Genomic DNA, 72089 nt, shown 5'->3' with positions numbered 1-72089 from the left:
TTCCAAATCTCCAAGTGGAAGCAAGAACCTCCAAGTGGACTCAAGAACTGATAGAGGGAGAGGACACTAGTCAGATCTCAAGCTGACTCATCCTCTCTCCAAACATCTATATATGGATCTCTCCTCCACGAGATCCAGGAGGCTGGAATTTTGTTATTGCAAAGAATTGTTGTTGGTTTGAGGCTGGAAACATTGGGTGCTTAATGCTTTGAAGGGAGCTGAAGAAGGAATTCCATTCTATTGGGAAGGAGATGCTGGATTGGAGCCCTCTGGGTTGTATCTCTTCCTGAACCTTGTTATCAATCAATAAAGCTATCTTGGTTCTTTCCTATATGCTGGTGTATTTTGTATGATTGCATTAGTGTATTTGATTTACTTCTAATCCTGAATCATTTATGAATATGAATATTTGCCTTTGTGTTGTGTTCTTCTCTTGTCGCAAGTAGTTGTTCTCTTGTCACAGGTAGCTGTTCTCTTGTGATCTCGTGGAAATCAAGTAGTTGTTCTCTTGAGCAAGCGAGGAGGCAAGTAGTTGTGAACACCCAAAGAGAAAAGGATCTAGATCGAGGGACAAACGGAAGACAACGGTAAGTCTATCGATCTCCCCTCTTTCACATTTCATAAAGGAAGAAACCATAATAGCTGTATCTGTTTGTTGCTAAGGCACTGTCACACCTTAGGTGGATAGGATCGTCCTGCATAGGCATTTTTCCCCACAACAAATTGGCGACTCGTCTTTTGAAAAAGGATGTACCTTTCGTCTGGGACCAGGTGGCACAAGCTTCCTTTGATGCTCTGAAAGATTGTCTAGTAAAAGCATCATTAATGTACGCCCCGGACTATCAAAGAGATTTTAACCTGTATCTAGCTGCAGCGGATACGACCATTGCGATGGTTTTAGTTCAAGAAGTTGATGGAATTGAACATCCTATATATTATTTAAGTAAAAACTTGAATGATACAGAAAGCAAATATTCTTATGTTGAAAAACTGGCGCTTGCAGCTGTTCAAGCGATTCAAAGATTTCGACATTATGTCCTCTTTCGGAAAACTACCATTTTATCAGATTGCAACCCCATGACGTATATACTATCGCGACAGTTGCTGGGGGGAAAATATTCAAAATGGATAGCGATCCTTCAAGAGTTTGATCTGGAATTTGTAAAATCCAAATCAAAGAAAGCTCTAGTTTTCGCAGAATTATTATGCGATCTCCCATCGTCGTCCAACGATGAAACCTCCGAGGAGTCAATCGTGGACGAAAGTTTGTTTCTGATATCTACAAGCAATGAGTGGTATGGAGATATCATAATTTATCTCCAAACCCAAAAGTTCAGGCCTAACACCTCTCACTTAGAACAGAAACGTATACGATACCAAGCGAAAGACTACATGATTGTCGGTGATACGCTTTACCGTCGTGGTATCAATACAGTCCTGAGGAGGTGCCTTACCCATGAGGAGGCCGAAAAAGCCCTGAATGAGTGTCATTCAGGTGCATGTGGGGGGCATCAATCTGGATATGCAACAGCACAAAAAATCTTACGAGCAGGATACTTCTGGCCAACCATGTTCAAAGATTGCATAATCGCAGTCAGAAGTTGCCATGCTTGTCAAATTTTTGATAGCAAAACCAGAAGACCACCCACACCATTACAGCCAATAGTTGCTGTCGGGCCTTTCGCCAAATGGGGCATCGATTTCATGCAATGTAACCCCACCTCGACCGGGGGGTATGGGTATATTATAGTCGCCGTTGACTATTTTACCAAATGGGCCGAGGCGATGCCTACATTGGATAACACTGGTGAAACAGCTGCCCTTTTCTTTTTTAATCATGTAGTCGCCAGGTTCGGCGTACCACATGCTATAGTTACAGATCATGGATCGCATTTTCACAATCACATGATGGTTGAATTAGCTGCCAAGCTAGGGCTATCTCACGACAGCTCTACCCCGTATTATCCGCAAGCAAACGGACAAGTTGAAGCAATCAACAAGGTCCTGAAGCGTATGTTGCAAAGGATGATCGGGGTTCATAAAAGAAGGTGGCACCTAATCCTGTACTCAGCCTTGTGGGCTTACCGAACATCGGTAAAGAACGCGACCGGGTTCACACCTTTCCAACTGGTGTATGGCCTGGAAGCAGTCTTCCCAATCCAGTGCGAAATTTCGTCGCTTAAACTCGCAATTGATCTCCTCCCCGGAACTTCGGAAGAAGAGGCTCGTTTCTTGGAATTAGTCCAATTGGATGAAACCCATCGTGATGCCGCTTTGTCTAACGAAGCCCATAAGAAACGAGTCAAGGCGCAGTTCGACAAAAGTGTCAAACCCCGTGTCTTCTCAGAAGGTGACTTGGTCTTGCTTTACGACCAAGAATCCGATAAATTGGGAGCAGGAAAATTTAACTCCTTATGGATGGGCCCCTATATTGTTAAACGAGTGTTAGCAAAAGGAGCCTATGAGTTAATGGATTATGACGGAATTCCACTGGCGCAACCCCGTAATGGGTTGTACCTCAAGTGTTACTATGCTTAATAGTAACCTGTATGCTTTTGTTGTATTTTGTTTTCGCTAAAGTATTTTTTTTGGTCAAACCTTCTGGAAACATGTGTTGGATATGCCGACGAAGCGAGTCGTAGTTCGCGGAACCTATCCTCCACAGCCTGGGCCATTTTTGATCCAAGCGGCGAGTTAGTAAGTTTCAGAGGTGTGTGTATTGGGCAATCAACGAATAACATCGCTGAGTATAGTGCGTTGATAGAACTACTCTCTGATGCCATCACCCGTGGTATATGCCGACTAATTGTCAGGCTAGACTCACAGCTCGTAATACTACAACTCAATGGTATATATTCCGTTCGCAATCCAGCTATTTATCGCATGTTCCTAAGGGTTAAGATTTTGGAAAGACAATTTGATTCAATTCAATACCAGCATATTTCCAGAAACTTGAACACATTAACTGACTCATTAGAAAACTATGTGTTAGATAGACATTTCCGACATTTATAAAAGAGACACATCATCAATGATTGTACATATGGATCATATAACTCAACCAGAATAAAACTCGAAAATCAAAATATATATAAGATGTTTATCGTTCATACATAATGTTCTGTAACCAATACAAAAATCGGTCATATGACCCAAAAACTCAAAAGTGCTAGGGGGCACCCTAGCCTAGTGATGCTCATGATAGCACGTCACGGCCTGTGCAATCATGCGTAAGAGACGAGTCCATCGTCTAGGCACACCAGTAGTATGCCGCTGCAACTGTAAAGGTAACTCATCAATCCTCACATCGGGAATACCGAGAGTAAGGCTCTCAACCTGCTCCTGCACAGCTGTAAGGGTCTCGGCCATGTCAAGGTCGCGAAGAATAACTCTCCCAGCAGGCTCCCCTGCTGGGGCGGCCACTGGCGGTCTCGGACGAACTGCTGGACGAACAGGACCAACATCTGCATGCACACAAGAGTTTGATTAAAAGTCTTGATAGAATAAAGCACAGCAACATTATGAATAAAAGCAATAAACAGCGATATGGTCAGAGATTTTACCAATAGCGCCCCACTGTTCGCCGTCCGGTAACACCAAATCCGGATCACCTCGGAAATCCATACCCACATATGGATACTCAGAATAAACCATCTCCTGGCGCTCGAACCACCTGAAGAAGGTATCAGTGAAAGTAATCTGAGATTGACCAGCATGCCTAGACATGTGGTTGACCCATCTCTGCATGCGTGGCTCGGTAGGAGAAGGTAGGTCGAGTGCAATATACTGAGGCTGCATCAGTGGTATTTTCTCCAAAGCAAAGGCAGTCAAAATAGAGCCAAATCCAAAGTTCTTCAGCTTCCCGTCCTTTACCTTGGTCAATTGACTTTTCATCTGAACAAGTACTGCATCACACCAGTTGAATACTTTCAGTTGGAGACACTCCAAGGCGTGCTGAACATAAGACTTGTTGGCAACATGAAGAGATGCACTACCGGCCATCCTACCAATAGTATACAGAATGGACCTGAGAGACCTGTCAGTAATCTCACGGATAACAACCTTGCCGTCTCTGCTCGGCTGGGAACCTTCCCTGCAATACTGGCGGACATAATCTCTCACGGAGTCATTCCCCCGGGCCGAACCTGACAAAGAAATGGGGGCACCCCGCCTTGACAACCCAGTCAGGAAGTAAATGTCTACGATGGTCAAGGGGATGGAGTTTCCCCTAATCTGGAATACTTGGTTGATAGGATCCCAAGCATCAAGCATATACTGCAGTAAAGAGATCTGTGCTCTCATGCTAGAGATACAGAAAAACTTCAGCAGGCCACAGTTCCGCAGTGCGTTCACCGTGATAGGGTCATGGAGAGAAATCATATCTTCTTCTTCATGTTCTCGTTCTCGCCATGTAAGGGACATTTTGCTCAAAGATCCCTGCAAAACAAACAAGAGAATGAGTAAGATCTTGGATTTGATGAGAAACTGGCGAAATTTCATCAAAAATTGTGTAACAGAACTGTTTTTCTATGATCAACGTAAGTGACAAGTGTCCTACCTGCATTGAAGGTCGAACTGCCTTAAGGCAGCTTGACATTCAACGCAGGTTTCGAATGGACTACCTGCGCTGATGGCAGAGCGCCTTGGCAAAACCCCAGGTGCTCAGAAAGACAAGGAAACATGCAAAGAATGGAAAAATGAAACCATGAAAAGAAAGAGCTAGGGTTTAGCTCCTACCTAGTCCAGACGGCGCCGAGAATCGTCCACAGAATCTCCCGAAATCAGCTGGTGAAAATCAAGGGGGAAGAGGCACCTCCAAAGCTCCAACAAATCAAGTTCAAATGAAATGGTAAAATGAGAGGTAAAAACACTTTTTAAATGCTTTTTACGTAGTTCAAAGTGAAATATTAGGGTTATATTCTCATTTCCATGAAAATGTTATTCATTTCTAACTAAGTTTGATGCAGCAATTGAAGATGCAGTACTATCCTTGAAAAGAGAAAAGCTAGTTATGGTAAAAAATCAAAATTTGACTATATAATCGAGCAGTTTTAACGCGGAATTTATGCTTGTTAAAAAATAGAAAAGCGATACCGAGCAGTTTTAGCACATAGTTCATGCTCGTTAAAAAATAAACATAAGAATCGAGCAGTTTTAACGCGGAATTTATGCTCGTTAAAAAATAGAAAAGCGATTGTGAGCAAGAGTTTCTTCCAGAGTTCAAGCTCATTAAAAAAAGAACCTACCCCGGTAAATAACCACTGTGAATGTAATATCATCAGCCGTTAAAGCTTTGGTCGTGTTTGCACCTGCCACCTCCACTTTTCATTTGGCCAATCGTTCACCTCCATTTGATTGTTTACCCATTTTGAGGAATAGCTGCGAAGAGTGATTTCACCTAGCCATCCTTGTGACACTGCTGTGATTGGAAAATTCCAACCTGTACCTGGAATCAGCTGCTAACCCTGTTCATCACTCGTTCCTCAGAAGACGAGTCTTCTTTAAGCTCTTTTCAACTGACTCGTGAAATATGAAAAGATTACCGAGTTTTGGCCTTCCAGCTCGTTAAAGCGACCGGAAGTGCTATCCCTCCTCTAGATTTTAATCTTTTTGGACCTTAGGGATTATTGCACAAAAAGATCGAGCGCTTGTTTTGTTCAGCTCGTTAAAACTATCGAAAACTCATCCTTTCTGTATTGTTTTATACTTTTTCGGACTTAAGGGATTAGATGACGAAAAAGGACTTTTGGAGTTAACTTTACGTACCTTTTCACACTCTCTAAAAATGAAAAGGACCGATTTATCCTTGTCGTTAGACTCGTTAAACCACTAAATAGCGACAAACTTGTCTTTAGACGAGAACGAGTTTCACTATCGCTAGGCTCGTTAAAACATAGCGATGGGCTTGCCCGAAGGGCAGGTTATAGAACAAGCATACGTTATCCTCCTCAAGCTTGACAAAAATAAAGAGGTACTGGTCAGCAATGACTGGGGAAAAATCGGGAGAAAATCAAGAAAACTTTGATGGTAGCAGGTCGCTCTTGAACATGACACTTTTCCTCCGTACCACAATCGGGTTGGGTTGTTTCATTCACTGTTCGCATCACCATGGTCTCACCATACCATCCATATTTGGGGTAATGCTACCGATCCATCGCATCAGTGTCACCATATGTTCAAGAGAAGTCGTTCAGAAAGAGTCAACCGGGTCCCATCCACTGCCATACATTATCCTTCATCCATTCATGACCGCCACCCTGAATCATATGTCACAGATCGTTTTCACCTCCATTAAAATCATTAGCTCCGTTCCGTGTCACTGATGTGGGATTCATTAAGGCCCTCCTTTGACGGATCGCTTCTTGTCGACATCAGCTCATTATCCAAGAAGTTGATCTAGGAACAACCCCTTCAGTACTTTGAAGCTTGCATGCCTCAATGGCAAGTTTCTCACTTACGGCGACAAGTATACATCAATGACCTTCGACCAGAAGATTTTGCGTGGTGTTCGACGCCAAGTCCTTTATTCACACCACGTGAATTGTACTGCAGTACCTTGAGGGTCATTATCATTATCGGTGATTCCTCTCGCGCTTGTTAACGGTTTACATCATTGACCGGTAATCAAGCGATGTCTTTCCATGTTCGACTTCAGCGCAATTCTCACATGGATCGACTTGTACTTAGAGTGAAGATCGAACGAGTTTGAAGACCCTGGATCTAGTTTCATCCATCCGGGCTGTGATATATATTCAGGAAAAATAAAGACATTTGACATGTACATCATTGCAGCAGATGATCATCCTACTCAAAGGATGATAGTTTTGCCAAAATTATCAGTCTACCATCAGACGATCGTCTGTTCTATGTACAAAATGAATTTATAAAGCTGAGCATGGGAATGCCCACCTCAGCTAGATCATGAAAGCAGTATGAATCATAATGTATTGTATTTTATCTTATTACAGGTCTCCTCCCGGCAAATGGATGAACTTCGGACCCTCCTGGATAAAGCATTTCACCCGATAAACGGCCTCATACTTTAGGGGGCAACTGTTATAGACATTTTTGTGCCTTATAGCATGGAGCATGAAATGTCCACAATCTAAGGGATCCAAAGTCCCTAAACATGTTGTTCCTACCCCTAGAGGAACAAGGCAAACCAACCACAACAATTCACAGAAGTTCTCCACCTGAAACCACTCAAAAACAAGTCAATTCAGGATCATGTCAACTGCTCCACTGAGCATCTACGCTGAATGTCAACTGCTACACTGGCTACCTGCGTTGAATGTCAACTCCAACACTAGCTACCTACGCTGAGTGAGTTTGGACATGTGGCAGACTCATTCCTCAAGGTGTCAGAGCCCAGGAAGCTTCCAAAATGACACTCGCCTCAGGGAATTCGACTGGTGATGAGTAAGAGGTTCCAAATCTCCAAGTGGAAGCAAGAACCTCCAAGTGGACTCAAGAACTAATAGAGGGAGAGGACACTAGTCAGATCTCAAGCTGACTCATCCTCTCTCCAAACATCTATATATGGATCTCTCCTCCATGAGATCCAGGAGGCTAGAATTTTGTTATTGCAAAGAATTGTTGTTGGTTTGAGGCTAGAAACATTGGGTGCTTAATGCTTTGAAGGGAGCTGAAGAAGGAATTCCATTCTGCTGGGAAGGAGATGCTGGATTGGAGCCCTCTAGGTTGTATCTCTTCCTGAACCTTGTTATCAATCAATAAAGCTATCTTGGTTCTTTCCTATATGCTGGTGTATTTTGTATGATTGCATTAGTGTATTTGATTTACTTCTAATCCTGAATCATTTATGAATATGAATATTTGCCTTTGTGTTGTGTTCTTCTCTTGTCGCAAGTAGCTGTTCTCTTGTCACAGGGAGTTGTTCTCTTGTGATCTCGTGGAAATCAAGTAGCTGTTCTCTTGAGCAAGCGAGGAGGCAAGTAGCTGTGAACACCCAAAGAGAAGAGGATCTAGATCGAGGGACAAACGGAAGACAACGGTAAGTCTATCGATCTCCCCTCTTTCACATTTCATAAAGGAAGAAACCATAATAGTTGTATCTATTTGTTGCTAAGGCACTGTCACACCTTAGGTGGATAGGATCGTCCTGCATAGGCATTTTTCCCCACAACAAAGCTTGAAGGGGATAGCATATGCTTGCACTATGAGTTCATCCTTTGGATGAATCCAACCTAGTAAGTTTAACAAGCCCTAGGGAGGAGAACCTCATGTTCTTCATGGTGACGAATCTGATGTCGTTCAATAGTTTAACGAGTCCGACAAAGGTGTAACTTGATATCATTTTCATGTTTGGAGAGTTTGAAAAAGAGACGTAAAAGAAAACTCCACATGGTCCCTTTTGTACATTTATGTCTCTCAAGCTCGAAAAGGTAGAAAACAATACTTGAGAGAACCGCTTGACCATTTCAGTCAAGGAGTACCTTGTTTGTAAATAGTGCCTCCCAGCCCAAAAAAGGGTTAAACTTATACTGGCCACATGATGTTTCGCATCCGTTAACGAGTTCGAAATGACAAGGGCTCATCCATCTTCTCATTTTTAAAGGGTCAAAAAAGAGTTGAAAGTGGACCCCCCATTTTTATTCTCTTTAACGAGTCAAAAAGGGAAAAATACTCAGCGATCTTTTCATATGAGTTTAACGAGTCGAGAAAAGAGCTGAAATATGACTCATCGCCATCGTCGAACGTCCATCACCTATCGCTACACAAGCAAGGCAAAGTGTATTATCGAGTCCTTGAGGCAAAATAGGTGAAAAATATTTACAAGACCTGATATTTTCATGAAAAAATGAATAAATAGGGGAAAAGTAAATATATTTTTACCATTTACCTTTTTACCTTTGCAGTGAAGACTTTTACCCTCTTTTTCCCTAGTTTTTCTAAAGCGGATTGTGGGAGATCCGGGAGGCCAATCAACGAGCCATCAGTTCCAGGTAATAGACGAAGCCCTGGGCTCCATTTTTATGCTATTCATTTATGCTTTTAACCATGTTTTTGGATTTTTAGGGAGGTTTTTGAGAAAAAATTCACCCTCGATCGACACGGTTTCCAGGCACGGGATCGTGCCAGCCGAGGGTTATTTGCACAGCCATTCACTCCACCGTGGATAGGTCAAAAACAATTTTTCTCAATAACTAACCGTTAAAATTTGATTTTTATGTACCAAAATTGATGATTGACTCAAATAAATGGATTTTGCAGGAGAGAAATCGCAAAAAATGGTGGATTGGAAGGAAAGAGAACACGAAGATGTGGACACCCAGGTAATGAATGATCCAAATTTCCTAGAGGCTTTGAGGGCTTGTGGGCTCCTCAAATTTTTCCTTACACCAGGGATGTGGGTCCAGTCCAAATTTCTTCCATATTTGATAAGCCTTTAGGACATTAATCATGAGATTTTTGTCATTGGGGACTAGGAGCTGGAGCTAACAACGTCATACATTTCCTTCATCATTGGGCTATCTCGCAAAGGTGAGTTAATGAATTTGTATGGATCACGTCTGGTTGGGGCAAGCATATCTTCCCTGCTTGCCGCGCATTTTCCTAAGGCCTTGAAATCCAAAAGTGGGATGATTGAGATTTCCAGTATATGAGATTTGACACTGAGGGTGCTTATGTTGATCATCAATAGAGTGGCGGGGTCCTAGGCGAAATATGAGACTAATAAGTTGAAGTTCCTTTACACTATAGACTGCACAGATCCCACGATCTTCCACTGGGCAAAGACCATGAAGATGAATAGAAAGCATCAATTGTCCAACGTGAAGGTAGGAAATCTAAAGCAATTTGGCTTCGGATTAGTACTTGTGACCTTCTTCCTAGAACGAGTGCCACTGTTCCAGTATCAGTTGACTGAGGTTGATCCTCCTACACCACGTGATCTGCGGATGGCTCGCTGGAGTCATTTGATGCCCAGGATCACTAGGGGTCAACAGATGTCATACCGACCAACATTCTTTTCGTGGTTAAAACGACATAAAATCGTCGTGGAGGACTGGCCATATAGCGACACTAATTTCCATGGAGACCCAAATATGCCCTTACCAGATGCGGAGGACTTCGATGACGAAGGTGAAAAACAAAACCAAATGATTTTGATGTTTTTTAATTGTTTTTTGTATATGTATGCTTATAACATTTCTCTTGTGTATGCAGATGTTGGACCAGAGCAGCCAGCCGATATGTCCCCGATAGCCAGGCGCTATCCTTGTCCTATTGATGTTGTCGCCCCTTATCAGGAAGGGAGCGATAACGAGGAGGAGATTGCGAGGAACCTCGAGGGGTTGAACCATGGTATCCCTGAGTTACCTCAGATAGGCGACATGCCTCAGTGGTACCAGAGGCACAGAGTGGGAGTCTCAGATTGAATCCACCGATTACTAACTCATGTAGTGCAATATGTTTTGTGCTATCATGACCACCATGCCGAGTAGTTCCTAGGTCCAGTACTTACATATTTTTTGAGGCCTGCGTGCCATGGATGTACGAGGCCTGCGAGCCGCCGATGTTATTAGAGACATACATATTATTTTTTGGGGTTTTGATGTATCAAACATTCTCACATATGTATATATGTTATATTTTCCTGTCTATTATGGTACAAATGGTTTGTCTTATCTTTTACATGTTTCGTAAATGTCTATCCAACATGTAATTAGCTAATGCATCTGTTAATGTATTCATGTGTCTAGGAATATGATGATATGTGATATAATCAAAATATCTTTCCAACAGATAGATATGGAGATACATTCGTAATATTTGAGAGTTCCTAACAGAATATTTCCCGTTGAGTTGAAGGATGACAAGCTATGAATCTAGGTTGACAACCAATTCTCTGATGCCCAAAGCGATGGCTTCTGATAACAGTTCGATGACCGCACTGTATTCAGCAATGTTGTTGGTTGTACAACCTAGGTAGATACCTTGAAGATCAATCAACTCACCATTAGGGTTGTAGATAGCCCATGCCACGGATGATAGGTTCTGGGTACTTCAGCAAGCACCATCAGCGAAACCGATGTGAGGAGCTGCAGACATCTGCAAAGCACGAAAAGTATAGTAAACAGGAAAGTTGTTCGAAAAATTCCACACAAAACCACACTGTACAGAAATGAATCACACACTAATGTACATAAGTAACCATGCAAGATGACCTAAGCATAGTACTTTTTGAGGTAAATCCCATTTCGGGGCTTCTCAAGAGGATTCCTTCATAATAAATAAGTTCATAGGCTCCTTTTTGAAAAACACGTTTTACAATATAAGGCTCGTGCCACTTAGGTTCGAACTTGCCTGCCCCCAGCTTATCATTAACTTGGTCGTATGACAGGACCAAATCACCCTCAGAGAAAGCACGAGGGGAGATAGACTGGTCGAAATGGGATTTGACCCATTTCTTTTGTGCTTTGATGACCAAGGTAGCGAGACGACGAGTCTCGTCTAGTCGTTCCAAATATAAGAGGCCTTCCTCTTGAGATGATGTTTTAGGGAGAAGTTCAATAGCTAACTTAAGTGAAGGAATCTCACATTCAATCAGCAATTTTGCTTCCAGACCATATACCAACTGGAATGGTGTGAAACTAGTGGCGTCTTTGGTTGAAGTTTGGTAGGCCCACAAAGCTTAAAAAAGCATGAGAAGCGAATTTTATTTGTGTATCCCAATAGTACGTAGAAGCATGGTGACCAAAACTTTGTTCATGGCCTCAACTTGGCCGTTGGCCTGAGGCTAATATGGGGTCAAGCCATCGTGGCACAAGCCCAATGCAAATGTCAGTTCTGCATCATGTAATCTCTAAAGTGGGAGCCATGATCTGTGATAATGGCTTGGGGTACGCCAAACCTAGAAATAACATGGTTAAAAAGGAATTGAGCTGTCGTCTTACCATATACCAAATATGTTGGCATCGCTTCGACCCATTTCGTGAAGTAATCCATAGCAATGATAATGTAGCCATGCCCCCTGGATGAACAAGGGTTACATGTCATATAATCGATGCCCCATTTGACAAAGGGACCAATGGTAATGACAGGGTGTAGGTGAGCGGGAGGGGTGTGCATCTTGTGTTGGTAAATTTGGTGTTCATGACACTTGTGGATAGCAAGAATGCAGTCTTTGAAGATGGACGGCTAGAAATAACTAGCAGGAAGGATTTTCTGAGCTGTAGCATAACCAAACATATGACCACCACATGCCCCGGTGTGGCAATCATTGAGAACTCTTTCAGCTTCCTCAATCGTGAGGCATCGGCGAAGAACAAAGTCGACATAGACACGGTATAAAGTATCACCAATAATGTGGTAGGGTTAAGAATGATGTCGAATCCTTCGAAAATCATCTTTGGTCAACACGAACCGAAATGTGGAGGTTTAGAGATACACGATGATATCACCATACCATGGATCAAGGGTACTAATTAGGAAAAGGGTCTCGTCTGGGAGTTATTCATCTGCACCAGCAGCGATAGCTTTGGTAGGGAGGGAATAGATCAATTCTGTGAAAACAAGTGACTTCTTAGATTTTTCCATAGTGAATACCAAATTTAATTCTTGCATGATAGTGATCCATTTAGAATACTTGCCCCCTAGCAACTGACGAGCCAGGATGTAGGTCATATGGTTGTATTCAGAAATCACTGTAGTCATTCGTAAGAGAATATAATTCTGAAAACGTTGAACAACCTGGACGAAGGCCAAAGCCAATTTCTCAACATGTGTATAAAGCGTTTCAGTGTCAAGGAGATTCCAACTCAGGTAGTAGATGATGTGTTCAGCGCCTTCGTTGTCGTCTTGAACCAATACCATAGCTATGGTGTTAGGGGTTGCAGTTAGGTAAAGGAAGTAATCTCGATAATAATCTGGTGGATGCAATAGAGGAGAATTTATGAGGAAAATCTTAAGATCATCGAAATATTTTTGGGCTATCTCGTCCCATGCAAAGGGTGTTCCTTGTTTGAGCAACCAGGTAAATCCCATAGCTAGCCTGGCATAGTTGGGTATAAAACAACAAAGAAAGTTGGCCTTTCCCTGGAGGCTCTGGAGTTGGTGTAGTGAATATGGAGGGGATAAGTTTACAATGGCCTTGACTTTTAGTGGATCCAGGTGAATCCCGTCCTTGGAAACGATGAAGCCGAGGATTCATCCTGATTCCACATAGAAAACACATTTGTGTGGATTTAACCAGATGTTATAGTGTTTGCAGCGTAGAAAAATATACCGTAGGTGGTTTGGGTGATCTTGTCACTTACAAGAATGGGCAGGAAGGTCATCCAAGTAAGGTTGGACAATGTTGTGAATATCATGAAACGCATAGGACATTGCCTGCTGAAATGTGGCCCCAACATTTTTTAGGCCGAAAGGGAGCTTCTTGTATGCGAACGTACCCCATGGGAAGATAAATGTTATCTTCTCTTGATCAGTCGATGCAATATTGATTTGGGTTTAACAAGAAAAACCGTCCATAAAGGAAAAAATCTCACTCCCGGCACATTCATCAATGATTTGATCAATGAAGGGAGTAGGATAGTTGTCTTTAGGATAAGCACGATTAAGATCTCGATAATGCATGCAAACGTAGATCGTGACTTGTTTTGTATTCACTGGGACAATATTGGACACCCAGTCTATAAGGGGAATGGGATAAATGAATCTAGCTTTTAGAAACTTTTTGACTTCGCCCTTAATAGCAATGGCCTTTCTAGCATGCATCGGATGAAGCCATTGGCGAATGGGCTTCTCATCTGGATACTTTGGTACTTCATGCACCACGATGTTGGGATAAATGCCAGGAATTTCTTCGTAAGACCATGCAAACACATCACAGAATTCTTGAAAAAGACAAGTATATGTCTTGATCTCATCTGGAGAACGAGATACCCCAATATGAACGTGTTCAACGACACCGGGTTTGATAGAAATGTCAATCGGCATCGTTTGGGTAATATTACCTAGATTTCCATCCAACAATACTTCATGAGTAACAGTCGGTGGTGGAAATGGAGAAGAGGACTCTTCGAAAGAGGTAGACATGACCACCGGGCGAGGCAGGAACGAGGAACGATGATGGGTATCAATCCATGGCAATTCCTCGAGAGACATGATTTCCATGATACCTTCATCAGCCAGGAAGGTCTCAGCTAAGGGATTGGATGATTCCAAAGTGCCAATCTAGGGGGGTGGAGAATACATATTGAGAGAGGTCTTCAAGATATGAGAATCAGAGGATACAAAGTTCACAGCCGAAACAATTTCCACATAATTAACTTCAACAGGACTAAGTGGCATGATGTCGCCCCAAGCATCAACTAGATTTGGCATAGGTATGATCTAGGGATCAAATTTGATTGAGATCATGTTGACAGAGGCAACATGAGGAGGTGGGAGTGGAAAAATCCCCATTAAAGTAGAATCTTTGAAGAGACCTACCCCCACACTCTCAAAGAGAGCACCAAAGTGCTTGACATACGAAACGTTGCCATTAGATGAGGAAGAGGCAAAGAAAGACAGTTGATCAACGGTGTCAATCCTCCCTTAATGGGGAAAATGAATCACACGAAACAAAGAGGAGGCCATGACATGCATGGCATGAGTCCAACATCGGTGGAGTAGAAGATGATAATTGAGATTGGCATCAACAATCTCTACTTCGACTTGCACTGTCTTTCCTTCCAGGGTGATGGCAAGGTTGGGTAAAACACTGAAGGTGTTGGCTTGTTGGGGCCTGACCTAGGTTCAGAAGTGATTTAGCCAAACAAATCCCGAAACTACTGGCCCTTTCAGAAATAGTCCACGATGCGCAGACTAAGGTCTCACCCAAGGTAGAATGGGAGGGTGCTGAAACCAGGTTTCCACACCCTAGGGATGTCTTGATGAAGTCTGGGATGTTTGTAGACCGAACATGCGCGCTTACGCTTCTCCGCGCAGTCGCTTTCCTTCGCAACTTGTGCGACTGCTTCCGCGCAGCTCTGTAAAGAGCACAAAGAGGTGTTGTCTAGATCCTTTATCCTTACTATGCTATTACTATAGATCTTAACATAACTGTGTGGACCCAATATTCTCATTAATCATTCAATATTCATAACAAGTGCGCACAATCATAAAACTGTAAAGAGATGCATAAACACAACATAAGCATAAACACACAGTATTTCAGAATCAACTTATCTTTTATTAATCCTCTGTTCAGGTACAATCCCAACTCCGCCCTGCGCACTCAATTGCAGGGGTCTGTGCACATAGCTACAGATTCTACCAGGGTTCCACGCACTCAACTGCAGAGCCTCTACCTACCATTACAACCCAATACACTTCAAATTTACTTCTATCTTCTAACCATGCCTTTGCATCTATCTCTTACTTGTTCAAACTAAGACTGACTTTACGCTTAGAGCCTCACTCTATTTATATAATCCCATGGTCCATGGACCATGGGTAGGTCAACACACTTTACATTAAATTACATTATTTTAGGGTGGAAAACACTAGACTCTCGCGCTCCACGCACGGATTTCGCGGGGTCTTTACATTGCACTTAACCAAAATTCGGGCTTCAAGCTCCAAAAACATACTATGGGGGGATCCACTGCCCAGCAGGCCCCCAACATAATCATCATGACTCATCCCGAGTCACTCTACTAGTGCGGCGACCATTGCACGAAGTCCATGTAGCAGGTCTCGCGCAGCTTGGGTGTCTGCAGCACACTGTTCCTCCGCCTGTTGTACTTGTTGCACATGTATCTCTGAACTTTCATGTGTGGGGTCACATTCCTGTCCAACTGCGTACATTTCCTACATCTGTGCCAGCTTCCCTTCAATGGTAGCTGTGATTGTGAATGCTTAATCAATCCATGGCTGGATGTGTGCTTTAAACAGGGCTTCTTTTTGGTGCGCGGTGTCTAATCGGTCCTTCAATGCCCTTGCCTGTTGTAGTCTAGTGAGTCGTTGAGTAAGGGAAACCATCTGCATGGTGTCCTGGACACTGTCGTACTCTTGCTGCAACTCGCGTGCCTCTATCTCTAGGCATTTTAGGTTCGGATCTTCCTGCAGATGTGTAAGTATGGTGAGTGCTTGCTCCAACATCCTGGTGCACCCCTGTGTTGCCTGGCCAATTTCTTCCACCCCCATCTAGATAGTGCAGGCGCGCTACTCACTGAATTCTGGGGGTATGGAGGGCTGTGCCTTCAATCGCAGCTTGGCGATTTGTAGGTTCAGCTCCAACTGAACCTTTTTCGTTTCCTCCCGGGCCTCACAGACTCCGGCAACCAATCTATGGACCCGCTCTACTTCTGGTAGCTTTTCCAGTATAGCCAGCTCTGGAACACTTCTGCATGCATCCTCTATGGCCTGCTCCAATCCGCTAGCCTATGCAACCAACTCATCCCTCTGGATGCTGAGTTGGTCCATGCTAATTTTCTGCTGATGTAGGACTTGGATCACTCGGCCTTCCCAGGTGCGGAGTCCGATGATGACCCCAACCTGTAGCTGGTATAGTATCTCAAATGGCAGGGTATCCAAGTTCAAGCTGACGCATTTCATGCTACTCATCGTAGCCCGGTCATCCTTGCTTGTTGCTGCTAGCGCGCCTTGAGGCAATATGAAGGTGTTACTCATACGGGCGCAGCGTCTGTTCGGCCTCAGTGGTTCTTGCTATGACATACTGGGCCATTGTGCCTATTTGGGGTTGTTGTACCTGTAAACCTTGTAACTAAGTGCCCCCAACATAATGTTTTGCTCCATCTGCAATCCTTGGAGCGCACCCTCCGCGACTTCCTGAAGCATTTTGCTGATATCCAAGAGATCACCTTCTGTGAGTGTGAACGGGTTGTCAGACATCTTTTTTGCTTTCCCTTTCTTCCTGGGGATAGTTTTCTCTGGGTCACGCAATTGCTTGAGTTGTGTTGATGTTGTACTAGGGTCCACGCGGTCCTCTTCCCTGTCCACTTCCCCGGTCTGCTACCCAAGGACATCTCTTGGCCGTCCTCAACCTCTCTGGTTAGCGCAGTTATGGATTTTGTTGTCTATGCTACTTCTTGTTCCTGGCTCTTCCTCTCAGTCAGCTGCATGAGGCACAACTTGGTGTCCTTCTTGCATTGTCGAGCTGTGGCCTTCTCCATTTCTGTTAAGTCTAGGGTGTGCCACTCTAGAGGCCATGACTCCATCACTGCGAAGATCGCATCGTCTGTTGCAATGAACGAAACATTCTCCCATTTTTGTACCGTATCCTTGCACACCCAAATAATCCCAAATCTACTTCTGACTTTGTGTCTTAATTTCCCACCATCCACTCCTTGCTGCCTTAAATTAGAAATCATGTCATGAACAGTGACACCAACGATCACCTCCTAGCCTACCCATGCAACAGCGCAGCACCCTATGCACAGCCACAAACCCTGTGACATACCGATCCTGCATGCAACCTCCATGTCATGCAACTCCCATACAGACTCTTTTAAAGTCTTGCGTTCTCTTTCAATTGCTTGGAGCATTGAGACTGTGCTTCCTACAGATAGTTAGGTGGTCGCACCACCAATGTGAGGCTTCAAGTCACCTTCCCACCTGATCTGCGGGCCCTCCTTAACTATCCTCACACTAGTCAGCGCCTCGCATTCTTCCTTAGACGATGCACTCCCCTGTTTACTTTGTCCAGTAAGGTGCGGTCACATCCATGGTAGTAGGGTCATAACTTCCTCAACTGCAGTAGTATTGTTAACTATTCCTTGTCCCATCGTGCTTAGTTTCTCGGTGCAGCATGCTTGCTTGAATTTGGTTTCCAATTTGTTGATTTCTTCATCCAATATCATACTTTTCTTTCTCAGCCATAACCAATCGTCATTGAGTTCACGAAGTTTCAAGTTCCCACACCGAATGGCTTCCTCTAACTGCATAATTCCTTTACCAAGGTCTTCGTGTACTGTCACAACTGTGGGAATTGTTTTAGGGGGATTCTTTTCTACTCTTATGGTTTCATCTCCTCTCATCATTGTTGGGATTACTTTCACGCTCCGGTTTTTTCTTATGGCCCTATAGGCCAATTGAAACACCGGTACGCGTAGTTCCCAGTCAGTTCGTCTTGCCTGGTAAACTCTGTTCATGATTCTGCATAACTTTTTGAATGCTCCGATGTGCAATATTTATGGGGTGTGTTTCTTTTCCTGCTGCTATGTCTGGTTCTGATTTTCGATCTTTAGTCTGGGATGTGCTTTCACATCACACGTCTGCACCTATCGACACAGGTGGGCACACAAGCTACTTCATCCTGGCTTCCCGACTCTCGTTCAACGCTAGGACTTCCAAACCGTAAGCACATTCGCACCAGTTTCCAATGCTCTTCTGATGTGTACTCCACCATCATGCGGGTGTTGCACACAGCGCCCATTCCATCGCATCGCATTGTTGTTGTTCCGGTACTGTGCTTTCAAATTTTTCTAGGAATTCATCCACCGTTGTCACCCCATCATATGTTGGCAGATCCCTTGCCTCTGTCATCATGCAATGTAGTGATCTAATCATCATATTGCAATTTAGTGTTGTCACTTTGTGCAACCGGTTTTGCCAGCGTTCTACTTCTTCGTCTGAATCCAAGGTACAGGAGTTGTCGCGCTCCCACAAGATCCTCCCATTTGCACTCGGGTTCACTCAATTCTAGTCTCATGTTGTTATCTAGTAAATACAATCTAGCTCATCATCGCTTTCATCATCATGCACCGGTTCGGTGTAGCGCGCTCCTTCGCCTGAATCTAACGGAACTACTACACATAGGGACTTTTTCTCAAATATCATCTTCCACTTCTTCAGGTTAATGACTCCATTCAAATTAGTGGCCTAGTCTATTCCTAGCAATGTGGGATAAGGATTGTTTTCATCAACAATCTCTATTACTTCAAAGTCTATCTACGTGCTCATGCCTTCGATATCAACTATTACCCCTTGCAACCTCCCCATGGGAAAAATATTCTATTGGTTTTCCATTCGTAATTGAATAGGGGACCACTGTAATGTGGGCCTACCCATGCATTCCCATGTCTGCTTTGGTAACACATTCACGTCTGAACCTAGGTCTAGAATTACCTGATCCATTTCATACTCACCAATTTGCGTCGTCAATCTCATTTCCCTCCTGTTGTGCAATGTATGCTTCCCCAATATCCGGACTACGCGTGGTTCCCCTGATCCCGCGCACTTGGTGATCAACTCCTGTAGTCCCTTAACAACCTTATTGTCACGCAACAGTTTCATGCACATCTCCAAAAATATAGTAAGCATAGAAGGATCCATCCCTAACTCTAGTTGATCCTTACTACCTGAAGTGGAGGCCTCCGCAAAACTCTTCTTAGCTTCCATAAACATATCCTTTGCGCATTCTAAGTCAAACTCAGGTTCCTTGGTAGGAGCCTTGCGAACCAATGTATCCTCCTCAGGCTGCTACCCCTTATCTTCTCCTGTGGTCACACCGCTTCTAAGCATCATGTTCACATTTGGGTCTTCTTCGCGCAGTTCAGACCTCATCATTTGGATATTCTGAGTCGAAGTAGGATGGAGTAACCCTTTCTCGCGCATCTGTGTGATCAACGTAGGAAAATCTACCATTTCATGATCAAAATGAGCACAGTATTAACAGGATACTCTCGTTGGGTTGGTACAATCACGAGCGTAGTGCCCTGGTCCTCCACAATTGTAACAAATTAACTATCTGTGGTGCCTTCCTAGCCTCATTCCTCCTCATCCTCAACCTCGCCCCTGAAATCCAGCGCACGCCATCCCTGCTGCTAGGTTGAGGACTCGCGTTTCTATCTGCATTCTATAGGCTAGGGTCCGATCCATCATTAACTCATAGCTACAACACATTCACTCGTTGTGGCCTACTGACTTGCAGAAATTACAAAAAAACTGTTGGCGAGTTTGCGTATACTTTTGCAACAAATGACAATTATTCGTCGTGTGCTTTCACCCATCTGACAGATTGTGCACCATAGCACGGGTGTTGTACTTGGCCCTACCTATGCCTCTAGTCTCAATGGCATTGGGCCCCCTCCTACCAAATAGCTCGCAAATACTGGACAGTGATCCTTGTCATGGCCCTGGCCCTTACATTTTATGCACCACACTTCCTCACACACCTCCGACCATGGTGCCCGATCCTGCTTCAATAGTTGCATTTCCAGACAGATATTATGTACTTGCATGTGGATTTGTTGAACTCCCAGCCCCATATCTTGTATTGGTGTCTCATGCAACCTCATCGCCATTTCCAACACTTCGGCCTGGGTTGAAAGCTTCTACTGTGATAGCGTCGTCCTTAGGTGTGGTGTCAAAGACGCCACAAACCATGCGCGATGTTGCACATCTGTTAGCGTCATATTAGCCTCACGAATCATACTATTCAGCCGCTAATCCAGATCCCATGGGGTCTCGCCTGGCAGCATCACGATCTCTTTAAATCTAATGATTGACTGTGTCTCTAATTTCGGCTGGCCAAATTCTCTATTCAGTGCATTCTGGATCTCCGCTATTCCCGTATTTGGGTGATCATTAGAGTGCTTAATATACCATGTCAACGCGTGATCCTGCATTGCACTCACCAATGTAGCCTTCTTAATGTTTTCATCTATAACCCCTTGCGCTTCCCACACTGCTCTTACCATGAACCAAAGCTGGTACAGATCCTCATTCCCTAGTCCTCTGAATATGGGTAGCTTGATCATGCTTGCCATGCTAAATTGTAGGTTTGGTGGAGGTGGGGAGAGTGGATATGGAGGTGAAGCAGGTGGTGGCATAAGTGGAGGTGGTAGCTGCGGAATGCGCTACCTTATCAAACTGACCGCACTTATCGGAGAGACCTGAGTGAGCCCTTCCTCGCTCTCTCGTGAAGTTGAAATCAAGGGACTGTTTCTTAATTCCCCGTTACCTTTATAGATCCTTCCACTCCGCGTCATTTCAAACATTATTCACATCACCCGTTTTTCACATTAAAACATCTTAATCCAGGTATTTAGGGATTTAATGTACTTACTTCGCGGTCCCTTGAGAAAACGTCAGTGTGCTCCGCTGTAGCTCATGGTCATGTCTATCACAAACTCAGTGATAAATCACCTGATTATTCAGTTGAGCCAATGGTCCATAGCTCGCGTGATCTTATTTTATGATGCCTATAGTTTGCGCACTAATTCCAGAGTCCACACTATCGGTTGGTCGAGCTTACACCTTCCCTAGCTGTTAGCTAACCTCGCAATCCACTCATACAGTTCAGAAGGAAAGGATGCGAAGAAGATCTTGTGGATTTCCATATATACTTAGCAATCCAGCCACCTTTTCTCGGATAGCTGTGGAGTTTTGTTTTCCTGTGTCATGAACTCATGAAGCTTCTTGTCCAACCACTCTTCAATTTCCTTCTTTGTCGGGTTCTAGTGGCACAACATTAGACATCCCTTAGGCAGATCCTAGTCCCGACAACAGAACCATTTGTTGGCTTGTTGGGGCCTAACCCAAGTTCAAAAGTGATTTAGCCAAACAAATCCCGAAACTACCAGCCCTTTCGGCAATAGTCCGCAGTGCGCAGACTGAGGTCGGAGGGTGCTAGAACTAGGTTTCTGCACCCTATGGATGTCTTGATGAAGTCTAGGACATTCATAGACCAAACCTGCATGCTTGCACTGCTCCACGTAGCTGTCTGTCCTTCGAAACTTGTGCGATTGCTTCTGCGCAGCTCTGTAAAGAGCGCGAAGAGGTGTTGTCAAGATCCTTTATCCTCACTGTGCTACTATTATAGATCTTAACTTAATTGTGTGGACCCAATATTCTCATTAATCATTCAATATTCATAACAAGTGCGCGCAATCATAAAACTGTAAAGATATGCATAAATACAACAGAAGCATAAACACACAGTATTTCAGAATCGACTTATCTTTTATTAATCCTCTGTTCAAGTACAATCCCAACTATGCCCTGTGCACTCAACTGCAGCGGTTCGCGCACACAGCTGCAGAGCCTCTACCTACCACTACGACCCAATACACTTCATATTTACCTCTATCTTCTAACCATGTCTTTGCATCTATCTCTTACATGTCCAAGCTAAGACTAAATTTCACTTAGAGCCTCGCTCTATTTATACAATTCCATGGTCCGCAGACCATGGGTAGGTCGACACACTTTACATTAAATTACATTATTTTAGGGCAGACAACCCTAGACTCTTGCGCTCCGCGCCCACATTTCGCGGGGTCTTTACATTGCACTTAATTAAAATTCAGGCTTCAAGCCCCAAAAACATATTATGGGGGGATCCGCTGCCCAACAGAAGGGTCATGAATCGCACCCATCGAAAGCTTCCAATGTGTTTGGAGACTAATTCAGTGCAGGGGAATCAATAGCCTTCCAGCACGCAGTTGACATGATGCAGGTAGAAGCACCTTCATTTATGACAGTGTAGTGGATGGTATTTTCATTAATGATTACCTAAATAAGAAAGGAAATCTAATGAGGGAGTCTCAGAACATGGTTCTCTAGATCGAAACAGATCAAATTAAAATTGGTGGCATTGATGCCCCTGATAGCTGAAAGTAAATATTTCCATTGTGATGGGAAGCTTTGGAGTACCTCAAGAGCCGACATAGCTGATGATGCCTAAGCCAAATCTTCAACAATATTGTAATGTTGAGCGGCTCGGGCATTGGAATTGTACGAGGATTTCCTTAGCACACCTCGAGAGGGTGGTCGTGGAGCAAAATCAGGGTTAGGGTGCTAGATTTGCAGAGGACTAGAACTCAGGGTAGAAGAAGAAGATGGAAATTCTTTTTCTTTCCCTGCTATGGGAGCTGGAGTTTGATAATCCTTCGATCGGGTAGCCACATTAATGGGCGTGCTCATCATGAACACTTGAGATCTAGAGGAAGCAGATTGGGGTTGGTCTACCATTTGAGTCTGCTGAGACAGAAAGGGCTCCTTGAGGATAGTAGGGGTCCCCTTGAGCAATCGACTAACTTCGGATCATCGTGGACAATCCTTAGTATAGTGATCCTCCTCGTAAATGAGGCAAGTATACTTAGCTTTCCATTGCGATGATTCGCCGATAGACAATTTGGGAGGAACCTATTTTGGGACATCGGCTTTAGCCTTGCCTTTGCCTTTCTTTTTTCCTTTTGAGGATTTTTCCATTGTGGTATACTGGAAAGCGTGAACCTCAGAGGTTTTACCAGGGCCTGGAGAGTTTTGAGATGAACTGTTGGGAGCAATATTCGAGATTGACTTATGTTTGGAAGAAGTCTTAGCAGGGACCTAGGATATTGAACTAATAACTTCATCAATGGGAGGGATAGTGGGTGACTCCAATGTCACAGGATAGGATGATGGCCACGGAACATTAGGTAATAATTCATATAAGGTGCCAAACTGAGAGTAGACTAGGTCCAAGTACTAGGCATGAGCGATGGCTTTCTCTTTAGTGACGCATCCACCCATGTCTATATCACGAGCAATTAGGGCTACAAACGATTTGGTAAACCATTTGGTGAGCAACTGATCAACTATTTTGAACTTGATCAGTCGACGTCTGCTTCTCCATTCATGGATATGATCAGAGATGTGTGTCGCAGTGTCTTTCTTAAGCGATGTGAGAAGATAGGTTCTCGTTTCATAATGAATCAGCAGTTGAGAATGCGTGAGGAAGGCCATGGCTAATGAATTGAAGTCATGAAAAGTGCTTCAAGGTAGCTCAATGTACCATTTTGCTACGACACCCATGAGGGTTCTTTAGAAAAGAGGAAGATGAATGGAATCGTCCACATATGAGTTCGACGAGCACTAGAGGTGATATGTCATCACATGGGCCTAAGGATCTCCTTTAGATTTTCCATCAAACTTTGGGCAATCACTTGGTATCTTGGACGGCACCGAAGGCCAGTATGGCGAATGAAGAATCGCATCATTCGCGAGACGTGATACATCTGGCAACTCAAGTGTAGCCAAAAAGGGTAATTGAGTGTTAAAAGGCATGGGAGGTTGATAAGGGGGCCCATAAGGAGGATCCCATCCCTACTGGTAAGGATTTTGACTCCACAGTGGGGGATTTTGTCCATATGGTATCTAAGGTTGCCCCCATTGCAAGTTACCTTAACCAAAGGGAGGATTCGGACTAGGAATACCTTGAAACTCTCCATGCACAGGTTTCTGATAGGAAATTTAGGGGTTAAAAGGTTGTTGATCCTATTGACCTTGGACATGTGAGTATGGGACCTATTGTCCTAGAACATAGGGTTGTTGAGCCTATTGTCCCTAAACAAGAGGATTTTGGACCTGCAGTCCTTGGGCATAAGGTTGATACTCTTGTTTCCCTTGGATGTAGGGGTTTTTCAACTGGTGCCCTTGGCTGGAAGGATTCTGAATTTTGCACCTGCTACTGCAGGACTTGACCTTGAACTTGTCCCTACAAGGGTTGCCCTTGTTGATAGGTATACAAGGGTTGTTGCTACCCAGGTTGGTTTTATTAGCCTTGTGGCTGCAAAATGTTTCCCTTGGTTTACAGAGATTGGCCCTGTTTGGGTTGAGAGGTATGCAGAGCATATTGCATCTACTACTGCATGGTTTGTTGCAACTGTTGGAAGGACTAACCTTGCAGTTGTTACAGGTGACCTTACTGCGTGATAATCTTCCCTTGCTATTGCGCGAAGAGCCCTTGGTGCAACAAAGGTTTCCCTGGTTGTTGCAAAACTTGTCCTTATTGTTATAAGGGTACTTGAACTGTGCACGGGAAATTATTGAACTGAATCTGGTCGTAGCCAGGTTGGATGTACTACCCAGACGGGAGGGTGTAAGGTTGATTAACCAATCCTTGAGAATCATATGGAATGTAAGGATTTTGGTATTGGACCTGAGCCCAAAAAGGATGTTGATACTGTAGGTTTTAACCTTTTACAGAAATTACTTGCATACGAATTCTAAAACACGGAAAATAAACAATGTGAGAGCATAACACATAAAGCACATATACACAGAGATTTTCCCCTAGATCCCAAAACTGGGACTACCAGCTTGATTTTTCATTATGTTCCTTTCAATGTTACAATACATATTTATGCATGTTGAAGCATCCAATACCATGGACTGAAAACCATCGCGTCCAAAACCATGGACCGAAAACCATCGTGTCCAAAACCATGTGCGAAAATCATGCACAAAACCATAGGTAGGTCCACCCAACCTAACATAGGGTCCAAAACCAAAATTTTCTAGGGCACTGCCCCGGACCCCATAGAGTGGGGTTACCTGCACCCCTCAAACCCCCTGTGACACCCCCGCTATGCAATCAGCGCAACAAAGGGGGGGCTCTGCCCCCTTCTAACCCCACGGTTAACTACGTGGGCTAGTCGTGGAAAGAATATAACATAACCCAACATTCTCCCACTTCTTGTTTTCTTTCCATAGGGGGCCACAAGAGAGCTTAGTCATTTATCCAACCCTGCAATGCCCATTGTTTCTCTACACCAAGAGAACTTCTCAGATCTCACAGATTTTGTCAATGCATCTGCAGTATTCTTCAAAGTGTCTGCCTTTACCAGCAACACCTTTTTGTCTTCTATCATATCCCTCACAAAGTGATATTGAACATCAATGTGCTTTGTCTTTGAATGATATGCAGAGTTCTTTGCCAAGAAAATTGCACTTTGGTTGTCACAGTCTATCCTTATAGCTCCCTGTACTAACCCCATATTTGTTCACAATCTCTGCAACCAAACTGCTTCCTTGCTTGCATGAGTGGTTTCCATCTATTCTGCCTCTGTAGTTGATAGTGCCACTACAGATTGTTTCTTACTCATCCAACTGACTTCACCTCCAAATAGGTTAAACACATACCCACTTGTAGATCTTCTCTAATCCAGACCTCCAGCCCAGTCTACATCAACAAAGCCATGAATATCCAACACTCTATCCAATCCTGGTCTTCCTTGGTAGCACAAACCATAATCACTAGTGCCATGCAGATACCTGAAAACCCGCTTCACTGTTGTCCAATGCTCCTTCCCCGGTTTTGACATAAACCTGCTCAATACTCCCACTTCATGTGCAATGTCTATTCTAGTACATACCATCACATTCATCAAGCTACCGACTACACTTGCATATGGAACATAGGACATATCCTCTTCCTCTTCTTGTGTCTTGGGACACTGTTCAGCAGATAACTTTACACCAACAAGAATAGGAACCTTCACCGGTTTACTATCCTACATATAAAATCTCTACAATATTGTCTCGACATACTTCCTCTGGTTTAACCAGAGCTTCCTCTTTGCCTGATCTCTTTTCATTTCTATGCCCAAAATATAGTTTGCAGCACCAAGATCTTTCATGTTGAATTTGGAGGACAATTGGGTCTTCAATTCCTTGATAATTTCTTTGTCATTTCCAACCAGCAACATATCATCCACATACAAGACAAAATAAATAACACGATCACCAATTAATTTAAAATACACACAGTGGTCTGCTTTTCTTCTGGTGAAGCCAAGTCCCCATATAAATGTATCAAATTTCTAATACCACATCCTTGGTGACTGTTTCAACCCATACAGAGACTTCTTTAACTTGCATACCAGTTCTTTCTTACCCTTCACCACAAACCCTTCAGGTTGCTTCATGTAGATCTCCTCTTCCAAATCCCTGTGAAGAAATTTTGTCTTCGCATCCATCTGTTCTACCTCAACATCAAAAGCAATAGCAACAGATAAAAGTAATCTAATAGAAGCTACCTTGGTAACAGGAGAAAAAAATATCACCAAAATCAATTCCCGACACCTGGGAATAACCTTTTGCTACCAACCGAGCTTTGTATTTCTCCACCTTTCCTTCTGCATTTGTCTTCTTCTTGAACACCCATTTGTTGCTAATGGGTTTCCTTCCAACCGGCAACTCCACCAGATCCCAAGCCTCAGTTTTGTGCAAAGATGCCATTTCATCAACCATGGCCTCTTTCTAGAGTTTTCCATCCTCTGAATCTACTACTTCCTTCACAATTTTGGGATCATCATCAGTAATAGATAAAGCAAAATTTGAACAAAAAGCAGATGGACTATACCTTTCTAGCTACCTTCTTTCTCGAACTAATCTTCTCAAACTCGGAGTTTTTGGCTCTTCATCTTCTGATTCCTCCTCTACTGTAGAGTCTGATTCTTCCTCCTTTAGCTCAAACTCTATCTTCTCAGGTTCCTTTGGTTGGACTTCATGTTTAATAACATCTTTTACCTCTCTGAACACCACGTCTCGGTTGTATACAACCTTCCTTGTTACTGGGTTCCAAATCTTATAACCCTTTGAACCATCCTTATACCCAATAAAGATGCGCTTTTCAGATTTACTATCTAACTTGGTTCGTTTCTCCTTTGGAACATGTACATATGCATCACATCTAAATACCCTCAGATATGAAAGAGATGGTTTCTTACTAGTCCATACCTCTTGTGGAGTCTTATCCTCCAACGCTGATGAAGGTGATCTATTGACCAGGTAACATGCTGTCTCCACTGCCTCTGCCCAGAATTCCTGTCCTACCTGGCACCACTGATCATGCCTCTTGCCCTTTCCATCAACGTCTTGTTCATTCTTTCTGCAAATCCATTTTTCTAAGGTGTATATGGAGTGGTTTTCTACCATGCTATACCACACTTCTTACAGAATTCTTTAAATTCCTTACTACAAAACTCTCCACCGTTATCTGTTCTCAGCACCTTTATCTTCTTCTCTGTCTGGTTTTCCACTAGAGCCTTAAATTATTTAAACTTGTCAAAGACTTCATATTTATTCTTAAGGAAATATATCCATGTATTCCTTTAGAAGTCATCTGTAAATGATACATAGTACACAGACTTACCCAGTGATGGAACCTTCACAGTTCTAAACACATCACTATGCACAAGCTCTAATATCTGTTTCGCCCTCTTACCACTAGAGGGGAAACTCACCCGATTCTTCTTCCCATATACACAATTTTCATAGAAATCAAAATCTAGAAAGCTATTACTCATACCTTCTACCATACCTTTGCCATGAAGTATTTGAAGGCCCTTCTCTCCAATATGTCCAAGCCTTTGATGCCACAACATGGTCTTCTCTCCAGAGACCACTAGATTTTCTGCTCCACTCTCAGGAACCACAAAACTATTACACCCATCAACAACTATGCTACCTTGCAGCCTGTACAAAGTTCCAATCCGAACTCCCCGCATCAATACTAGTGCTCCCTGAACCATCTTGTAGGTATCCTTCTTGAACATTGTTTTTACACCTGCATCATCCAGCTTGCTTACAGAAATCAAATTTCTAACCAATGTAGGAATATGCAGAACACCTAGAAGTGTTCTAACCCTTCCACCTTGCAACTTCAACTTTACTTTTCCACAACCAACAATTCTAGCCTTCCTATCATCCCCTAAGAAGACATCACCGCCATCATATTTCTCATACTTGCAAAACCACTCTCTATGGGGAGTGAAGTGAAAGGATGCACCTGAGTCAATTAACCATGCCTCATGATCTACATTGTACTTGAAGAAGCCAAGTACACATCCCCACCTTCATCTGAGGTGGTTTTCACCTCTGTAGAAGGAGCATCATCAGATCCCTTTCCTTTGTCAAGAGCTTTAGATTTACAATCCCTTTTGTAGTTCCCTTCCTTTCCGCATTTCCAGCACACCACCTTTACAGGTTTTCCTGGAGATTTAGATCTCCCTCTAGATTTAGATCTCCCGCTCAATGACTTATTTTTGTTTCTATTCTGGGACCATCCTCGTAGAGATAAGGCATCACCATTATGGCTCTCCCTATTTTTCCGTCTCATCTCCTCCATCAGCAAGGATGAGACTATTTTGTCAAACTGCAAGGTAGTTTCATTGCTACCTATTGCAATAACCAGACTATCCCATGTATCTGGTAGAGAACACAACAAACTAATGCACTTATCCTCATCTAAAATTTTGATATCAACAGACGCTAACTGACTTACCACAGTATTAAATGCATTCAGATTCTCTATCATCGAGTCTCCATCTTTCATCCTCAGATTATACAACTTTTTCCACAAGAACAGTTTATCACTAGAGACTTAGATTGGTACAAAGTCCCTAACTTGTCCCATAAAGCCTTTGTCGTAGCTTCCCCTGATACATTCAACAATACTGAATCTGAGACACACAACTGTATTGTGCTCTTTGCCTTCTGACCCAACTTCTTCCATTCTTCATTGGACACTCTCATTGGTTTAGTACCTGGATCTACCGTGATCCACTAATCTTTATCCACCAACAGATCCTCCATCTTGAGTTTCCACAACTCAAAACTCTGACCATTAAATTTCTCTATCTCTATCTTTCCACTGCTTGACATCTTCTTTCACCACTAGAATTGATCTCGCAAATCTCCCACTGAACAGGGTCTACCACAGACCCGAGCAAAACCCCTCAGCAACAAAGGCGTCCCCTTGAAGCGAAAACAACTCTAATACCAAATGTAGGTTTTAACACCGTACATAAATTACCTGCATATGAATTCTAAAACACAGAAAATAAACAATGCTAGAGCATAACACATAAAACACATATACACAAAGATTATCCCCTGGATCCCAAAACCAGTACTACCAGCTTGATTTTCATTATGTTCCTTTCAATATTACAATTCATATTTATACATGTTGAAGCATCCAATACCATGGACCGAAAACCATCGCATCCAAAACCATCGTGTCCAAAACCATGTGTGAAAATCATGTACAAAACCATAGGTAGGTCTGCCCAACCTAACATAGGGTCCAAAACCAAAATTTTCCGGGGCGCTGCCCAGGGCCCCATAGAGTGGGGTTACCTGCACCCCTCAAACCCCCTGTGACCCCCCCGCTACGCAATCAGTGCAACGAAGGGGGGGGCTTCCACCCCATTCTAACCCCATGGTTAACTACGTGGGCTAGTCATGGAAAGAATATAACACAACCCAACAGATACTAAACATTGTTTGATCCAGACAAACCACCAGGATTCTGAACCTATTGGTACTGGACATTGTTTTATCTAGTAGGGTTAGCAGGGTTGTAAATAATACCAGAAGAGGGTTGTTTTATACCAAGCATGTGAGCTTGTGAGCCACTCGCATTAGTGGTACTTGACACCATAGAGACATTCAGATTCTGCCCCCCAGGCAGTGGCACAATCTGGCCACTGACTAACAGGACAAAAGAACTGGCAGAGACAATATTTGAAATCGTTGATTGTGACTAACACATAACTGGGATTGATGGTACAAGAGTGCTCGAGACGGTGGGTTGCACCAGGACTGAAGTAACAACTGGTTGAGAGGTCATGTTCATGATGAACGGACTTGACGTAGCTCTGACACCCAATTCCCAAACAGCGTTATGGTAGAGTGATGAGGCACTTGACGTGCCCAAAACTAAGTTCCCTAAAGACACATAGTCAGATGGCAAGCTGGCAAGAATACCTTCTGAATAAGGGAAACCCTCAGGATGGAACTACTATTGCAATTCCTCTCCCTCAATAGTCTGTGGAGTTGAGACTTCGGACTCATCCAGAGAAGTGACTGGAGCATCGCCCTCGGGTTCCATGTCTGGGAACAAACGATGACAGACAACCGAACATGTACTAGGGGATAGTTCTAAAGGAACACCCGGTTGATTGTACAGACTGTAAGGGCGCTATGGTGATATCTCAACAATGTCAAACAAAGGGTTCAGAGGATAGATAACCAGTCCAAGGCAACTGTCAGTGATCAGCGAGTTCTCTAGAGTTCAAACGGGATTATCCGGAGATTCCAGGTCGAGACCAGCAGATGTCCCTGAATCGAAAGTAGGTGGAGGACGATATGATAATGGTTGAACACTCAAAACAATTGCGAGTTCAATATTTTGGTCCTCTAATGGCTTTGATAACTCAGGAAGTGGCTCCTCAGACAATCTTTCAGACGAAGGAGAGGAAGAGGAAATGGGTGAACCAGATGGTTCAACCACGATGACCTTGTCTTAACTGACAAAATAAATAACTTCAAGGCATTAAAATGTCCTTTTAAGGGAACTCGTGATTTGGTCAAAAAATCTAACAGGATGTTTTGGATCGTGGGCAATCAATTATTTAAGATGCATAAAATACTATTGTTGAGAGGGAGTGTTGAAAAGTGGGCAACAAGAAATGCTAAATTTAGAATGTGCTAAAAATAGAATGTCTGAAAATAGCATGTCTAAAAATAGCAGTTTGGCCAGTGAGGTCATTGGCCACCTTGGGTGAGAGGCGAAACTGCTAAAAATAGAAAGTTATAAAAATAGCATTTCTGGGTCCCTTCGTATTTATAGCAGTCCCTGGTCTATCTATAGGAAGTAAAATTAATCTTGGTCTTAACAGCAGTTGGAAATATTAATTAATTAATTCAGTTGAGTTAATTAGTTAAGGAAATTTGAATTTGAAGTCTTTGTGAGCATGCACATGAGTTGTCCCACTGATTGAGGAATTTATCCTTAATTTCCTCCACTGATTGAGGGAATAAGTATGAGTTCTATAATCATAGAATCAGTTGACTTAGTTCTAACTAGTCAAGTCAGTCCAGTTAGATTATTTTAACAAGTTGTTAAAATAATAAAATATAGTTTGTTAATGCTTGCATGCATGTGACAACTATTATTTTAGATAACTGATGATTCACTCATGGATAACTGTTGCATGTCAGTTCTTTCAAAGACCTAGTTGAGATCAGATGATGGACAGTGTACTATCAGATGCTTGGATCTTCCCATGGAATATTCCTTGTATGCATGAGGAACTAGTGTGCTCAAGGATTGCATAGTTGGCCCTATGGTTGACAGCAGGTATGATTTGGGGCCAATGCTCATATGTTATGTATTGGAACCCAATCAAAATTTCGCAAGGAAATAGGGGATTGATGGATGGTTGCCTACATATTGAGGCATAGTAAGTCTATCATCTTCATCTTTTGATTGCAGGAAGTACATGATAGCTCTTGAGCTGATTTTTTTATAAACAGAAGAGGATTTCCACTTGATTGATAATACAGAGTTGGGGGTTTTATGCTGGTGCTTTCCCCAGTGATATATTTGTGTTATGTGTGATTATTTCTCTTGATCAGTTATATGTGTTTATGGTTGATGTTGCTCATGAAATCAATTTTGCTTCTACTTAATGATCTATAGAAGTAGCTCATGTGTTTTGCTTTAGTACATTGCATTACTAGTTTGATCTATAGGTGAAATTTCTACAAATGGTTCCATTTTCAGGATCGGAATCTGCATAGAGATGTTTGATATCATATCATTGGAATCCAACTAAGAGAGAAATTGAAGGTTTGTTGGACAGGAGAATTCACGAGTTCGCGGCACAGGAGAATAGGAATCCGCGACTACCAAAAGAAGAGTGGTTAAACTGCTACCTGTACACAGAGATCCACGAAATTTTCTTCGCATATTTCCCTACTAAGCTATACGATTGGATTTCGAAGTTATAAGATAGCCAAGGAAGGTGCAAGATCGAAAATCCTATTGTGTGGAACCCAAATTTGGTGCGCAGATTGGAAGCATCAGAGGATAAGATCACATGCGCTATTGACCACTGGCTCAATCGAATTATAGGAGGATTCACTACTAAGTTCGCGGTAGATACTTTAGTCAGCTATAGCGAGCCAGAGCGACGCTTCCTCAAAGGACCAGGAGGTAAGTACGTTAAGTCTCTAAACACTTGGATTAAAATGTTATTGTGTGAAAAGTGGATTAGGCGAATAAATTGATGTTCGAGGCTATGCGAAGTGGAAGAATTTACGAAAACAAAGGTAATGTAGAACTAGAAACTAGCCCCTTGATTTCACCTCCATGAGGGGATGACGAGGAGCTCGCGAAGGTCTCACCAAGAAGTGCAATCAATTTGATAAGGCAAAGGATTGCGTGCATACCACCCCCATGTTCGCCCATACCACCTCCGCCACCACCGCGATTCAATATGGCAAGTGCGATAAAGTTGTTGGTGTTCAAGGGAGTAGTAAATGAAGATCTGAACCAGTTTTGGCTTGTGATAAAAGCCATATGGGAAGCACAGGGAGTTATAGATGTCAATATAAAGAAGGTGACACTGGTCAACGCTCTGAAGGATCACGCGCTGACCTAGTATATTAAGCATTCTAATGACAATCCAAATGCGGGGATCACGGATATCCAAATTGCACTAAACAAAGAATTTAGCAGGCCAAAGTCAGAGGCACAATCAATCATTGGGTTCAAGGAGATCACAATGCTACCCGACGAGCCTCCTTGGGAGTTGGATCAGATACTGAAGTGCACAATCCATGAAGCTAATATGACTTTGACAGATGGACAACACCACAAGTGGTTTGTAGCATTGCTAATGCTGCATTTAAGGAACGCATTGTCGCAACAGAGGTTAACAACTTAGGCAGAGGCCTTGGAGATTACGATGAGCCTGCATAAGACCCCGATACAGAATCCTAACCTGGGAGTTCAGCAGATCCATGCACAGTTGAAAAAATTATGCCTTGAGATACAGAGTTTGAAACAGAGAGGACAGCTTGCCTGGAAGTGCACAAAGAGGTATGGTGTGTTAAATGTAAGGGTCAGGGTCATGACAAGGACCACTACCCAGTATTCACAAATTACCTCGTGGGAGGAGGACCGATGCCGTTAATACCAGAGGCACAACCAGGACCTAGCGCGAGGCTTGCTTTGTGGTGCGTGATTTTTCAAATAGGAGGAAAGCATGCTACGGATAAATGCCATTTGTTGCAGAAGTACATGCAGAATTCGCAGTAGTTGTTCTGTGATTTTTGTAGATCGGTGGGAAATGATGAGGACAACTATAGAAGCTATGAGTTGATGATGGATATGACTCCTACCTACAGATTTCAGCCTGAAACATGAACACTTGACCAGAGCACAGGAGTGGCGTGAACTGGATTTCAGGGGCACGGACGAGGCCAAGGTGGGGGAGGACCTGGAAGAGGTTGTGGATAGCTGATATGTTACAATTGCGGGGGGCTAGGACATTATCCCCATGATTATACAAATCCAACTCGTCCATCATGTCTGTATTGTACCTTGTTTGATCATGAGATGAAGGATTGTCTCACACTGATAGCGAGGCTGTGCGACAAGGTAGCGCTCCAACCTTCCCCGACTCAGAACCTGCAAATGATGAGGTCTGAGTTGCGCGAGGAAGACCCCAACATCAACATTGTGCTCTGAAGTGGAATTACGAGAGGGGATGATAAAGCCAAGCAGTCAAAAGATAGTACTTGGGTTCGCAAGGTTCTAATAAAGAACCATAGTTTGATTTGGAGTACGCTAAGGAAACCTTCATGGAAGCTAGGAAGAGCTTCGCTGATGCCTCCACTTCAAGAAGCAAAGATAGAATGGAGCTAGAAATGGACCCATCGATGTTCACGACATTCCTGGAAACATGCATGAAGATATTGCGTGATAGTAAGGCTATAAAGGGATTGCGGGAACTCATTAACAGATGCACTGGGACTGTGTCAGGAGAACCGCATGTAGTCTAGAAGATTGGAAAGCATGCGACGAGGACGGAAAGAGAAATGAGATTGACCGTGCAAATTGGAGAATATGAGATGGACCAAGTAATTCGGGACCTAGGGTCAAATGCGAATGTTCTGCCAAAGTAGACATGGGAGCGCATGGGAAGGCCTACACTGTAATGGTCTCCTATCCAGCTGCGAATGGCGAACTAGCAAAAGATCATACCTGTTATCACTGAAAATATTTCAAAGGAAAAGGGTAAGGGAAGGGTTAATTGATCCTGGACATATTCATGTTGATCTTGTTCGTGTTCATGAAATAGACATTTGATACAATTCTTAGTTTGAGCAAACAAGCCCATGGTGAGCAGAGAGCAGAAATCTTCATCAAATTCAAGCAAGGCAGCTCCTCAATTAAGCAAGGTATTTTCTTCCAAGTTGTTTTGTCTAAAGAAATTTCAAAGGAGAAAATTTCAAAAGAAAGGAAAATATCATCATCAGTACAACCATCACCAATGTACAAGAATGACAGAAACAAGGTAGTTAGCAGTCAAGAAGAAAGACAGAGCTTTGAGGAGGATAAGGAGATGTTGAAACTTGCCAAGCGTGAAATTTCCAGACTTGAGAAAAAGGACAAGAAGACCTATGACAAGGCATTCAAAGAGGATACAAGAGGCACTACCAGAGGCAAGTGAAACAAGGGAGGTAACAAAATCTCATAAAGGACATCCTTAGCTAAAGGAAATCACACAACAAGTAAGGTTAAGTCTTAAATTTTGCTAGATTACCTTTTGAAATTCTCCTTGAAGAATGGTGTCTATTATATTTAGTTTTGGAAAAAGCTTCATGACAAATGGAGAATCCATTCCAAGAAAAATAGAGACTCACAAAAGTTAAATTTTGGTATCAAAACTGTGTTTTTTAAATTACACAGCAGTTTCGTAGTGCGCTACGAAACTGCTGTAGCTACATATTATGACTTCATGGGCCAGTTTTTGAGAGACAAAGGAAATATTTTTGAAGAGGAATTTTTGAAAAGGATCAATTACAAAATGCAAACATCCAACAAGGGTAAAACAGATGAAAGAAGGACGTCCATGAACTCCAAAGCTATATGTTATGAAAATGATCATTATTTCATAGCTTGTTTTTACCAGTCAACGTCTATATGGGATTTTGAGCAGTTAAAAATTCATATATGAAAAGTGAAAGAGGTTTTCATTTATAAGATACTGAAGTACAAAAACCTCTTCCACTTTCTTCAAATCCATTATTATTTGAGAGAAATGAATGATCAAAGTTGCGCTACGAAACTGCTGTAGGTGCAGTTTTTAATTTCCTGTTTTACACATCTTCTTCAAGGATCGATTATGGGCAGCTGGAGTAGTGTTTCAAAAAAAAAAAGAGGTTTTTGTTCAGCATGGATTGTTTCACAAAAGCCTCCTTCAGTTTTTCCAAATACGTTTTTTGGGAGAAGTTATGAGCTCTGTCCCAAGACCCATTTTTCAGCCAGAACAGAGCAAGGGACAATTTCCTAGTTTCTAGGAACAACAAAAGGATGAGTCATCAAGGGCCAGCTGGAAGGTTATGAGCACCATCAAATTCGACTTCATGGAGTTTTAGGTGTCAAATAATGTTTTAAATGTTTAGATAAGTTTGTTGTAATCATAATAAGGAGTTACACTCCTAGTTGTATTAGGTCTCTAGGACTCCTAGTTAGCTGTCCTTTGTATTAAATAGTTAGTTTTAAGTGTCAATAGGTGTCAAATTAGGAGGAATTCGAATTCCCCTCATCTTGGAGGAAGGAATCTACATGAACTCTATATATGGGAGAAGAACTAATGTATTAAGGGTTGGAAATTTCAAGAGAAACATTGCATATTATGTTATTGCAGAACACTGTATGTTTTATGTTAATGTAGAAGTTTGGCTTTACTACTCAGGATTCAGAGAGGGTTTGATGTGTTTTATTTCCTCATGGATTTCTTCATTTTCTCACTTGCAGTGGTATGAACACATGTTACTTAGAATTCATTGATAATGCTCTAACTTCCTTCATGTGTTCATAGACTGTGTTTCCTATATCATGTCTCTGTTTTGCTAGTAGATTAAAACTCTTTATGCCCTGACTTCCATGTAAGCTGATCTGTTGTTGTACTAAAATATACTCTGACTCCATAGCCCAATAGATGCTTGTTGATTGGCATTTCAACCATTTATACATTTTCATTTGATTTCAATCTATAGAGTTAGCCATCTTATTCATTATCCAAATCTTTAATCTTGTGAGAGAGCCCTCTCAGGTTGGGGAGGCTAAGCCTCAACCAAAAGTTGGTTTGAAAGAGTTACACAAGGTCTACCTAATCAACAGCCTTTCAGGGCTTGATTTTGTGATAACATTTTGGTGCGTCTACTGGGAGCCTGAAGTCTATTCATTCCCGAAATTAAGAGGTTGAACTTCTGAAGGTAGCTGGAGCTCAGACATCTATTTGAGGCTGCAAAACTACCTTGGCGACTCCACACATCGAATAAGAAATTGGAAGGTGACTCCACTGCTAGAATATCAGTAGCTTGATGAAGTTACATTATGAGTTCCACTGCAAGAATGAATGCCAGGTATGCTCCTATGAATCGGTCTCATATCCCTGGTTTTCCAAATCCTATGCCAAAGGTTGATTGGTTAGAGGATCTTTCGATATTCAAAGATGAAAGGAAAGACAATGCTGCTCTTCATTTGGTTAGGTTTCATATGCATGTACGCAATCTTAAGGTTCAGTTTCCTGAGGATTGTCTCATGAGGATGTTTATGACCACTTTAGAAGGAAAAGCATGGTCTTGGTATAAAAGTTTGGAAAATGGTTCATTATATTCTCTTGCTGATTTCCATGATGTGTTCTATGACATGTATAAAGAGTGTCATCCCTCCTTATTGTTGCTCAAAGATTGTTGTAGACATTCTTTAAGTCTTATTCAGTACTTGGAGGATTGTTATGATGATGATGAGTTTATGGATGAAGAAATTTTAGAGGCTCTTCATAACAATGCATTTCAACACCAAGAAGAAAGTATAACATCTCATGAAACGCAACATGAAGATCAGCAGGGGTTTATTTGTGAAAACCATGTTTCATCCTTTGATATGAATGAAAAGATGCAGCAGATTTGTCAGTCTTTTGATCATAAAGAATATGAAATTGATTGCAAACACCAAGAAGAAGTACTGGAAGATATTTTTTATAATCCTCAGGCAGAAGAAAAGGTTGTTCATTTTTGTGATTCCTTGCAGCAGCTTACATCAAAGAATGATCACAATAGTGATGAAAATTACATTGTCTATGGGAATCATGCAGAAAGGCAGTTGGATAGCACATCAAAGGAATTTTGTGTGGCTAAGGATCAGTTGTCTAAAGAGATAAAATGTTATGATGATTATCAAAATAACCATGTTTTCTTTGACCCTATAAATGAATACATGGCAAAGTTTTGCACATCAGTATTTCAATTTCATTTGCATTATGAAGATCATATACATTATAGGTTGATTTGGTCATCTCACTACCATGGTTATTTTGAGGTTGAATGCAGTCAAGAGCCTCCAATATCAGAGAAGACAATTGATTGGCTTTATTGGAAATATCATGTTGCTTGAGCTACAAGTGGAGATTGCAGCTGATAGGGTAGGTAGGTAGGAAAATGCAAATAAGCTCAAGGTTGACTGAGCATTCTTTTTCAGTAGATATAGACTTCTTTCTCATACAGTGATCATCAAGCTTAAGCCCGAGGTGAAGGCCCAAGAAGCTTAAAGGGGATGCTTGTCAAACAAATTTCCATTTATCATAAGAGGATAAGGCACTGGACCTGCGAGTTCTTAGTGTACCACAAGGGCACACTATCCCAAGTGGAGCCACTGTTATCACTGAAAATATTTCAAAGGAAAAGGGTAAGGGAAGGGTTAATTGATCCTGGACATATTCATGTTGATCTTGTTCGTGTTCATGCAATAGACATTTGATACAATTCTTAGTTTGAGCAAACAAGCCCATGGTGAGCAGAGAGCAGAAATCTTCATCAAATTCAAGCAAGGCAGCTCCTCAATTAAGCAAGGTATTTTCTTCCAAGTTGTTTTGTCTAAAGAAATTTCAAAGGAGAAAATGTCAAAAGAAAGGAAAATATCATCATCAGTACAACCATCACCAATGTACAAGAATGACAGAAACAAGGCAGTTAGCAGTCAAGAAGAAAGACAGAGCTTTGAGGAGGATAAGGAGATGTTGAAACTTGCCAAGCGTGAAATTTCCAGACTTGAGAAAAAGGACAAGAAGACCTATGACAAGGCATTCAAAGAGGATACAAGAGGCACTACCAGAGGCAAGTGAAACAAGGGAGGTAACAAAATCTCATAAAGGACATCCTTAGCTAAAGGAAATCACACAACAAGTAAGGTTAAGTCTTAAATTTTGCTAGATTACCTTTTGAAATTCTCCTTGAAGAATGGTGTCTATTATATTTAGTTTTGGAAAATGCTTCATGACAAATGGATAATCCATTCCAAGAAAAATAGAGACTCACAAAAGTTAAATTTTGGTATCAAAACTGTGTTTTTTAAATTACACAGCAGTTTCGTAGTGCGCTACGAAACTGCTGTAGCTACATATTATGACTTCATGGGCCAGTTTTTGAGAGACAAAGGAAATATTTTTGAAGAGGAATTTTTGAAAAGGATCAATTACAAAATTCAAACATCCAACAAGGGTAAAACAGATGAAAGAAGGACGTCCATGAACTCCAAAGCTATATGTTATGAAAATGATCATTATTTCATAGCTTGTTTTTACCAGTCAACTTCTAGATGGGTTTTTGAGCAGTTAAAAACTCATATATGAAAAGTGAAAGAGGTTTTCATTTATAAGATACTGAAGTACAAAAACCTCTTCCACTTTCTTCAAATCCATTATGATTTGAGAGAAATGAATGATCAAAGTTGCGCTACGAAACTGCTGTAGGTGCAGTTTTTAATTTCCTGTTTTACACATCTTCTTCAAGGATCGATTCTGGGCAGCTGGAGTAGTGTTTCAAAAAACAAAAAGAGGTTTTTGTTCAGCATGGATTGGTTCACAAAAGCCTCCTTCAGTTTTTCCAAATACGGTTTTTGTGAGAAGTTATGAGCTCTGTCCCAAGACCCATTTTTCAGCCAGAACAGAGCAAGGGACAGTTTCCTAGTTTCTAGGAACAACAAAAGGATGAGTCATCAAGGGCCAGCTGGAAGGTTATGAGCACCATCAAATTCGACTTCATGGAGTTTTAGGTGTCAAAGAATGTTTTAAATGTTTAGATAAGTTTGTTGTAATCATAATAAGGAGTTACACTCCTAGTTGTATTAGGTCTCTAGGACTCCTAGTTAGCTGTCCTTTGTATTAAATAGTTAGTTTTAAGTGTCAATAGGTGTCAAATTAGGAGGAATTCGAATTCCCCTCATGCTGGAGGAAGGAATCTACATGAACTCTATATATGGGAGAAGAACTAATGTATTAAGGGTTGGAAATTTCAAGAGAAACAGTGCATATTATGTTATTGCAGAACACTGTATGTTTTATGTTAATGCAGAAGTTTGGCTTTACTACTCAGGATTCAGAGAGGGTTTTATGTGTTTTATTTCCTCATGGATTTCTTCATTTTCTCACTTGCAGTGGTATGAACACATGTTACTTATAATTCATTGATAATGCTCTAACTTCCTTCATGTGTTCATAGACTGTGTTTCCTATATCCTGTCTCTGTTTTGCTAGTAGATTAGAACTCTTTATGCCCTGACTTCCATGTAAGCTGATCTGTTGTTGTACTAAAATATACTCTGACTCCATAGCCCAATAGATGCTTGTTGATTGGCATTTCAACCATTTATACATTTTCATTTGATTTCAATCTATAGAGTTAGCCATCTTATTCATTATCCAAATCTTTAATCTTGTGAGAGAGCCCTCTCAAGTTGGGGAGGCTAAGCCTCAACCAAAAGTTGGTTTGAAAGAGTTACACAAGGTCTACCTGATCAGCAGCCTTTCAGGGCTTGATTTTGTGATAACAATACCTATGGGAGGATTGCAGGGAATCACCATGGATATTGAAGGAGCAAGCACGCTAGTAGACTTTGAAGTGATAGAGATTGTTGATGACAACAATACCAACCTCGCGCTATTAGGAATCAATTGGGCCACTGACATGAACGGGGTGATAAATCTAAAGAAGCGCAAGATGATTTTTGAGAAAAAACCTCTGCGCTTGTTTCCAAGAAAACTAGTGTCTTTTCGATCTACTAGTCCCACTAAGACATGTAGCTATCTTAGAAACAAACAATCAAAGCAATTTGCGATTTCCTTTATGTATGATAGATAAGATAGAAGCAAAGGGGACCAACCTGGATCTTCCGCTTGGCTCCTTGCTTGATTTCTTTCTCCCTTGATAGAGTTTGAAACTCCTCTCCTACTTGTCCTGCTTTAGACAATACCTGTAGAGTCAAAGTAAAAAAACACCATTAAAGCATCTCGATCTATAATATCATAAACAATGTAGAATCAGAAATACATTGACCATACAATTGCATTCACAAATACATGATTATATGGAGGAAAACTCAAAGAACTTTATTAATAGTAGAAGAGAGGATTTCAACCCATCTGTTTGATCTAACATCATCCTCCCAGCATCAAAGCCCTCTTCACCTCATGAAAAGCAAGATCACCCAACAATACTATGTCTCTTCTCAAAGATAAACCAACAGGACTTCCTTACAGATTACAAACTTCCAGCCTCTAGATCTCTCAGATGAGGGATCCATTTATAGATGTCTTGCAAGGGTGTGAGTCAGCTTTGGGTTTTTGATTAGTGTCATTCCACTGATATTTCTTGGTTCCACTTGGAGATTTCATTGATCTCTTACTCATCCCTGGGCGAATTCAAAGAGGCAAGTGTCATGGGAGAAGTTTCTAGAAGATTCCATGAGTTTCCACTTAACAAACTATCTCTGCCATTTGTCCATTCTCGCTCATCGTACCCTACAAAAGGCCTCTTTAGTATGCATCGCACATGGCTAGTGTAGCAGCTAGTATGCATCGCACCTTGACCATGGAGTAGTCAGTATGGTCCAGTTTTGGCTAGTTCTGAGTGGTTTTTCAGGTGGAACTTCTGTGAAATGATGTAATCAGTTGACCATGATCCTTTAGGGTATTAAAAAACACTTTTAGGGGCTCAAGAGCCCTTGGTTTATCAACATATGTGACTGGGTTTGAAGTGCCCAAATATGTCTATAACAGTTGCCCCCTAAAGCATGAGGTCTTAAATCTTCTGATGTCGGGTGAAATGCTTTATCATGAGGATCCGAGGTATTTGAACTGGAAGGTGACCTATATAAGATACAATACAATACATCATCATCATATTATTTTCATGATCTAGATGAGGCGGGCTTTCCCATGCTCAGCTTTATAAATTCATTTTCATGTACATAGGACAGACAATCATCTGTTGTTGCAGACTGGTGTTTCTTCACGTGAAGAGTCATCTTCTCTGGCTTAGATGACTATCTGTGCAGCTTCTATGTACACTTGATGTCTTTATGTTCCTGAATATATCATAGCTCGGATGGATGAAACTAGATCCAGGGTCTTCAAACTCATTCAATCTTTGCCCGATGTACAAGTCGATCCATGTGAAAAGATGTTCTGAAGTCGAACATGGAAATACATTGCCTGATTACTAGCCAATAATGTAAGTTGTTAACAGACGCGAGAGGAGTCACCGATAATGATAATGACCCTCAAGGTGCTACAGTACACTTCACATGGTGTGAATATATGAGCCAATGTCGAACACCACGCAAAATCTTTCGGTAGAAGGCCATTGATGTAAACCTATCACCGGAAGTGAGAAACTTGCCATTGAGGCATGCGAGCTTCAAAGTACTGAAAGGATTGTTTCTAAGTTAACTTCTTGGATAATGAGTTGATGTCAACAAGAAGTGACCCGTCATAGGAGGGCCTTGATGTATCCCACATCTATGACAAGAAACAAAGCAAATGATTTTTCTGGAGGTGAAAACGATCTGATGATACAAGGTTCAGGATTGGCGGTCATGAAAAATTAAGGCTGAAGGTATTGCAGTGGATGAGGCATTAGCTGGATGGTGAATTCTCTGAATGAATTCTCTTAAACATGTTGGTGGCACTGAGATGGATTGGTAGCATTAACCCCAAAAGATGGATGGTACGGAGGACCAATGGTGATATGATCGGTGAATGGAATAACCCAACCCGACTCAATCATGATGATGGAGTGAAAGTGTCATGTTCAAGAGCGACCTGCTACCAATAAAATTCTTCAAGTTTTCTTTCCTTTTTCCCGAGTCATTGCTGACCACTACCTCTTTATTTTTGTCAAGCTTGAGGAGGATAACATATGCTTGTTATATAATTTTCCCTTCAGGCAAACCTATCACTATGTTTTAGCGAACCTAGCGACAGTGAAACTCATTCTTGTCTAGATGGACAAGTTTGTTGCTATTGTTTTAACGAGTTTAACGACAGAGATAACTCGGTATTTTTCATGTTTAGAGAGTTTGAAAAGGGACAAAAAGGAAACTCCAGCAGTCCTTTTTTGTAGCATAATCCCTTAAGTCCGAAAAAGTGTAAAATAATACGAAAGGGATGACTTTTTGATTGCTTTAGCGAGCCAAAAAAGACAAGTGCTCGATCTTTTTGTTTGATAATCCCTCAGGTCCAAAAAGATTAAAATGTACAAGAGGGATGGCGCTTCTCTTTACTTTAACGAGCTAGAAAGGCCAATAGCTCGACAATCTTTTTACATATAACGAGTCTAAAAAGAGTTTTAAAAGAGACTCGTTTTTTAGGAACGAGTGGTGTTTTGGGGTAGCAACTAGTTCCGGGTAAACTTGGAACGTCTCAAAACATGGTGATGTGAAGAGGGTGGCTAACAGGACCACTCGTCATAGCAATTCCTCAAAAGGGTAAACAATCAAGTGGAAGCATATGATCGGCCAAAAGAATGGAGGTGACGGTAGGAACACAACCAAGGTTCAAAAGGCTGATAACAGGGCAATCACAAAGGTTATTTACCGAGGGTGGATTAATTTTTTAATGAGCTTGAACCGGGAGAAGCTATGCTCATAGGCGGGTTTATTTTTTAATGAGCTTGAACCTTGCGGAACCATTGCTCATAGGCGGGTTTATTTTTTAACGAGCTTGAATCTTGCGGAAACATTGCTCATTTGGCAAGTTTATTTTTTAATGAGCTTGAACCTTGCGAAACATTGCTCATTTGGGAGGGTTATTTTTTAACGAGCTTGAACCTTGCGGAAACATTTCTCACTTGGCAAGTTTATTTTTTAATAAGCTTGAACCTTGCGGAAACATTGCTCATTGTAATCAAAGATGTCCCTCATTGGTAGGTTCATTTTTTAGTGAGCTTGAACTCTACGATAACATATGCTCAGTACCTTTTTATGTAGGCTAGAAACGACCAAACTACAAAGCTAACTACACTAAAGCTAAGGAACTACTGAGGTTAGGTAGGATAGTTCTGTCTTTCATCTAGACAAAACACTTCCTTTGCTTCATCTGTGTGCTACAAATAAAGGTGAATGGTGGATCAGACCAATCACCTAACCTAAGAAGTTGAACTAAAAAGCTAAAAACGCTAAAAAGCTAAGAAATGAAATTGGTCATTTTTTGCTTGCATGAAAAGGTTTGCATGCCCCCAAGTATTGAGAAAAGGAGAGTCTCCAGGTAACCATATGGAACTCACTGCGGTTAGGCAGGATTGTTTATGTCAGCGGTTAGACAAAAAACACTTCCTTGGCTTTGTCCATCGAAATAGACGAAGGTGAATGGTGTGAGCTTCCAATCACATAACCTGTCGAGAAACCTATCTTTTCAGCTGGGTTCATCTGCTGAAGCAGACCTGGGTGCATGCCCCCTAAGCTTCGTTACATTCACCGAACTACTCGCCGCAATCAGGTGGATGGAATGAAGGTTGAAGAGACATTCTCAATGCAAAGAGACCATTTAGGGATGATGTTTGACTTGTAGTTGTGTTTGAACCAGGAAATGAAAGCCGGTCAATAAGCTGTACCACTTTTCCTTCATGCGGAAAACTCATCACTCGAAAGAGTGTGGAAACAATAGCTTCCATGCTATATATATAGTCACGTCCAAGAAGCAGATTGTAATCTAATGGTCCCTAGACTACCATCACATTCAACTGAATGGTTTTCCTTTTCAAATTTATTGGCAACTTCGGAAGGATCCCTAATGGTCTACTGGTTCCTTTGTTAAATCCTGACAAATGATGTATGACAGGTGCAAGTGATGGTGAACCAAGCGCTTTCCAAGCAGTTGAGGAAAGGATACTCACTGATGCACCTTCATCTATAATAGTGCTAGATACAATCATATTACAAACTTGTACTATGATCTGGAAAGGCACATAAGTAGGAAGGCAGGATCCTGCCAGTTGATTCCAATCAAAGGAAGTAACTAGACTACTTGGAGGGGGCACCATAGAAACCGGAGAATTAACCCCTTGAGTTACGAGAACTGGAGGATTTTCCTCCTGTTTTGCTAGAACAGGTGGACTACCCCCAATCTCATTTGAATCTGAGGTAACAAAAAGAACTTGAATGGTATCATTCTCACTTTCTCAGCCACTTGGTTACTAGCATTGCTATCTTCACCAAGCGAAGAGGAAGAAGGGGAGGGAGATAGGTTTCCACTGTGGCCACTTCCACCAGATTACTTGGAGGTGGGAGGGAAAAAGTACCCATTAAGGAAGGGTCTTTTAGGAGACCTACTCTGACATTTTGAAGCGATTGAGAACTTCCATGGATCAATGGAATGCTTCCAGTAGCTTGTGAACTGTTGGGGAAAAAGGTTAGTTGGTCAATGATTGTAATTTTACCTTGGAAGGGAAATGCAATCTTTCTAAAATATGTTGACACAATGGTGGCCATAGCATAAATCCAGGGCCTTCCTAGCAAGATATTGTAGTCGAGGTTTCCATCAATGACCTCGACTTCAATTTCTACTATCTTTCCCCCCAATTCAACTTGCAAGTTACTTAATATCCCATACGGTGTGTATGTTCTTCCATCGAATGCTTTTAATGTCGTTGATGATCGTGACAAGGGTGGTGAGCCTAAAGTTTTCCAGCAACTCATTGACATAATACAGGTAGATGCCCCCTCATCAATGATTGTTCGATGAACAGTTTTATTGAGGTCTTTTACATGTATGAGGAAAGCAAGTTGGGCTGGTAACTGAGGTTCATATCCTTTATGGTTGAAGGCCACAAGATTGGAATCTATTGGGTCAATTCCACCTATTGCTGATAACAAAGCCTGCTTTTCAGAGGGGCAATTCTACAGTACTTCAAGTGTCAACATAACATATGGCGATTGGGCCAAATCCTCCACTATATTATAATTTTGTGCTGCTCAGGAACGAGGATTAAATGTCGATTTATGTACTACTCCCTTTGGTAGTTTTATAGTTAATTCAAGAATGATGGGTGGAACAACTTCAGGCGAAGTTGTTGTCGAACTACTGGGTTGATCTGTAGCCTTGCTGTTCGACGACTGTGGATTCCCATAATCTTTATTCCTTGTCGATATCAAAGCATCATTTTGCTATTTCGAGATGGATATCATAAGCACTTGGGATGGGGAAGCATGATCAATAGCAACTAGGTTTGTTTCTGGGCTTGGAAACAGATTAGTCAACACTGTTGGGGTATTTGAAGTTTTTAAAAATTTCATAACCTCAGCTTTATGTGGACAATCTTTCGTGAAATGCTCGTCGTCGCATATGTAACATGGATAATGAGGTTTCTTTTGCCCAGCAGGGTTTCCAGAAGATTTTCAGGAGATGAATTTTCCTATTTCTTCCTTTTATTTTTCCCTTTTTTCTTGCCCCCTGCTTGCTTTGGTTCTTTGCCCTTGTCAGATGACATGGCATTAACCTCCGAGGCAAGAAGTTTATCATTTTCTTTTTTACTAGAAACTATAAGGGCTTTACCAGATGGAGCCTTTGCAGTTTGCGTACTTGAGGTACCAATCACACCATCGCTAGCATGAGAGTCCCTATTTGATTTAGGAGGGGGAGGAACGGAAAATTCTAGTCTAGGAGCATTAGGAATTTTGTCGTAGAGCGTGCCAGACTGAGTATAGATCAAGTCTAAATATTGTGCATGAGCAATGACTTGCTCTTCGGTGACAACTCCTCCCTTTGCCACATCTTCAGTAATAGAAGGCAATAATGACTTAATAAACCACTCAGTTAAAAGCTGATCAAGAACATATGTCTTTACCATTCGACAATGACATCATCACTCATGAATATGATCAGATATGTGAGTGGTTGTTATCTGTTTAAAGTTGGTAAGGAGTTCTATTCATGTTTCATACCTTATAGGTAACTGAAAGTGGGTTAGAATATTTGTGGCAAGGGCGCTGAAGTTATCAAACGAGGCTCTAGGCAATTCAATATACCATTTTGCTACCGGACCAGTTAGCGTTCACTAAAAAAGGCGAAGCCTAATCGAATCATCATTTAGGGTGTTAGATGAGCACCACAAATGAAAAGTCATTACGTGATTCGATGGATCTTCACCTAGATTTCCATTGAATTTAGGAATATTAGAGGGAAGTTTATGAGGAATCGCTGGCCACCAAGGGGCATAAGCAATTGGATCATTCATCAGTCAGTTCAGATCTGGTAATTCTAGAGTTGCTACAAAAGGCAACTGTTGATTCAGGTTTGGCGAAGCATACCCAGGATAAGATGGGATCGCTTGAGCAGTAGGTCTTTGCATACTAGCATAATGTATCTGATGCTGATAAATTTGATAAGGTTGATGGGCATAACCATTATAGTATGGTTGTTGATAACCGTTTTGAAAATGTGGTTTCCTCTTACCTACAAGGCCTTGTTGCTCAGGTCCTCGGTAAGGTTGCTGGAATTGCGGTTGTTGATATTGTACCTGCCATGGTTGTTGTACCATTTTTTGTTGCCCAATACCGGATGATTGACCAAGAAGTGGAGTGATAGTGCCTGTTTGAGCCTGAGTCATTCTAGGTAAGGAGGCACTAACCTGAGGTTGTGATTGAGCCACAGAGACAAGAGGCTACTATATTGCAACCTGAGAGACTTAAGGTTGACAAATAACAAGTAATGCTTTTACTTGCGATACAGTCACAATAACAGGTGTATTGGGAATATTCGACACAGGTTGGACTAGTTGCATTGAATATACAACCCTTGGTTGTTGAGGCAGTATTGGTACCCAACCGCTGGATGTAATTCTAGTTTGACCTAAATTTTGTTGTAAACTCTCATATGGTTGCTCCCCAGGAGGGAACAATGAAAAGGAATACTGCCCCCCATATGGTGGCAATCCAGTGCTTAAAGGATAGATCAGTCTTTGAAGACTGGACTGTCCAAATTGATACTGACATACAGGATCAATTTGTTGAGTTTCAACATAAGAAATACCAGATGAGACTCCGGATGAAGAAATAGGAACAGACCATGTCGTTGAAACAGTCCCTGAGTGGACTCCAGCTAGTGGTTGATAACTAGCCGGGACAGATGGTATACTAGCAAACATTGTAGGAATGGCAACAGGAAGCTCTGTCGTAGTTGTGTCAGATGACACAGTCCTAGATGTTGATGGTTGCTCAGACATATTTAGTCTATCCAAAAGATTTCCTAGTGATTTGACAGGAACTTGCAATGAAGGATGATTAAAAGAACTAACTTCAGGAATAGAAGGATATAAGTGGATCCCAATTCCAAAATGCAATGGAGTACTGGATGGAAGATCCTCTACTATCTCCTCTATGGCAATCAGTCCAGGTGGAAGAGGTAGACCATCAGGTCCATAAAATATTTCTGGAGCCGAAGAAGGTATAACTTCTATAGTAACAGATATTGGAGGGGTGACACCTTCTGAATTCTGGAACTCAACTTCCAAATGTTCAGGTAAGTGAACTTCAGTCTCTGGTTCAACTCTAGATGGAGCTGTCTCAAGTATAGAAGTGCCTACCATTACACTAGGATCAGATCTAATGTCCTCTTGTAACTGCAGAGCTTCTTCTGTAAAGGCATATGTACCAGAAATGATCAGAGTAACTGTAGTCTCTGATGATGTTGAAACACAAGTTTCAAATAAATCAGGTGAATTGGACTCAATTAAACAAGACCGTTTTTCCCGGAATGGTTTCGTCTCCGGAGTCAAAGACGGTTGACTCGCTAGTCTCCGCAAACGACGGGGTTTTGATTGACTTTCTTCCACGATTGTGAATTACTTGATCAACTCAAAATTAAGGGGAAAAATATGTTCCGTATTAAATAAATTTTAATGATGCTTTGACACAACTTTGCTTTTTCAATTTTTAAGAGTCGAGAAAAAGCTAAAGATGACTCTAGTCGCCTTCGATTTTTAATGAGCCTGAAGTGACAAGTGCTCAGATGGACCTTTTCTTTTAAGGAGTCGAAAAGGAACGAAAGTGACTACTCTGGAAATCTAGACAGAGGGATTACCAAACCAATCGCAAAACTGCAAAATACACCTTGGTGATAAATTAAAGAGAAATTACCAAGGACTTATGTACGACAGTCAATCTTCCCAAATGTTGTGTTCAGTGAATTACGATCGATAGGGCGACAGACACGGCTTCCTATGGATAAAGGATATCAGCCTATTGTGGTCTCCCAATATATACTCGACAGTACGGGGAGCACAAGTCCATAGTAGCACTTGTCGTATCAAAGAGGAGGAATCACCCAACCTTCGTTGAAAACGATAGTTACCAGGTTTTACGACGCTAGAACACGTCTCTAGCCTAGACTTCTAGATGTATTGCGTTAGGTTCCAAAGCATTTTTATGTTCATTTAGATTTATTTTAGAGTTGATCTTGTTTATAAGTTTTTCTTTCAAGGTTCATCAAATGACGTAGATGTAAAATTCCTAAATATGCAATCTAAAATGATAAGCAGTCGTTTATTTTCTTTTAGAAATGAAAATTCTAGCTACTAAGGAAAGAAGATTACGATTATTTCAACAAAGAGTAAAGAGCACACACTAAATGCACTTTTCCTAAATCATTTTCTGCATACAGTCTAAATGCAAATGCAAATGCATGTATTTGTTTTCCGTTTCCTTAATGTGGAAGTGCCAAAAAAGAAAACTAAGTATAGATCTAAACTATTTTCTTCAAAGAAAAATTTCGACAATTTATTTTCAAAATGAAAGGAAGACTAAATGACACTTTTCGATTTCGAATAGAAAACTTCTTTCGACACTTCAAATATTAACAATTCAAATCAAATACATGATAAAAATTACAATTAACTATCTAGAGGAGGAAGACTTTACAACACTCTTCTTTTTTACTCAAAATGACAGTTACGACACTTTTTTGCATCAAAACGACAGTTCAATTTAAGCTACCTTTTGACGAAGGATTGTAAATGATGGACAAATACATAAAAACATTTACTAATCCTAATCAATGGAGGCTGAAATATGTAAAGGAAGGAGGCTTCAGCAATGAGATACTGATCATAAGTAGCAACACAATCAAACAGAGCTGAAAACAAGGACAAAAAACCAAATTTCAAAGAGAGAAATGAGATCACTCAGTCATCGCACCTGTGCTTCTTATAAACAGGGATGCATCTCACCTACTACACATGGGAGGTGCGATGCATACTAGTTTCTAGTTATAGACAGTGCGATGGGCCAGGGAACGAAACTGAGTTGGGTTTTTGGTCAAATTTGCAGCTGAGTTGAGGGATTTAGGCTGAGCTATTATGAACAATAAAGAACAACGTACAGGGGTATGATCTTAGGAGGTTATTGAGCTACCACAAGGGTGCTTAGAATGCTTGTAAGTCAGATGTTTAGTTCATAAACCAACCCAGAGATTAACAGAAGCAGCATTCATCTACTTCGCAATTGCATAGCAAAGGCGGTTCGAAGGTTATCTGGCTAACTTCAAGCTCCATCTATAGTTTATAAAGCAAACAACAATAACAAACAAACAAACTATTCGCTCCCCAGTGGAGTCACCATTTTGTTTCCAAGAAAATTAGTGTCTTTTCGATCTGCGAGTCCCACTAAGACGAGTAGCTATCTTAGAAACAAATAATCAAAGCAATTTGTGATTTCCTTTATGTATGATAGATAAGATAGAAGCAAAGGGGACCAACCTGGATCTTCCACTTGGCTCCTTGCTTGATTTCTTTCTCCCTTGATAGAGTTTGCAACTCCTCTCCTACCTGTCCCGCCTTAGAGAATACTTGTAGAGTCAAAGTAACAAAACACCATCAAAGCATCTCGATCTATAATATCCTAAACAATGCAGAATCAGAAATACATTGACCATAAAATTGCATTCACAAATAATAAGATTCACAAATACACGATTATATGGAGGAAAACTCAAAGAACTTTATTAATAGTAGAAGAGAGGATTACAACCCAACTGTCTGATCCAGCATCATCCTCCCAGCATCAAAGCCCTCTTCACCTCATGAAAAGCAATATCACCCAACAATACAATGTCTCTTCTCAAAGATAAACCAATAGCACTTCCTTACATATTACAAACTTCCAGCCTCTAGATCTCTCAGATGAGGGATCCATTTATAGATGTCTTGCAAGGGTGTGAGTCAGCTCTAGGTTTTTTATTAGTGTCATTCCACTGATAGTTCTTGGTTCCACTTGGAGATTTCATTGATCTCTTACTCATCCCTGGGTGAATTCAAAGAGGCAAGTGTCATGGGAGAAGTTTCTAGAAGATTCCATGAGTTTCCACTTAGCAAACTGTCTCTGCCATTTGTCCATTCTCGCTCATCGCACCCTACAGAAGGCCTCTTTAGTATGCATCACACCTGGCTAGTGTAGCAGCCAATATGCATCGCACCTTGACCATGGAGTAGTCAGTATGGTCCAATTTTGGCCAGTTCTGAGTGGTTTTTTAGGTGGAACTTCTGGGAAATGATGTAATCAGTTGACCATGATCCTTTAGGGTATGAATCAACACTTTTAGGGGCTCAAGAGCCCTTGGTTTATCAACATATGTGACTGGGGTTGAAGTGCCCATATATGTCTATAACAGCGCTTAGTCGTACCTTTGGACCCTGCAGAAGGATCATGCTACACGAAGCCAGTGCACAACTATGAAAGCAATGACGACTTAGACTGCATCTACAAGATAACCGCATGAGAGCAAGACTAGGTAAATCCCACCGAGGATGGGCGAATCTCATGGGAGTGTTTTACATCAGATTCAGACGAAGAGATAGAGTGATGGTAGAACTGGTTACACGAGGTAACCACGCTGAACTGCAACATGATGACAAAATTGCTACGCTGTGTATCGACAAAGATATGGGATCTACCTACTTATGATGGGTTAAGTGAGGTAGATGCTTTCTTGAACAAATTTTAAAGAGAGATGTTGGAACATCAGCGTTTCAAGGCTTTGAAATGGGTACTATGCACTACGCCTATGAGGTGGTGGGGTATGCACCAAGGAATCCTTGAGGACTAGTGCGATTGCAGGAGAAATATGTGCATGTGTTTTGGGAAGCCTCAGATGCGACTAGCAGACAAGAATAATGGATGGGATGATACGCACACGCATCTGTCCAGGTGGGTACAGGCATATGGTAAACAATTTATGCAGATGCACATGGACTTCATGTTTAGGAACACGGTCAATAAGGTTGTGTTGGCGAGACAATTTTGCAAATGGTCCCTCTAGTTAGGACAAAAAACTATGGAAAGAATGAGTGTGCAGAAAGTTACCCATGCAGAAACCTTTAACGAAGTGTGCGAAGTACTGAACAGGGTATATAATGCGCAACAGAGTGATTGGGACCTATGTGCACCAACAGTTCTATGGGCTTATAGGACAACGTGCAAGAAACTGATAAGGCAGATGCCTCCTAGGTTGGCCTATGGAGCAAGCACTGCAGTCCCAATAGAGTATAGTATGCATAGGCCATGCATAGCAGCGCTAGTAGATATGATGGTTCACAGAGCCTTGGAAGAAGGGGCGCGCAACTGAACAAAGAAGAACACTTGGGACCTGAGGAAGAAATCTGATATGGTGATCTTAGGCTCCAAGAACTCAAGAAATAAAGAGTGCGATTAAGGGAGAAAAGCACTCTGGTGGAAGCGAAAGTCAAGAAGCTTGAGGAATAAATCAAGAAGGATTTTCTCGATAAGAAAATCGGGGTGATAAAACAAGGTGCGCATGAATACGATGATGAACTTGGGGACTACTGCTGAGATTTGATCCACTTGATGCCTTGGATTGGACCGTATATTACTAAAGGTATCACCCATGGTGGCACAATGCAAATGGTAAAATGCACGACGCAGACAATAAAAATAAAAGGCAAAATTTTTCCAAGAAAAGTGATGGATGACTAGTTGAAACCCTATACAGGTGGCACGGCCACCTAACTAGCTGTGGGAAGTATAGTCTTAGCACTCTACATAGTTGAAAGGAAGCGTGGGACTATAAACTACTCTACCCAAGAGTTGTGCGATGTCAGGGTTGTGCGCAGGAGAAAAGTGTCACAAGGTCCGCTACCGCGCAAGGGGGGTTGCGCTGTCGTGCGGGTTGGCTGGAAAGTGACTGTTGTAGTCACTATTTACGATGTGATGCTTGACTTGAGACCAAATGGAGCAGGAGGTAGGCATTTAAGACAAGATTTATGGGCAAGATTTGGGAAAATTTCTCGCCAAGGGAGCATTAATGAACCGAATTTGGGGGGAATAGTCGAATTCAAATTCAAAAGGCGCTATAAATTACAAAGTGCTTCCCATCAAACAACACTTGGTAATTTGCGAATTGAGCTATCGTGCACCCCGAGTATTCTAAACTGAGACCTATTTGTCCTGTGGAGAGTATTGGTTGAGTACCTGAGTGAACGGTTGAGAGATTTATTGATGAACAAAATGGCAGCGTTTGAAGAAGCCAGTGAAATCACAAAGATGACCGCCGAAGAAGCCGCACAGGCCATGACCATAGAAGATGCCCTAAGAGCGCTAGGATTGTTGCAGAAATCCATAAATCACCACGCACGTTGTGACCAAAGAAAGATAAATAGCCAATGATTCTAGTGTGGGAGTCCCATCGAAACCCATTGCGAACCAGATTAACAATGGAGGAAAATGGGAAAGCAGTTAACCTGGAAACCGATGAGGAGGAAGAAGACCTGGAGGATATCATAATTGAAGAGGATGAGGACGAGGGCATGGAGGAAGAAACCGAGGGCACGGTCCCTCTAACTAAGTTTCCCACGTATGTCCCTCCATGGAAGGGGAAGGCGAAGGTGCCCAAGGACCTCGATGAGAGCAAGAGCTCTCTGCAGACTCCGCTCCTCCCAGATGATATCATCTTTGAAGGAACGTACTTGGGAAGGGCACCAAGACTAAAATTCAAAGACTAGGATCTCTCTAACCATAAGAAATTCCCTCACTTAGGAACTGTGCACCTCATGAAGCCAAAGAAACACATTGCGGTGGGAGTTATATATTTGGAGCCATGCAAGTGGTTACGCGAGCCGAAAAGGCAGGGTTGTTGAACCTTCTTAGGGTGCCACATTACCATTGCGCCCCAGTGACTATCTTCGTCATGAGGCAGCTACTCGTCTTGGTGCATGGTGGGTGTTTGTGGCTAGAGGAGCCCATCACCATCACGGACCACCTAATCCATCGAATTACCCAACTTCCATGTAAAGGAGAAGACCCCGCAGACATTTTGAAGGGGAAGAGTAGTGATTTGGCCATTACGGAAGCCATGAGAAAGAAATACAAGCTGGAGAAGAAAAAGAGGAGCTACACAATCTCCAGTATCAACAACAAAGCAGTCAGAGTGGTGACTTAGATACTGGTGGGTAAGGTCATGCAGAAGTGTTGCACGGATGAGGTGCCTGTGCCAGTGGTGGCACTTGCCGAATAGTGTGTAGAGGGGGTCCAGTTTAACTAGTCTAAATTATTGTGCAAGGAGTTCCTGGAGAATTGCTGCGAAGCACAGGAATAAGGAAAAACTTTCCACTATGCATGGCTTCTGTTGTCCATAGTTCTGGTGGCTGGGGAATTTCCTGACGACAGCCAATTCCCCACAATTGCAAGGGATCTCCCGGAGGCCACAAAGTACGCTTCATTGTGGGCCACTAAAGACGCAAACTGGATCCATGACAGTAAAATATTTTGGGTGTTCATGGAGATGAACATCAGAATGGGGATTAACTGCAAGCTGTGGTTATCACCCACTCTCTACAATAGCCTACAAAGTTTCACAGAGTTTAAAGTGGACTTTCATCACGTCTACCTTAGGGTGTTCAAGGACCCTACAAAGAAGTGGAAAAAACTACCCTACATAGCCGCAGATGATGTGATAGTCAACGTAATTGAGATGTGGCCACCAGAGTGGCATGCTCCAGACATCTCTGCATTTGAAAAGTCTGCTGCGCAGAAAAATAAGGAGGAGGCAAAACTTCACGTGGCACAGTTGGCAGAAAAGAGAAGGAAAGAAGCAGCAGCAGCAAAGGTGCAAGAGGCATGGGACGCAGCACAAACAGTAGTAGAACAGAAAAAGGCCACAGTAGCAGCACAAAAAGTAGCAGAGAAGGAGCGCGAGGGCCAGAAGTCGCCTTCTCCTGAGCAGGAGCAAGAAATGGAAACACAAGTAGAGGAGGGCGGCACAGACCCATAGACAATGCCAACACAATTGAAGCACCAGCGCCTGAGAGAACAGATGCAGTCATGCAAGAAGGTAAAAGTGTCGAAGATGTCTATCGACCTGATCACCCTTACCGAGGGGGATTTGCATGATATAGGAGAGACGCAGCATGCTAGCGCCATCACATCGGAGATGGAGGAGATTAGTAGTGCAGTGAGGGACTGCACCAGAATGTTGGAAGAATCATTTGAGGTCCTCACCAATCTGCAGGAGGACCCAAACATACAGCACTTAGAAACAGAGGCACGTGAGCTACAACAACAATATGACAATGTCAAAGGGACCACGTAGACGGTGGCCCTCACACAGAGGCTCACGCAAATGCAACAGGCCAAAGCACTTAAGGAGAAAGTAGATGCAACTTGACACAGAGAAGCAGTTTTGAAGGTGCGTGTTCAGCCTTAGATCGACGAAGCCTTCGTAATCACCGCAACAATTGAAGGCAAGCTCGCGCAGCTGTAGGGGACGTAGGCATAAATACAGGGGAGAAGTTCCAACACCACGGTCTCAGAACAATGAGTACAGGAGATTCAGTAGGCAACTACTTAGTGTGCTGCCAACCTTGCAGCAATCCGAGCAAAGTTGGTAGGTCTTCGTGCAAAGATCTTCGCACCGATAGAGTGACTCAAGGGCAAGTCAGAATGTTTGTGTTGGGGGCCTGTGGGGCATGGGATCCCCACTAAGGCAAGTTTTGGGGCTTAAAGCCCAAGTTTTGACTAAGTCCATTGTAAAGACTCCGCAATTTGTGGGCACAGAGCGTGAAGTTGTAATAGATTCATAGGGTTGTCCGCCCTTACTTTTGTAAATGTTGTGTCAGTTTGAGAGATCTACCCATCGTCAACAGACCATGGGATCATATAAATTGAGCAAGGCTCTAAGTGTAAAGAGACATCTAATAATGATCTAAGGAAATCACTCTATGAAGCAGTGAGCCAAAGTGTAGAGTCGTGTCTTTCGGTCGTAGAGTAGGAGAAGGCTCTGCAGCTAAGTGCGCAAAGGCTTAGTAGTTTGCAGCTGAGTGTGTGGACCCCTGCAGCTGAGTGCATAGGGCAGGTTGAGTCTGTAACCATCGGAAGCATCAATAAGGAGAAGTTTTACCATATCAATGTGTAGCTTTTCATATTTTATGCATTGAAGTATATTGGGTATGAATTGCAAGTTTATTGTTTACTTACTGCGCGAACTTATATGAATGTGCTAAGTAAGTGAATATAATATAAGGTATTTGTTTATGCAAACATAACTAACTGTTATAAGAAGATAAGTAAGAACCACGATGTGACTTGGGGAAATAGTGAAACTCACTACTCCAGCAGCGCAAAAGCCCCACATTCCCTGGTTAGGGCTACACAAAGGCAAATATAACAAGGCATGAAGGCCCCACAGGTCAGGGAAGTGTGTGAAGTAACCTGCACGAAGGTATTCATAGTTGGACTAAATCAACCCCTCAGACATCTCAAGGGTGTGGAAACCTGGTTCTAACATCCCCCATACTGCTTCAAGTGAGACCTCAGTCCATCCTCTGTGGACTGTTGCCGAAAGGGCCAGTAGTATAGGGATTTTTTTGGCTAATTAACTCTGAACCTAGGTCAGGCCCCAACAATCCAACACTCATGAACCATTACTTCATCTCGGTGTGATAATCTAAGGAAATCTTCCATTGATGTTGGTGTCCTCACATCATAGGTGGGTTGTACTGACACAGTTTCTAACTATGATCATGCCCTGACAATGAGGTTTTATGCAATGAATACCTATATTTCCTGGTAATTGTGGATTTTCTTCTCTGATTTATTTTGACACATGTCCGTTGGTTTTTGTACCAACCACATTCCAATCTACCATTTTCTAACAAGTCTATCATTTTTCCAACTATCTTCCACTTGTCATTGACATGACTTTTGCTAGGATAAGCATCAAGTGTTGCACCACAAATTGGGTTAAACTCCATTTTTCCACTTTCACTTCACTCTTGTGTACCAATTGTTCTAAAATAGGAAGGCCCCGAACACTACGCACTATCTATTTTAACATCAATATTACGCAACACTTTCCCTAGTGCTTAGTTTTCTATATTCACACATGCTACACTAATAATTTTCATTCCTGAAATCAAAAAGAGATATTGACTACTAACTTCAAAAGGAAATAACACAAACCTACTACAAAACTCAATCAACCTATTTTATTTATGTTTAAAAGAGTAGAATGAAATATGTGTTTTCATCATTGGCATGTAGGAGCTTAGTTTTCCTTGTATAGCTTCAACCAACTCCCATTGACAAAACCTTACCATAGAGTACCATCCAAATTATTCAATTGCACTGCTCATGCATTAGTCACATGTTGGATAATATATGGTTCCATCCAATGCATCTAAAATTTTCCTTGGTGCTATAAAAACGTGTTGTCATACACAACACTAAATCTCCCAATTGAAAATTCTTTTGCTTAATCCTTTTTTCGTGCCCCACCTTCTCCTTGGCTTTGTACAGTTATTGATGAAATCTAGCTACTGTGTGATCCTCCTCCAACTGCAGTAGTTCATGTATCCTATATTCCAATGCACTAGACTATGTAAGTTACATGGTTATTTCAATTCATAAGCAATGCACCAAAAATTCCATGGCCATTATTGCCTCTTTCCCATTTACTAAGTAGAATGGGGTTTGTTTATTCCACTTCTTGTAGGTATTCATATATTCCCGTAAAAATACTAGTATCCTTAAGTCCAATCATCACATTGTACATTGCATACCTTAGTAAGTGTTGTCTCCAATATTTTATTAAATTCCACCACTATACCGTTGGCCTGTGGATGGTATGGAGTGCTCTTTTGATGATAGATCTGAAACTTCTCTATAAGAGCAGAAAATTTTTTGTTAAAGAAATGAGTTCCTTGGTCGTTCATGATAATTTTCCAACACCCAAACCTGGTCACCACATTATCAAATAAAAAATTCCTAGTTGTCTCTACACTGCAATCTTTGACTGGCGCAGCTTCTGCCCAACTGGTCATATAATTAGAGGCATTTATTATGTACTATGCACCAGTCGTCCTTGTTGGTGGGTTGATCAGACCTAAGAGATAAATCACCCATTTTTAGAATGGATACAATGTGATTTTGGGAGCCAGGGGAATGTCATCTCTTTGAGAAGGCTTCCCCACCCATTAGTATACATCACAGGTCCTGTAAAACTCCTTAGTGTCATTATGTAGAGTTGGCCACCATAATCTGACACATAGGATATTTTTTTTTGTGAGCACAATGTTTAATGAAAGTTATTTAAATTTAAAAGTACTTGGCTTATGTATAAGCTATATCCTGAAACCCCTGTAAAACCACTTTGTAAGATAAGACTATGAGGGCTCAAAGAACTAATGAGAGCTCCTTTGAGAATGTATCAAGAGTGGGTTGGTCTCTCCAAATATTGCCCCTCATGCTTGATTCTTTAATCCCAATAATATGTTCCCTCTAAAAAACTTCAATCAAGAATTAGTTCCATATATATTTAGCAATAAACAATGATAAGAAACTCTAGAGATTTATTTGAAACCAACTAGAGAATTTTATACTTAGAGCATACTTTTAAATCAAATGTCAATGCAAGATAGCTCTACATTAAAAAAATATACAAGAGAATATGGAAACAAATTAGATCAAAGAATGAGTAAAATGAATTATACCAATGATCAACAATTCATCACACTCCAAAAGGAGGAACACCTCATGAATGAAACCCCAAGTTTGATATTTTTTAAAGTGTACAAGGTAGTAGTTTTTCCACAAGCACAAAAGCTAGTAACAATAATTATCAAATGAGAGTCCAATTTCTCAATTTATACAAATTTTGGGAGGAGATCCAAATGAGAGATAAAATTAAATGTGGAGAGGTGGAGATCTCAAAGAAAAAAAGAAATTTCAAGTGGACTCTTGCTTGTTGTAGGTGTCACTGTAATTTTCCTTGTGCTGGCAGTGCAAATACCCTCTATGGCTTAGTGTGCATCCTTGTGGAAAAAATGTGTAACAAGAGGTTGAAGAAGCTGGAGTAAAGAGGGAAAAAATATCCATCAAATCGGGTTTTAATTCCTTGTGAAATCTTCCCTAGGATAAACATTACCTAACTGTTGTGTGATACTTTACTTCTACCCTACATGTATCTTTTGTGAAGACATCTGCATGAAAGAGGTAATAAAGATGAGATAGCTCCCACTAGATATCCAAAATTACACCCATAAAATTTGGAACGACATAGTGTCTTCCCGTGATGCCTGCAAGTGCCTCTATTAAAATCATAAGCTTTTTATGCTCCAATACACACCTACACAAAATTCCATTAGTGCCTAACATGTATAAGGAACTCGCAATTAATTGGTAGTCAGCTGCTTTTACCACCAATTGTTTCTTTTGCACCATGATATAGTCTTCTTATATTATCCCTATTCTCAAAAATATTTCAATCTCCACAAAATAGTCATCCACCAAGGTCATGACAAAATCTTGCACATCTACTAGATTGTCCTCCAACTTTTGCACATCCTCACCTGAATTCAACTGAAAAAATGGTCAGGTCCTTAATTTAGTTTACCTGGCTTGACCACTACCTGCAAATATTATTTGTGGAAATAGTGTAGCCATATACATATCCTTCCCCCTAACATTGGCTTATTGATGAGGTACTTCAGTGAAAAATGATTAGTATATAATTTAAAATTATTGTGCAACAAGTAATACCTAAACTTTTGAAGTGCATACACCATTTCCAATCCTTCCCTTTCTATCATGGTGTGGTTCTGATCAGTCCTTGGTAGATTCTTGCTTGTTTGTGGATACCTAATCCACTAGGTGTGGAAGTTGAACAATCAAAGGGAATCCAAGAGACCTTTGAATATGGAATCCAATGGTCATGTAAAAAGTATTATAAATGTATATATTTTGACTAATAAATGAATCTAATGGCTATCCTTCATATCATATCTATTCATATCCTTTCTATTCCATGTATGTGTTTAACATGGAATCAGAGCTTGCTCAATTTTGAGCCACTGATTTTGTGGCCTTCCTCAAGAAATATTCCATGCCTTCCCTAACCCATCTTTCTCTGCCTGACAGTCGATACCATCTTTTCCTAACATTCGATACCAACTCTCCCTCGAAGAGAAATTGATCTAAGATCTACCCCTAAACCTATAAACCAACATTTCTATCCATATGATATTTTATCTCAAACTGATCTAAGCTATTTTTATGTGCCCACTTTATCCACAGTCGTTTATTTGACTTTACCAGACCTGGGATCTCCTCAGTGTTGTCCTCAGTCGTTTCTTTGTTTGGAACCTAATACTATCTATCTTCTCTATCTGTGACCATTTACCTGACTTTGTCAAGGCATTTGGTTGAGTGTTTAAAGGGGATTAACAATCTAAAGTAAGAGTTGGGACAGTTTTGGATGTGCATGCTCCGCACATATATTTTGAACGCATTCAATTTAATGCAAATTTTTTTTCACTAAACTCTCATTCTGCCCCTCTCCCTCAAATTCTTTTTGTCTTTTATCTTGTGTCGAGTGGTAATGCCCATAAAGTGTATTCAAATAGTAACACCTGTAACAGAAGAGAAGTTCCATTGTTGACTTGTAGTGTGGAATATAACAAGGAATGGGTCTTCAACAAGCAAAAGTTAGTAGCAGCGACAATCATAGAGTCGAGAATGCACCATTGGGGGTCTTCATTGCACTATATTTATCATTCTATTGACACCTCATTATCATAAAGAAGTTGGATATGGGAAGAATTTATGAGATTTGGAGTTGTTGGTCGAATCTAGTGGTCGGGTTTGGTGAGTAGTGTATGAGCTTGAATGGATTAAATTCATGTCGAGATGTCATGTGTTATGCAAGTAATTGGTGGCTCCTCTCTATGCATTCACAACATTAATGATAAAACCCAGAGTTGATTATGTGTGAAGTTTTATATGCCATAAATTTTATTGTACTATGTTGGTTTATGCATTGTTCCTTGTTGGGTTGATTAAAAAAAATTGGTGTGCATTCTTTGAAGTTTGTTCTCTATTCTGGTATGTGCATTGGTGGAATGAAGACCATGAAGTTTATTTGTGATATGTTTGTTCATTTGTGGTTCTCTCCATAAGGATCATTATTGAATTAGTATATGAATTTGGTTGGTTTGAACGTGTCTCTATGTTTGGGTTTAATAATGACAATGTTGCATTGGTGCATTTGAAATTTGTTTAATTATGCACCTTTCATATGGGGAGCATTCAAATTTTGGAAGAATTTGCTCAATGTGGATGAATTTTAGTCATCTTGGCTGTCATAAGTGGTTCTTCGATCTACGTCTGTGGGAATCATTCTAGTATCATTTTTTTAATATTTAAAAAGTCCCTTGAGAAAAAAAAACCATGATTAAAGAGTTAGTGATCATTATTTTGAGGGTTGGCAAGCACACTAGTAGTTTTTTACTAGTGCTTTTGATCTTTGCGCATTTATTTGGGGACTTTACCAACTTGTGTATTCAAGGGAGTACCAAGAAAATTGGCTCCTGGATTTTCTTTTTTACTTGAGCTAAAAGGAAAGTGCAGGTTATGGTCATATTGCAGCTTGGTTACTTAGAATTAACAAGATAAATGAAGTGTAATATTTTTGAAAAAACATATGGGTCTGCATTTTTGAAAATCAAATTCTTTCCAGGATAGTTTGTGACCAAATTATTTTTCTTCTTCTTGATTTGTTGAGAGTCCAAGCTAGAATTTTCTTTATACTCACTATTTTTTTCAATTGGTAAAGGGTGGAGTTACAAGAAACCCTTGAGGTCTTTAAATGGCTCTAATTGGTTAAGTGTTATAGTTTTTAAAAACTTTGATACAATCCACTATTCATGACACAGTGAAAATCAACAAAGTCTCTCTTTCTAACATTAAAACATGTCTACAATATGCACAAGAAAACATTAAATGTTTGCAGCTTAAGACATATTTACAATGATATTAGTTACATCAGCAAGCATATTTGCATGCTACATGTGGAAACTCAGCATACACTTCCCAGGCCAATCATCCAACCTTGGGAAGAGATTGTTGGTTTAAGGGGGCCTGACCCAAGTTCAGAGTTATTCACGCCAACCAACAAACCCTAATTTTTGGCCCTTTCGGAAACAACTTGCATAGTGCAGGCTGCAGTCTCACCTGAAGTAATATTGGGGGATCCTAGAACCACGTTTATGCATCTAGAGACCATGTGATATGTATTCTAATGTCCTTCCGGCTCAGATCCGCCTTCGCGTAGATATAGACCATCTTATGGTCCACTATTATTGTTATCATTCTGTATTTTTGAGGTTGAGGGAGTAAATACATTGGACAACAACAAAACCACTTTTGAAGTTGGGATCTAGTCCTACCAACTTCAGAGAGGGATCTCTCTTTATAATTTAACTTTTTTTTTTAATTGATTTTAGGCTAGTTATGATTATTTTCAGGTTGTTTATTTGAATTGGGTTGATTGGTTTGGTTGGTTGATATGATCAAATCACTTTCTTTCCATTGAGATATGGAGTCAAATAAAGTTGGATGTTGCACCAAATGTTTGAAAGAGTAATCACAAGGAAAAGCTAGTTACATTTACTGGATCTTTTAAATTGAATTATGAAATGGAGAAAAAAGTGTGTTTCAGTAGTGATTGAAAAGAATTTAAGAATTCTTCAATCAGAATGTACAGATTGTAAAAACAGTCCAAATAACCTATTCAATTAACATATCTTATTTTTCACATTTCCTGTTTTACAATTAGATTTCAAAGGATTAACATGCAGAGAATAATAGCGAAAACAACAATTACAATAAGAAAAACATCACCAATAAATTGCAACACAAGAACCCTGTGAAAAGTCTTTGTATTAATGGTGCTCCAGTAGTGTGGAAAAAGGACAGTGCTTGATAAAAAGAGTTACAATGATCAGGAACCGACCCTCAACACTTCGACTGAATGAATTATTTAAACAAAATATCCAAAAAAGACTACAATTAATGTTGCATCGACATGGCATTCTATTGAAAACTTCAAACTAACATAATGAAATAATGCGACCAAAAGAGGTGAATTTGGTGAAGTGATCTGGCCATCTGGCACTGCTTTAGTGGGGAATAGTTGCTGAGTTGCCATGATTTGGGTGTTGCACTGGTGAAGCTGATCTTTTCTTTAATATTGAAACTGACATAATTTATCCCACCGCTCCTCATCTGGGATAGTGAGTTTTGTTGCCTTTCGGTAGATCTCATCTACCTCAGTATACTGAGAAAATGTGGGTTTTACTTAAAAAATATGCTTTATCTCATGTTGGATGAAACTCATGTTGCTGATAGCTTCAAAAAAATCTCTATGTGTCATAACACCTTTAATGTCGTAAGACTTGGAAGTATCCTTTGCAATGTCTTGAAGCTTCTTCTTATAATCTTCCCTGGTTATCAGTTTGTCATTGATTACAAATAAAGAAGGCATGCCCTTCTTATTTAATGTTTCTATTCTGGTGAAAAATTTGCTAACCCCTATTTCCAAACTATGACATTTCTCTGTAAGCTGCACAACCAAATTCTTCTTTGTCATAACTTTCTTCACTTCTAAGATTGTTTTTGTCATGTTGGGCAGTGGATCCCCCCATAGCGGATTTTTGGGGCTTGTAGTCCGAATTTTGGGTCAAAAGTAATGTAAGACCCCACGAATTGTGGGCGCGAAGCGCGAGAGTCTAGGGTTGTCTGCCCTAAAATATTGTAATTTAATATAGAATGTGTCGGCCTACCCATGTTCTGTGGACCATGGGAATGTATAAATAGGGCGAGCCTCTAAGTGTAGAAGTCAGTCTTTGGAGTGTTGATCTTAAGTGATATGGGTTTTTGAATGCGATATTCACTCTGAGTCTGTAAGTCTGAGTCTTGGGTTGTAGGAGTAGGAAGAGGCTTTGGAGTTGTGTGCGTAGAGGCCTAGTAGAGTCTCCAGCTGTGTGCACGGACCCTTACAGCTGAGTGTGTAGGATGGAGTTTGGATTGTAACGGAACAGAAGAGTAATAAAAGCTAAGTTGATTCTGAAATATCATGCATATATTCGTAGATCTGTATGTTTATGCTTCTGTTACATGTTTATGCATCTCCTTACAGTTTATGATTGCGCGCACTTGTTATGAACATTGAATGGTTGATGAGAATATTTGGCCCACAAAATTAAGTTAGGATCTAATATAATAACACAGTAAGGATAAGGGATCTAGACCACGCCTCTTCGCACTCTTTACAGAGCTACGCGAAGGTCAGATAGTTGTGCGAGCACGTAGGATCAGTTTTCGAACTTCCCAGACTTCATCAAGGCATCCCTAGGGTGCAAAAACCTGGTTCCAGCACCCTCCCATACTACCTCGGGTGAGACCTTAGTCCGCGCACCACGGACTGTTGCCGAAAGGGCCGATAGTTTCAGGATTTGTTTGGCTAAATCACTTCTGAACCTGGGTCAGGCCCCAACAAGCCAATAAATGGTTTTGTTGTCGGGACTGGGATCTACCTAAGGGATGTCTGATGTTGGAACACTGGAACCCTACGAAGAAGGAAATTGAAGATTGGTTGGATCAGAAGCTTCACGAGTTTGTGACACAGGAAAACAGAACTCCATAGATATCCGAGAAGAGGTGGTTGGATCGCTACGTATATACGGAAATCCATGAGATCTTCTTCGCGTCCTTCTCTTCTGAACTGTATGAGTGGATTGCGAGGCTAGCCGAAAACCAGGGAAGGTATAAGCTCGATTAACCGATAGTGTGGACTCCGGAGTTAGTACGCAGACTAGAGGCATCAGAAGATAAGACCGCATGGGTCGTGGACCATTGGCTCAACCAAATAATAGGGGGTTTTATCACTGAGTTCATAATAGACATGATAGTGAGCTATAGCGAAGCAAAATGACGTTTTCTCAAGGGACCACGAGGTAGGTACATCAAATCTCTGAATACCTGGATTAAGATGTTGTTATGTGAAAAGCAAGTTATGCAAATACATTAATGATTGGAACGATGCGGAGTGGAAGGATCTAAAAAGGGATCAAAGGGTTAGGGAACAGTCCTTTAATTTCACCTCCATGAGTGAGCGAGGAAGAGCACGTTCAGGTTTCCCTGAGAAGTGCGGTCAGTTTGATAAGGTAGCACATTCCGCAGTTATCACCTCCACTTACACCTTCACCCGCTTCACCTAATTCACCTCCATATTAACCCACTCCACCTCCACCAACCCCATAGCTCAGCATGGCGAGCGCAATCAAGCTACCCATATTCAAAGGAGTAGGGAATGAGGATCCAGACCAGTGCTGGTTCGTGGTAAGAGCAGTGTGGGAAGCACAAGGAGTCATGGATGACAACATTAAGAAGGCCACATTGGTGAGCGTGCTGCAGGATTACGCACTAACATGGTATATCAAGCACTTGAATGATCACCCAAATGCAGGAATAGCGGAGATCCAGAATGTGTTGAACAGGGAATTTAGCTGGCCGAAATCAGAGAACATTTGATCATCGGATTTAAAGAGATCGCGATGCTTCCAGGTGAGACCCCCCGAGATCTGGATCAAAGACTGAAGAGTATGATTCATGAGGCTAATATGACGCTAACGGATGCACAACACCACGTGTGATTTGTGGCATCTTTGACACCACACCTAAGGACGGCATTGTCATAGCAGAAGCTTTCGACCCAAGCAGAAGCATTGGAAATGGCAATGAGGCTGCATGAAACACCGATATAGGATCTGGGATTGGGAGTCCAACAGATCCACGCGCAACTACAAAACCTATACTTGGAGATGCAAAGTTTGAAGCAGGATAAAGCGCCACGGCCAAAGGTGCGCGAAGAAGTGTGTTGCATAAAATTTAAAGGTCAGGGTCATGACAAGGATCACTATCTAGTATTTGCAAACTACTTGGCAGGAGGGGGACCAATGCCATTGACACTAGAGGCATAGGCAGGACCAAGTGCAGCACCCGCGCTCTAGTGCGCGATCTATCAGGTGGGAGGAAAGCACACGATGGACAACTAACATTTGTTACAGAAGTATACACAGACTCCCCAACAGTTGTTTTGCAATTTTTGTAGATCGGTGGGCCACGAGGAGCGTACTTGTCGCAGCTACAAGTTAATGATGGAGTAGACCCTGGCATATAGAATGCAGACAGAAACCCAAGGTCTTGACCCAGCTACAGGGATGGCGTGCGCTGGATTCCAAGGGCAAGGTTGAGGATGAGAAGGAATGGGGCCAGGAATGGGCCACGGACAATTAATCTGTTACAATTGCGAAGGACCAGGGCACTATGCTCACAATTGTACCAACCCGATAAAACCATCTTGTTCATACTATGCTCAATTCAATCATGAAGCAGTAGATTGTCCTACATTGATTGCGTAGATGTGAGAGAAAGGGGTACTTTAGCCTACTCTGACGCAGAATATTCAAATGATGAGGTCTGAACCATGCGAAGAAGACCCAAATGTGAATATGGTGCTCAGAAGTGGTGCGACCACAGGGGAAGATAAGGGAAAGCAGCTCAAGGAAGATACATGGGTTCGCAAGGCTCCTACAAAGGAACCTGAGTTTGACTTGGAACATGCAAAGGAGACGTTTATGGAAGCTAAGAAGAGCTTCACGGAGGCCTCTACTTCAAGTAGTAAGGATCAACCAGAGCCAGGAATGGATCCTTCTATGCTTACTACCTTTTTAGAGACATGCATGAAACTACTGCACGATAATAAGGCAATTAAAGGACTACATGAATTGATAACTAGGTGCGCAGGGTCAAGGGAACCGCGCATAGTCCGGAAACTAGGAAAGCATAAATTGCACACCAGGAGGGAGATGAGATTAACGACGTAGATTGGCGAATATGAAATGGATCAGATAATCCTATACCTAGGGTTGGACGTGAATGTGTTACCAAAGAAGACATGGGAACACATGGGCAGGCCCGCATTACAATGGTCCTCTATTCAATTACGGATGGCGAACCAACAAAAGATCTTGCCCATTGGTAGGTTGCAAGGGGTAACAGTGGATATCGAAGGCACGAGCATGCAAACAGACTTTGAGGTGATAGATATTGTTGATGACAGCAACCCTTACCCTGCATTACTAGGAATAGACTGGGCCACTGAAATGAATGGAGTCATCAACCTAAAGAAGCGGAAGATGATATTTGAAAAAAAGTCTTTACGTGTAGTAGTTCCACTAGATCTAGCCAAAGGAGCGCGCTACACTGAACGTGTACGTGATGATGACAGCGACGATGAGCTGGATTGCATTTACCAAATAACGACGCAAGACTAGGATCGGGTGAACCCGACTACAGATGGGAGAATCTCATGGGAGCGTGATAGTTCCTGTACTTCGGGTTCAGATGAAGAGATAGAACGTTGGAAGAACCGGTTGCATGAAGTGACAACGCTGAATTGAAACATGATGATTAGATCACTACAGTGCATGATGACGGAAGCAAGGGAATGGCCAACATATGATGGGTTAACAGGAGTGGATGAATTCTTGAACAAATTTGAAAATGTCGTACTAGAATAGCAGCGGTACGATGCGGTGGAATGGGTGTTGCGTGCGACACCTTCACAATGGTGGAATTCACATCATAAGACTATGGGGAACTGGCGCGAATGTAGAAGATGGATGCGCTTATGGTTTGGAAGTCCCCAGTGTCGAACATGAGTCAGGCAGCCAGGACGAAGCAGTTTGTGCGCCCAACTATGTCGATGGCTGCGAACGTGTGCTGTGCAAACACCTCCCAGACTAAGGATCCAAAATCAGAACCCGACGCGGCAGCAAGGAAGGCGATGCACCCCAAAAACAGTCTGTGACGGGGCACTCAAAAAGCTATGCGGAGTCATGACCAGAGTTCACCAGGTGAGATGAACCAACTAGGAACTGCACGTACCAGCGATTCGATGGACCTATAGGACCATAAGCAAAAACTAGAGCACGAAAATGACCCCAACACTGACAAGAAGAGATGAAACCAAGAGAAAAAAGAAGAACCCCTAGATCATAGTTGGGACAGGACGTGAGGACCTAGGTAAAGGAATTAGGCAGCTACAGGAAGCCATTCGGCGAGGTAGCTTGAAACTTCATGAACTCGATGAAGATTGGGCACGGCTGAGGAAGAAAAGCGTGACATTGGATGAAAAAATCAACGAACTAGAAACCGAAGTCACGCAAGTGGGCCACAAGAAACTAAGCATGATGGGAACAAGTCTAGCCAACCCTACTACTGCATTAGAAGGATTTGTGACCCTACTACAATGACTGTGACTGCAACTTACTAAACAAGGGAGTGTACCATACAAAGAAGAACGCTACACACTACCGGACACAAGGGTATTTGAAGGGTGGCCGTGGCCCGGGCTAGCAGGAAAAGAGAAGTCTCACACCGAGGTGCAACCACCTAACTATCTATAGGAAGAATAGTCTCAGTGCTCCAAGCAGTTGAAAGGAGGTGCGGGACTATAAACGAGTTTGCAGGAGAGCTGCGTGGGAAGAAGGTTCCGCGCAGGTCCAATATGCCACCGGGGTTGCGGTCACATGCAAGGGGCTGCGCTACTGTGGGGGTAGGCTGGGAGGTGACCATTGATGTCACTGTTAATGACAAGAGGTCCAATTTAAGGTAGAAAGGAGTGGGCGGCGGGCCATTAAGACAAGAATTAAGAGCTAGATTTGGGATGATCTGCCACCAAGAAGGTATTAATGACTCAGAAGTGGAGGAAATGGTCGAATTCAAATTCAAACGTTACTATAAAATCCCTTGGGGTAGCCTTGAGGAAACACTTGGTTGTTTGAGATTTGAGCCAGTACAGAGCATTGAGCACCAAGCTACCTTGCCACCCGTGAGTACACCACCAAGCGAATCTAGTGTAGAAACAATGACGGCTGCGAGAACTAGAATGTGATTCGCAAAAGTTACCCCAAAGCCCCATGTGACCTAGGAGGAGCCTGGAGAGGTAGCAGCTACACCAGAGGTTCCAAAGTCCCAACGCATGCCACGACCATGGAAATACAAGTAGACAATGGGGCCAGTCCAAGTATCACCACGAAACCCACAATTTAGTCAATTGTCAATGGCAGAGAAGGGCAAAGTTGTCACCATTGAAATAGCAGAGGAGGAGGAAGATTTGAAAGCCATGATCGCCCAAATTTCCCAAGTACCTTCGGCAATAAAGTTACCCCCCTACATCCCCCCATGGAAAGGGACAGCCAAGATACCGAAGGACCTGGAGGCCACAATGAGTGCACTCCAGACCCCGCTTCTTCCAGATGAACTAAGGTTTGAAGGTCTCCCGCTGGTGCCTAATATAAAGTTCGAATATTGGGACCTCGCGAATAGTGAGAAGTCGCCACAGTTGGTCGCGGAGCAATTATTGTAGCAGAAATGGTTACGTGGGGTGGAGAAGGCTGGGTTGCTCCATCTGCGATGGATACCCCACTACCACCGTTCGACCATCACAATTTTTGTGATTCGGAAGCTCCTGTGTCTAGTACATGATGGGTATCTCTAGCTAGAGGAGCTGATTCCCATCACGGCCGATTTAATTCATTGGATTTCTGGGTTGCCCATCAAAGGAAACAATCCCGCAGCCATAGCGAGAAAGAGAAGCGACTTAGCCCTCGTAGAAGCTATGAAGGCCAAATATAAGCTGGAGAAGAGGAAGCGAGGGTATGTAATAGAAAGCATCAAGGAAAATGGGGTGCACATAGCCACCCAGCTGTTGGTCGGAAATCTTATGAGGAAATGTCGCACAGACGAGGTGCCAACATTTGTAATTGCGTTGGCAGAGCAGTGTGCAAAGGGGGTCCAATTCAACTAGGCGCAGTTTCTCTGCGATGAATTTTTGACGAATTGTCAGGAGGCCCAGGAGCAGGGTAAGACCTTCCACTACATGTGGTTTCTCTTATCCATCCTGTTGGTTGCAGGGGAGCTGCCGAAGGACAGCTAGTTTCCCACCATTGAGAGGAACCTACTCGAAGCCGCGAGGTACACCTCGCTCTGGGCAACAAAATATGTGATAAGGGTTCATGAGATCAAGGTGTTTTGGGTGTTCATGGAGGCGAGCATCTGAACTTGGATAAACCGCAGGCCGCGCTTGTCCCTGACAGTATACAACAGTTTTCAAAGCACGGCAGAATTCAAGGCAGATATGCATAATCTGTATATCTGGGCGCGAAAGGATCTAGCCCGAACGTGGGTGAAGCTTCCGTTCATTGCAACGAATGATGCCATCTTCAATGTAATGGCGGCATGGTTGCCGAAGTGGCACACTCTAGACTTAGCAGAGCTGGAAAAGATCACAGCATAATAGTGGAATAAGGAAACCAAGCTACACATCGTGAAGCTGGTAGAGAGAAAGCTCTAGGAATAGGAAGTGGCCACGCAGCAGAAGGCGGATGAGGCAGCAGTGACAGCGCAGATGACAGAAACCACAACCGCGCCCACCGAAGAGACCACGGAAGGTCAAGAAATGTCCATAGAGCAAGACATACAGGGGGAAGCTGAGACAGAGGAACGCACAACAACATCGACCCAACTCAAGAGGCCGCGTCTCCAGGAGAAGTCAACCACACGGAAGAAGACAAAGACAATGAAGACCTCTGAGGGAGCCCTTCCTGACAGTGGCAAACCATTTTGCAATGTCACCAAGGATGCTCTTGAAGGATTAATGACGAAGTAGACAATTGTGTTGGGGGCGCTCAGATCACAGTTGCAAGCATTACAGGTGCGAGCCCTAGGAGTGATGGCACTACACCTTGCCGAAGGTGCATCTGGAGCTGAGCAGATGTTGCACACCCACACAATGAACACTTTGGTGTTACTAGAAGGCACAGTCTTAGCAGAAGCCAAAGGTGACATGAGGGGCTAGGGGTTAAATTTGGTCACCCTTCCCAGAGAAACCCTATACCAGCTACAGGATGGGGTAACTGTTGAGTTGCATGCCAAGGAGGGCCACGCCCTCCAAGTCTTGAGTGAGTAGAAATTAAATTTAGAACAGCTCATCCTGTAGCATGACAACCTGGTTGCACAAAACCAGGGGTTACAACAGACCGTGGAGGAGGCTTATAGCAGCATACCAGAGTTGGTCGTGCCGGCGGCACTCCCCACCATGGAAAAGATTCACCGACTAGCAGCTGGAGTCCACAAGACACAGGAGGAGGCTTTGAAGGTTCAGTTGGAACTGAACTCGCAGATTGCAGAGCTGCGACTAAAGGCATAACCCTCTACACCCCCAGAATTTAGAGAGCAATGCCACCGCGCCATTCAATTGGGGTTGGAAGTGATAGAGCATGTTGTACAGGACTGCATGGGATTGTTGGACCAGTCCCTCTTCATGCTCACTTCACTGCAGGAGGATCCAATGCTACAGCAGTTAGAAACAGAAGCGTGGGAGTTGCAGCAAGCCTATGACAATGTCTGGGGGACTGCGCAGATGGTTGTCATTACTCAGTGGGTTGCCAAGATGAGGGAGGCCCACGCTCTGAAAGAACAGGTGGACACCGCACGCCAGAAGGAAGCAGGGCTTAAAGCACGCATCCAACCTTGGCTCGAGGAAGCGTTCACTGTCACCGCCACAATCAATGAGAAGTTGGCC

This window comes from Pinus tabuliformis, chromosome 2_1, assembly GCF_031772625.1.
Source record: "Pinus tabuliformis cultivar Carrire ecotype Pingquan chromosome 2_1, CPIR1, whole genome shotgun sequence".
Classification (NCBI taxonomy): domain Eukaryota; kingdom Viridiplantae; phylum Streptophyta; class Pinopsida; order Pinales; family Pinaceae; genus Pinus; species Pinus tabuliformis.
This window is presented reverse-complemented; position numbering follows the sequence as displayed.